This window comes from Coffea eugenioides, unplaced genomic scaffold (genome assembly GCF_003713205.1).
Source record: "Coffea eugenioides isolate CCC68of unplaced genomic scaffold, Ceug_1.0 ScVebR1_3214;HRSCAF=4386, whole genome shotgun sequence".
Taxonomy (NCBI): Eukaryota; Viridiplantae; Streptophyta; class Magnoliopsida; order Gentianales; family Rubiaceae; genus Coffea; species Coffea eugenioides.
The window spans coordinates 1-64,968 of NW_020863771.1; the positions used below are offsets into that span (position 1 = coordinate 1).

At 38.1% G+C, this 64,968-nt stretch overlaps 1 protein-coding gene across 2 annotated transcripts; it reads left to right on the forward strand.

The window, feature by feature from the left end:
* Positions 1-9,772: 9,772 nt before the first annotated feature.
* On the forward strand, positions 9,773-17,303 carry LOC113757659 (probable magnesium transporter NIPA6). Of its 2 annotated transcripts, XR_003466445.1 has the most exons (10): positions 9,773-10,172; positions 11,577-11,633; positions 11,735-11,825; positions 11,909-12,069; positions 12,169-12,296; positions 14,814-14,951; positions 16,262-16,354; positions 16,430-16,547; positions 16,769-16,962; positions 17,074-17,303. XR_003466445.1 is itself a non-coding variant. In XM_027300806.1 (9 exons), the coding sequence occupies exons 1-9, from the start codon at positions 10,052-10,054 to the stop codon at positions 16,897-16,899; spliced, it is 1,038 nt and encodes a 345-aa protein (XP_027156607.1). In that variant the 5' UTR covers positions 9,773-10,051; the 3' UTR covers positions 16,900-17,303. The 2 variants fall into 2 exon arrangements, 1 of the variants encoding a protein (XP_027156607.1); XM_027300806.1 differs by having other exon boundaries at positions 16,769-17,303.
* Positions 17,304-64,968: the final 47,665 nt, after the last annotated feature.

Consider the following 64,968-nt stretch of genomic DNA (forward strand, 5'->3'; position numbering starts at 1 on the left):
CTTGCATTAGTAATTATTTGGCGAGGCATACGACTGGTAGTCGAGCCTCATGTGCATTGTGTTTACTCGATTACGGATGTGAAACCTTCAATTGGTTTATTTTGGTTATTTTAGGGTTTCTTGGCGATTAAGGCCAATCTGAAGTAAAAACTTTTGAAGTTGAGCCGTGAGTGTACCACTCCCCTCCATTGCTGTCTAACTTGATTTCTGCTCTGCAATCTGTTAAATTTGTTTGAGACGAGGGTGTACTTTATCACACTCGTTCTTCTATCTGTTCATATGCCAATTTTGAGTGCCTATCTGAATCTGCTATCTGAATGCTATTTTGTATCTGTATCTGAATCCGTTATCTGTGTCTGCATCTGTTCGGATTTCTATGACCTATGAGCTCAATCCTGTGGCTAAGTTATTCGAGTCGGGCCGGCAAGGGCCTGGACGATTAGATAACGAACCACGGTAGTCTGTTCGGGGATTTTTGGGTATTGAGACCCTTGATTCCGGTATACTCGAGTATTACCATTTCTGTTCGGTTGAGGTGAGCGGGCCCGGTAAAGGGGTGTTTGGTGGACGGAATTCGGTGTAAAGAGGGGTCTACGGACGCGTTGGTTCTATATGCGTTGACGGAGAGTCAACCGGTTTAGATCAAGCACTGCACTGGAAATTTGGCTCCTGAGAGCCACCCGTATCCTTCTGATTTGAATCATTGGTTCTTTTGCTTTATATCTGGCATGTGTACTTGATTTGATTTGCTAAACGTGAAATGCCATGATTTTATTGCTATATGTTTGGTACCTCATTGAGCGCAAGCTCACCCCGTTCTGTTCCTTTTGTTTTCCTTACAGGAAAAATAAATACTTTTGGACTGGATTTGATAATCGGTTGCCGACTTGAGCTAGTTGAACATATCTTTTGTATAGCTCATGTATTAAAACCCTAAGTGTACTTTTGGGGCGTTTCTCTTTTGATTTGGCAAACCGTGTATATGTAATATCTTTTGAAAGCTTTTGTATGCTATTTTGATTTGTTTACGCGAGTTTGTAAGTTCCGGATTGAAGCGGATAGCTCTAATCTGATCCGTAGTCCTGGCGAGAGCTGGGCAGGCAGTCCGCTAACCCCTTTGGTTCGCCTTAGGGGAAAGTGGGGCTGTTACATGAAATGATTGATGTGAGAGAGAAAAAGAAGTGATAAGATTGCATTAATGGAGTGACAAGTGTCACACAACCATTGGTTGGACTTTGTTGGCAACTATTCACACTTTTGACTTTTGACCAAATTGAGTAAATATCTTGAAAAAATTGCTCAAAAATCACCATTTCTTCTCCTCATATGGCCGGCTCTCTCTCTCCAAAAGGAAGCAAGAAACTCTTCAAGTTTTAGCTCCAATCTTGCTCAAGGTGAACCATCCAACCATTTGATCTTGCAATTACTCCATAAAATCCCTTTAGTTAGTGATAGTGAGTGATTTGGTGAAGGTTTCTTGGAGAGCTAAGGTGTCCTACTACTTCCTCTCTCTTAATTTCTTGGTAAGTGATGCTTGAACACCCTACTACACCTAATGATGTTTATGTTATGCTTAGAAGTAGCTTGAGTGATGGTATGTGTGATTTATTTCTTGGTTTGAAGTGATTTGGTTGAGTTTTTTATTTTTTGAGGAATTTTCTGGTTTCATATGATCTTGGTGGTGTGGTTGTTTTTGATGGTTGGTAATAAGGGGCTTTGACTCTAGTGGGTGTGAATTGTTGATAAATGCAATCAATTTTGGGTTTGGAATGAAATGTGAAAAGTTAGGGTTCATGAACCCCTAATCTGTCCGAAATTTTAGGTCATAGATAGAGGCCGAATTGGACTTTTCTCAAAACATGAAAGTTGTAGGTATTGATGAGTATGAAGTTTTTGCAAAATTTCAGGGCATTTGGCATAGTGTAGAGTGAGTTATGCCATTTTTACTGTTGCTGTTTTTGGTGAACAGAATGTCCGAACTGCGATAGTAATTGCCTGTTTTTACTGGAATTGGTTTGAATTTTGTTGTTAGTGTCTTCTCATGAAATGTAGCTTGATGTCTTAGCTTTCATATGCCTTTGGAATCAATGCATTTGGACCTGTGTAGGCGGAGATAGACTGATTACAGTTTTGTGTGATTTGGGAACCTGCAATTACGGTTCTGGGTTGGTTTTCTGCATTTGTGACCTAGTTGTGCTAAGATTTGGACTGAGTGGCCTTCTACATTGTTGTAGCCCTGTCTTTTAGCTTTGAGATGGTGGGTCTTACGTCCTCATCCGATAAGCGTAACGCATTTTGTGCTATTACCGCAAAAAGAGGACGAAAACTGTTTTTTCTGTTAAGGTCAAGTGGTGCATTGCTGAATTTCTGGTTTGCTATTATGCTTGTTTATGCATATGAAACCCTATTGGGTTATGATTGGCATGGCTTTTTGACTCGTTATCGAGTCTCATTGTACTTGCTTACATGTTTTAAGACTTACTCTTATTCCGGTCATTTCCTAGCTAACTTTTGTACTTGTACTGCTTTGAGCCTAGTGAACGGCTTTTGGTAAATGAGATGACTTTTGTGTGAACTGTTGGGACTGATTTGAGGATATAATGAAGCCGTAATGGCTGGAAAAGTAAGAAATTTAGGGGAGGTGCTGCCCGATTTTATAGGCCGTTTGGTTCCTTTAAGTTGGATTTGCCTTTTTGTGGAAATGAAAGGCTTTTGGGTTGTTTGCGCCTAAGTCTTCATGTTACCTTTTCGTTTCTAAGAACATCATGTTTTGCACCCTTGCATTAGTAACTATTTGGCGAGGCATACGACTAGTAGTCGAGCCTCACATGTGCATTCTGTTTACTCGATTCTGGAAGTAAAACCTTCAATTGGTTTATTTTGATTATTTTAGGATTTCTTGGCGATTAAGGCCAATCGGAAGTGAAAACTTTTGAAGTTGAGCCGGTGAGTGTTCCACTACCTGCTACCCGTTATGTGAAATATCTGACTATCTGAATACTTGATTTATGATTATTGAAGCCAAATACTGTTTGATAAAATGGAGGCGAGGGTGTACTTTATCACACTCGTTCTCTGGTCTGTTCATATGCCAATTTTGAACGCGTGTCTGAATCTGCTATCTGTATCTGTATCTGTATCTGTTATCTGTATCTGGATCTGTATCTGTTCTGACGTCGTTTGGAAGCTTGAGTCCAACGACCTTTCTGTGACCTATGAGCTCAAATCCTGTGGCTAAGTTATTCGAGTCGGGCCGGCAAGGGCCTGGACGATTAGATAACGAACCACGGTAGTCTGTTTTGGGATCTTTGGGTATTGAGACCCTTGATTCCGGGTATACTCGAGTATTACCATTTCTGTTCGATTACGGTGAGCGGGCCCGGTAAAGGGGTGTTTGGTGGACGGAATTCGGTGTAAAGAGGGGTCTACGGACGTTTTGGTTCTATATACGTTGACGGAGAGTCAACCGGTTTGGATCAAGTACTGCGCTGGAAATTTGGCTCCTGAGAGCCACCCGTATCCTTCTGATTTGAATCATTGGTTCCTTTGGTTTACATCTGGAATGTGTATCTGATTTGTTAAATGTGAAATGCCATGATTTTTCTGCTATATGTTTGGTACCTCATTGAGCGCAAGCTCACCCCTTTCTGTTCCCTTTTGTTTTCCTTACAGAAAAATAAACCCTTTTGGTCTGGATTTGACAAATGGCCGCCAAATTGAGCTAGTTGAACATATTTTTTTGTATAGCTCATGTATTAAAACCCTAAGTGTACTTTTGGGGCGTTTTCTCTTTTGATTTGGCAAACCGTGTATATGTATTAACTTTTGAAAACTTTTGTATGTCATTTTGGATTGTAATCGCTAAAGTTCAGATGTGAATATTTGCGTGCTCTTTCGGTTGGGTTCTGACGGGTCGGTTACTATCTTGGCCGACTCCGGATTTCATTTTTCTTACTTTGGGTTATTTTTTCCATTTTGACTTGTTTACGCTCGTTTGTAAGTTCCGGATCGCAATAGATAGTTCTAGTCTGCATCGTTAGTCCTGGCGAGAGCTGGGCAGGCAGCCCGCTAACCCCTTTGGTTCGCCTTAGGGGAAGGTGGGGCTGTTACATCCTCGGTGTTTGTTCTCTCTCCCATTTCAGTCTTATGATATTCCACCAAGAACGGGCTGCTCCCTCCAGTTGGAAGACAGTAAATGTCACCTGTCTCTCCTCAGTGTAGTGCAACGTGGCAAAAATATCGATCATCTTCTCCAACCACCTCTCAGCCACGTCAGGATCTGGTCCTCCAAAGAATTTTGGTGGGGGAGAACTTCTGAAATCTTTCAAGGGCTCTATCCTCGCCCTCTACATTGTTACCAGGGTTTCTAGGTTGAGAATTAAGATTTTGGCCCTGGTGTTCCACTACATGGGCTAGCAGATCGGTCATGCGCTGGATAGCAGCGGCTACCTGAGCATTTGGGTCGACCCTAGGTTCAGGATTTGGTTCAGGTATTAGTTTCCGGTTACTCCCTTCATTCGAGGGTTGCCTAACACCACGTCCACGGCCTCGTCCACTACGGGTACCCTCTATTGGATTAACCAATCTAGGGTCGAAGCGTGAAAATAATATTAAAGATAAATATATGCATGAACAGGTAACAAGAGGTACACACAGATCAAAAGGCATATATATATCTAACACAACTTTATCAAACAAATCACACGGTAACAGTCAGTCAGATACAAGCAAAAGAAAATTCTATGAAAGTATCGGGGTCATCAAAGGTACTATATACCAATTAGGCCAAAGGTATAAAAGCAAAGAACAAAAAGCTTTTTCCCTCTAGGGCTCCGTCCACAATCTACGAGAATAACACAATTTATATCTTAGGCAGGGTTAATCATCCTTAGTGATACCCTAACACATCGCATGAAGTTTCGTAGAATCAAATTTCTAGTTCGCCCAAGTCATTTCTAACCTAGGTTCTCATCTCATTCGTATCCGGGTACAAGAATCCCAAATAAGATAATTCACAACTCGAGTCGGCCGGTCCCAAGAGTAAATCACCCATATTAAAGATTCTTACCTGACATACATATCTATTGTCCCTCAGTATCATAATAAAGGTTTGAAACCTGTAACATGTCATGATTCATAACTTATGCTCAAAAGAGCACTTAATCCGTTAAACACATTCACAAATCAGGACCATAATACCACTTGACCCAAGCTCACTCCGCGCAGAGACCACGCGAAACAGCTCTGATACCAACTGTGACAGCCCCACTGTGAGAACCCTAAAATTTTCACATTTTCTTAGTCTTTTGTTTATTCTCACTTCCCCTTGTGAAGTGAAAATGTGTTAACCATTTGTTTTCAGCAAAGGAAGGTTTTGATATTACGTGTACTTGGGTGAACGATATGTATATACGTGTATGTGTTGGAAGTACGGTTGAGCGCGGCAATTGAATTAGGATTATTTTATTTCTTTGCCTACATTTTATACTTTCCTTGGAAATATTAAAATTTCTATGCATTTTTACAAGCAAGTACAGTTTTAAATTCATTTTTCTAGTATGAGTTAATGAACGTTAAATTTGAAACACATTATCGATGTAGGGCCCGCTAGTGCGATAAATGTGGTGATTAAGAGTGAGTTTTAGATGATATTAAGTGTGTGATTAGAAGTGATAATAATAAGTTAGTGAATTAGAAGATAAAACCCTAGTATACGCGATTTAAGGAAAAACGGCTAGAACCGACGGGTAACGTTCACTATCGATTGAACACACCACTTGACTACCACTTCCCTACCACCACATACCCTTGATATTGTTGCAAAATATCTCCCTCATCCTCAGCCCTTATAGCCGAAATATTTGACCCAAAATGCAAGGAAAAGAAAATAAAATTTTAGTTGATTTTGGTGGTGACAAGTGTTGGCCACTTATGGTTCCTTGACCAAGCCAATGTCTTACCTTCTTATCTTTCATTTGAGTTCATTCTTCACCATTTTTTTTTTCTGTTTTGGCCAAGAGTAAGGAGAGGCAAGAGTGAAGAGAGTTTTCAATTTTCAACCTTGAATCCAACCTTTTGAGTGCAAACAAGAAAAACTAAACCGATTAATCATTAGTTTGGAAGCTTGGGAAGCTTAAAGAACCAAAAATTTCAAGGAGTAGTGGAGGATCACTCTTGCAAGGTCTTGTCTTGAGGTATAATGGCTGATCACTCTTTCTTTCTCCATTAATCATGATTAAGTTGGGTATTAATGTTAGAGTTGTGCTTGTGATGCTTGTTTCAAATGGTTTTGATGATTGGAGGGAGGAATATTGAGTTAGGGTTTTGATTTATTCACTCATATTTCTTGTGGGTTAGGTGTTATATGGTGTATATATATGGTATATAATCTTTTAAAGGAGAAAGTAGTGGTAATTTTAAGGTAAAAATGTGAATTATAGCTTGACTATAACAAAAGTCCAGATTTCTGGAAATTCAAGCTTCAGTTCTGCCCGGTTCCAGTTTGTGATGTTAGAGGCCGAATTAGGCTTAGTATAAAACATGAAAGTTGTAGAGAATGATGTTTTATAGTTTCCTACAAAATTTCAGCTCAATCGGAGCAACGTAGCCTATGAAAAGACAAAAATACCCCTGACTCTCATAGGTTTAGTCCAGTGGACAATTTTGATATTTCACAACACTAACCGTGTCTGTCCACCCTGATGTGTACTGAATTAGCCTTTGGCCGAAACACAAAAGTTGTAGTGCTATATCTTAGCTTTCCAATGCCCCTAGAATCACCTTGTTTGGACTTCGGTAGCTTGAGTTATTGTCGTTTATGCATAAGGTGGTTAACAAGCCAAATGTGAGATTATGGTTCTGTTATTTGAGATTTTGACTTAGATACACTACAAATTGGACTGAGTGGTCTTCATCAAAGTTGTAGGTCTTTGTCTTAGCTTCGAAACGGTATAAATTTTACCCCAATCTGATAAGCGTAGCTTCGGTTGTGTCCGTTACGTAAAACAACGTCAAATCTGTCTTTTGTTTCTTGACTCAACCTTCATTTCCGCACATGCTCCTAGCTTGATTTTGTACTTGTATGACTTGGAGCCTATGGAATGGCTATTGAAATGAGATGATTTTGTATATGAATTTGGATTTGATTGAGGAAAAGAATGAAACCATAAATGGCTGGAAAATAGGTAAATACAAAGGGCGTGCTGCCCAAATTTACGCTCGAGAACTAGGTCGATATACTTGCGACTTGAGTAAGGCTTGAGAGCGAATACCACGTGAACCATCTAGGGTATTTACGTTTTCTTTGCCACTTCGACTCAAATAGCGATTTTAAAGTTTTACAAGTGAGTCTAAGTTTTACAAATATTTTACTTATGTCCTTTGATTTCAATGTACTCTTTTCACTACCAAAACCATATTTATACTTTGTACTAGTACGTATTCGACTTTTCTTTAACTCACTTACATCTTTGATGGTTGAAACATAATGTGTTCGTTTGATTATATTAGGATACCTTGGTGATTGAGAGTGTTATCCGGAAGGATATTTTGGACGTTATTTTGCGTAAATAGGTGAGTGTTCCTTGTTTGTTATATTTTTCTTGACTTCATGGCTTGTGTTATTGTTTAACAATGTGTTAAGTGCTTTCAAGGATTTTCAAAACGAGTTTTCTAGGCGAGTGTGTACTTTATAGCGCTCGACCTAAATGAAATGTGAAATTTTTAATGATTTAATGATTGAAACGTTACATGTGCATGGATGTAAGCCTTTTGGCTGAACTGGGCCCTGCCCTTCGTTACCGATCGACTCGAGCCAGAAGCGGGCTTGGTCGGGCGATATGGTGACCTTGGGTGAATATTTGGTATACTCGAGTACTACCTTGTTGTCGGGTGGAGTCTAGCCAACGTCCAGGAGAGGGTGAATGAAATGAATGAACGAACGAGGGTTTTACTTATCGAAATGCATTTTCAAATGATTGGATGAATAAGGGAATGAAAGGAGAATGAACGAATGAATGAATGAATGGCTCCTTGTGAGCACGTATCCTTTTAATGAATGTGTTAGTATTGCTTTCCATTGTAAATGTTTCTTGACTTATTGATTATTGATGGTTAATGTATTGAACTTATTGTTTGATTATGTGTTCGGAACCTCACTGAGCTTTTAGCTCATCCATTTAGTTTTGTTTTCCTTAACAGGGGAAGGCGAGCAAGGACGAGAGCTCGGTAGAGACTAGCCTAGACTAGTTTCTTTGATTTTGTAATGGTTCTCGCCCTAGTGCTTGGCACGGGCTGAATGTATGGTGAATTGAGAACCTTTGTATATTCGATGGTTGTACTCCCTTTTGAGATAGCAATGTATATAAGTTGTGCTTTAAGTTTTGGATCATTGTTATGTTTATTCTTGGTTTATTTTGGTTTCGATTGAGGATTGAAGTGAACGACTGAGTCCCGGCGAGAGCTGGGCAGGCGGTCCGCTGACACCTTTGGTTCGCTTTAGGGGGAGATGGGGCTGTCTAAGGCGAACCAAAGGGTTCGGCGGACCGCTTACCCAGCTCTCGCCAGGAATATGGAGTCGAATCACATAAACCCTATATACGCGCGATAGAACCCAAAGAAAACGAACAATTGGAGACCACCAAGACAAAATATAACTTACCAAACCATATGGTGATATGGAACTTTGATGAAACACCTCAATGCAAAAGGAAAATGAAAACGAAAACGAAACGAAAATGGCCACGTCACAATCCGGCTTGTCGTCTGCAATACGTGCAGAACTTAGGTATTCAAAAAGAAAGGATTTATTGCTGGCGATCCATAGACTAAAAGGCTTGCAAACAGTGCAAAGGGCAATCTCGCAAGCTTCAGCTTTCCTGTATAGTTCTTCGCTCGGTATGCTTTCTTCCTATTCTTTTGCAAGTCTTTCTATATGGTTCCACTCAGGGCATTCCATTGATACGCTCGGGTTCGTTCAGACAAGGTGGATATATAAGGACTTGACTCATTGCCATCGGTGAAGCCGGATTGTGACGTGGTCATTTTCGTTTCGTTTTCGTTTTCCTTTTGCGTTGAGGTGTTTCATCGAAGTTCCGTATCACCGTATGGTTTGGTAAATTTTATTTTGTCTTGGTGGTCTCCAATTGTTCGTTTTCTTTGGGTTCTATCGCGCGTAATATAGGGTTTGTGTGATTCGACTCCGTAGTCCTGACGAGAGTTGGGCAGGCGGTCCGCCGAACCCTTTGGTTCGCCTTAGGGGAAGGTAGGCTGTCACACATCCACAAATATCTTAATTTGGTTCTTTTAGATGCTGTGATAGACAACATCTAGAGGAAAACCAATGAAATGAAATTGAAGAAATTTGGGACATTTTTTTGTCCCTTTTCAGCTACAAATGTAGGATTTAGAAGTTTAAAGGCTTTAATGAATGATGAAATGATAACAAAATATTTCTCAACTTGAAGGGAAACGTATCTTTATAAATAATAGATGGGGGGCATTTATGTTAGAAATTTTAACGATTTTAAATGGGCGTATTTTTGTCTAGTTCAATGTTTCAATTGATCATTTGCAGAGTGAACTAACAGAGGGGATAAAGTGTTAAAAAATAACGTTAGGGGTAAAGTACAAAACACCATAAACCTTAGGGGGACTTTTTATGATTTTGCCTTGATTGTTTCCCTCCATCAACGCCGTCCAATTACGTTGTTTAATAATTACGCGTATAAATACGGCCTTTGACCGACAGCTGAACCACGTCCCACGTCCCACATCCTCCCGTCCTTTCTCCTTAAGAAAAGCCAAAAAAGGAAAAACGAAATCCAAAATTTCGATAAAAAAAAAAAAACCTTAAGGCCAATCTACCTAAGGGTTTTAAAGATTACATATTTCTGTTCTGCTTTTATGAATGAAATTGTGGGAATTCAGATGAGATTTAAATTCCGAGTAATTGTAAATTACCTTGATTATTGTTATAAGAAGCATAATCGGATTGGTGAGAAGAAATTAGTTGATAAAGATTGGGTAATTAGAGAAGAATTGTGCAGTGGTGATGTACACGGCTAATTTGATTGGGTTTGGCTTAGCCGTAGCTTCAAGTGCGTTTATTGGATCCAGCTTCATCATCAAGAAGAAAGGTCTACAGAGGGCCGGCGCGTCAGGCTCACGTGCCGGTATGCGCTCTGTTTTACCTAGTCATTCCTTTTAAAAATTTTTTTTTCTGGTTTCCACCATTGTCAGTAGTATGGGTTATTGCTATTCTCTGTGTTTTTTGATTTATTCCTTTTATTGTTGAGGAAGTAAATTGCTTCTTGTCAAATGGGCTTTACTAGTAGTTTTTTTTTTTAATTTAATTTTTTTTCTTGCATTTATTTCCTTTCCAGAATAAGTCAACTTGCAACACGGGATCTAGGAATGTTTGATTTACTTGAATGTTAAGAAATTTATGATGTGAACTGTCGATGTCTAGATTTAAGGTGTATTATGCCTAACATTCTACTTTGTCTATGAGAATATACTTTTCCTTGCATTTCTTTTGTTATGCTTCAATGAGTGTTGAGCACAGGTGTTAGAGCTATGAGGCTGGATAAATGAGCCATAGTAGCATGTGTGTGGACAAATTTGTTGCATAAGAGAAAAAACTTGAGGAAATGAAATGTCTGTTTTGTTACTCTTGTAAAAAATGATCAGGGGAAATTTCTAAAATGGACGCACTTCAAAGCAAAATATGTAAGGTTGGACTTTTGCTTATTTAGTTGTAGAGTTATCAACTATGAAACTGTACTACTTCACGCATCATTTTTTGTGCAAGTTTGCTTAAATGATGTTTGAGGAAAAATAAGGAAAAATTGCACCCCATTGTGAATTTGGTTTTGAAAGTGCGCCTTTTTCATAGTTTTACTGGAAGAGTTGTGAACCGTAAATGGACATGTTACTCAGTTACCAGTGAGAACCTTTGAATGTTATTCTGGTGTTAGTCAATTAATCAAGTAAAACAATTTCTTGCTAATGGTTTTGATGGAGATTGTTAACCTTCACTCTATTTGACAAGTGTAAGGATTGCTACTTGAGATGATGAGCCACGCAGCTCTGTGGAGGCCCCTTTCTTATTGGGATAACAATATTTCTCTAGCTGGAACAGTATAATCAAAATACTTGCTCAAAATCTGATGTACCAAGCTCCTTAGTGAAAAGGATGAGTCTGATACGACATATTTGACAAGGGCTGGCTTCTGCTGGGTGCAATGTCATTTGCTTTGGGGGTCTATCAAGAAGATAATAGGGTCCAACATCTTGATACAGCATCTTATATGTTGTTTAGGTTTTATGGACATTGAAGAAATTAACCCACATATCTAGTAGCTTAGGATGTTTGCCTTCAATATTGTTTCATTACAATAAGATAGGCAAGATTTTGGAACAACCATGATATCACACACTCAAAAGGAAAAACCAAATCGAAAGTAGTATGAAAATTTTATCCGAAGTTTGATAGTTTTCACTCAATGTTATCATTATCTCTCTCTCTCTCTCTCTTCTGTCGACTTATAATACTGATTTCTTTTGCATGTCTATAGGATCTGGAGGCCATGGCTATCTAAGGGAGCCACTTTGGTGGATCGGCATGATTGCTAGTAATTCTTTTTGTGGTTCAGACTTACTAATCTTGTTTATCTCTGCATTTAATGTTATTGAAAGGACACATTGACTGAATATTTTTTGTAATATCTGGCAGTGATTTTTGGTGAATTTGCCAATTTTGTGGCTTATATTTATGCTCCTGCGGTGCTTGTGACTCCACTGGGAGCACTGAGTATAATTGTTAGGTAATGTATCACTTTCAAGTGATAACTAAAAAACTCTTACCAGTGACTTCAAGTGATGTTAATATTTCTTCCTGCCCACGCAGTGCTGTTTTAGCACATTTCTTGTTGAAGGAAAAATTGCGAAAAATGGGAATATTGGGGTGCATCTTATGTGTAGTGGGCTCCACTGTCATTGTGCTTCATGCACCAGGAGAGCATGATATTAGTTCGGTTGATGAGATTTGGGAACTTGCAACCCAACCTGGTAAAGAAATTAGCATAACTACTACCACTTAATATGATTTCTTCCCTTATCTAGACTGGTTAAAGATTTTTCCTTGATAATCTTGTTTTATTTCTCCAGCTTTTGTTCTCTACGCAGCTTCAGCAATTGCAGTGGTACTAGCATTAGTTTTGTATTGTGAACCACGATATGGGCAGACCAACATAATGGTATACATTGGCGTATGCTCCATCTTTGGTTCCTTGACAGTAAGTGTCTCCATTCTTTTTTCTTTTGGTGCCTCTGGGATAATAGGACATATAAATGTAGAAGAAGTGATCATTCTCTTTCTTCTTCAACTTTATCTTTTGCTTTGATGGAGCTCCCCTGGAACAAGAGTTAAAAATACTAGTGACGATTATTCAGCATCCTTTTAGATGGTTAAACTGGACTAAACATATTATCATTGTTCAAAGATTCTCATAAATACAGGAGTTATGTGCGAGTATGTAATGCAGAGTATGTTGTCTAGAAACATTTGAGCTCGCAGAAGAATTGTGAGGCTTATTTGACTTATGTATCAAGTTAAAACGCAGAAAACATCTGTTGACCTGATTTCTTTGATCAGATTGTAAAATGTGAATGTATTATGGAAAGGACAACTTCAACTTTTTGCTTTTAGAATATAGTTACTGATAGCATACATGTCTTCCAAAAAGTCTTCATTGTCACCTAGTATATTGCCAGCTTTCTGGCCTACTCTTTCTCTCTCTCTCCCCCCTCCAATGTGTGTGTAAATATATATGTATCTGCCAGATTTTCTCAGCATATTAATAAGGACATAGTTCTTTTTTATAATTCTTAACACCAATAAATTTGACATATGTTGCATTTCATTGGCTTTTAATCTAATTATAAGTGATCAATGATTTGATGCTTCATAGTGCTGTGCCTTCGCCTATCAATTCCTGCACAGGAAGAGGAAAGTAAATGGTGGTCTGCAAAACTAAACCTTTTGGCCTATTATGTATGTTTTACAAAAAAGTTAGCAGCATCCAAGAGATGTAGCGAACCTTCAAGTGTAATGACCTTCTTGGTGGGTGGAGATGCATACATTTCTTTTTCTGGGAAACAGTTGGCATACACATTAATTTCTTGAGAAGTTGTATGGGGAATCATTCTTCCTTTGAGCAGTGCTCAAGTCATGCCGATTAGAAGTCTAAAGAAGATCTAGGTTCAAATTGGTGCGTGATTAGTTTTTTTTAATCAAATAAAATTATTGATTAAGTAACCTTTTTCAAGCCATCACTGTTTTTTGAAGCTAGTTGTTCGAACATGCAAATTGATTTTGAACTCAAGCTGGATGGTAAATATTCAAATGCTCAAGTTATGGAAACAAATTTGTGGGATTTCAAAATTTTTTACTAGATCCTAGTAGTAAGTTATGGTCATAGTACTTAACTACTTTTTCATATCTAAATTGTACATTTTTTTGTTTCCCACCATGAATCAATCAGACTAGTCTTTTCTAGTAGTGGTACATTCATAATTGCTATTCTCATAACCACCTTGAAAGTAGCGTACAAGGAAACAAATTCCAAATCAAGCAAGGCCTGAATTGAATTTCGAGTTGAAATCTGCTAATTTAAATATTGCTGTTTAACAATGTATATGTGAATGAGTTCCCAGTTTCTTTCCTCACAGCTGTGAGAAGCTTTCATGGACCTAAGTCATTTTTCAGCATACGGCTGTGACAAGTTTTCTCAATTTGTACTTTATGTTCTTTTGCTACACTCTCTGGTTAATATCTAGTTCTTTCCCTTTTAACTCTTTTTGCCCTCTGATTTAGTTAGTGGTTTTTTTTTGTTTAATTTAAAATTTTTTATTTTAACTGGTTGATATCTTTGGTGACAAACTATCAAAATGATTGATTGTTTCTGAATCTCAGATTCCCTTTCTTTTGCCCGCAGCATTTGAAGCTGATTATCTTGTACCTATTGCAACTTAAGGTCCTTAATTTAAATGGTTGTGATAAAAACTATATGAATATACTTCCTTCCAACTTTGAATTTTAGCATTTCTAAATTTTTGAAAATGTCCAGTTTGCTTGAGTGGAAGTGTACCAACCACATGCACTAGCATTCTGACTTCTAACATTTACATAGATAAAAGATGGTTGAAATCTGTTTAAAGTGGATGGGTGAAGATTCTATTTCCTTGTAATTCCAGATTGAGAAGATTATAAAGGATAGTAGAACATTTCTTATGTTTTTTTAGATGGGTTTGGGTCCATCATCACAGTTAGTAAGGTTGTGCGTTAGTAGGTGAAAGACATGTAGTATTTGTGGGAATGACTTTGGTTAAGAGTTGATTAGTTGATAAGACTTCTTGAAGTTTAATAGATGATTCTTGTGTTGAAAGCATGGTTTGATGCCATAGACTTATGTACTACTGATTTTATTTTGCTCTAAAACCTATCTTAAAACATGAACCCTTCTTATTCTTTTGATATTAAATGTCTATAACATGTATGCAATATTTCAGTAAGAATCCTTGACATGTAAATCAAGTGACATAAATTGACTTGGTATACCTGCAAAACTACTCACTCTACTCAAGTTGCTTTCTCTGTTTGCTAAGCCCTGACTTGAAACATAACTAGTTTTAGTGGTCATATTTGATGGACATGATTATACTCTGGAACAAAATAGCTAAAAGAAATTATGTTGACATGGAGTTGCACTTTTATTTACGGGTTCATTCCTGGCATATTTTATGATCTGCAGGTTATGAGCATAAAAGCAATAGGTATTGCTATAAAACTCACTCTTGAGGGTTTTAGCCAGGCAGCACACTACCAGACATGGGTATTCGTAATGATTGCTGTAACATGTATAATCACTCAGTTGAATTACTTAAACAAGGTATGTAATTTCTTAACTGTAGGCTTTTCTCAATTGATGATGTATTTTAATTCTTTGAGACAGCAGTATAGCCTTTGAACCTGAAGTTTTTGTCTGAAGTCACTCAAACGGGCAAGATTGAAAATGAGTTAATCAAGCATACTGTTACAACCTGTTTAGATACAATCCTGAAGTTCATTAAGCAGGCAATATGAAGGTGTATGGCAGGGAAAAAAAATGTTGCTATCTGGTCTGAAAAATTTAATGACATTGAAGCAGTACAATTTTCTATGGGCTTGCTTCTAGTTCAGTTTCCAATCTGCTTCCTTATATGCCATGATAGGAGATGACTGATACTTAGCTTTACATGATTCATTTTGGTTTTCTAGTTGCCTTACCTACTGGAGTTGAAGACACATAGAAGAGTAGAAGTTTCCCAAGTCTGTCTTTTGCAAGAATGTTATATTCCTGTGATATGTGATCAAACAGATTGTATTTTCTAAATTTTGATATAGTCTTTTCTATGTTCCTAACTAAAACCTTCTATTTCATTTATCTTCTGTAATGCCAGTGATTATTCACTTACTTTAGAAGTGCCTTTTCCCTGTGATTCGTAATGAAAACTTTTCTGGCAGAGCTCATCTTCTGAAGAATCAACAATTACTGTCACCTAGGGCTCTAAACGAAACGAATGGAATTCAGCTTTCAAGCTGTCAAGCTCGATTCAAATTTTTGGCCCAAACTCGAGGGCTTGTATCCTAAATGAGCTCAAACTTAAGATCGAGCTTGATTCAATTTAATATTCAATAGGCTTGAGCTTGATTTAAGAGCTCAATATCTTTAATTTTAACATTAAATTTTCACTAATACATAGACATAAGAAATAATAAATGTATAACTTTACATAAAAAATAATAGATAAAACATATGAAAAATTATTCGAGCCTTAAAGAGCTGAATATCTACAAGTTCAAATTCAATTCAATAATTTAATTAAATCCTAATCCCTGCTCGAATTTGAGCTCGAGCTCATTGAAATTTAAGCTCGAATCGAGCCTTTAACAAATCAAGCCTGAACTGCTCGCTAAGGGAACCACTTGTAACTGTTATGCTTTCTGAATGAATTAATGGGCTTGAAGCAGATTGTTGTTGTTAAACTGGAGAAAACATATGCAAGTTTATGACTTTAAAATGATGTGTATACAACTGGCTGAAATTGGAATTGGAAGGGTCTGTAGTAGCTTTTCTTCTTTGATTGGAATTGTATCTTTTTGTCTTGTATGGAAACTGGAATTGGAATAGTTATACAACAGCTAAATGTTGCTTTGCAGGCTTTGGACACATTTAACACAGCAGTTGTTTCTCCCATCTATTATGCCATGTTTACATCGCTCACAATTTTTGCAAGTGCTATCATGTTCAAGGTATGTGTGTTCATCTTTAGCTATGGAACCTTGTTCTCTTTGTAAAATCTCTAGTGAGTTTATCTGCTATTCTAGGACTGGGCTGGTCAGAGTGCTAGCAGCATTGTTTCTGTGCTTTGTGGATTTGTCACCGTTCTTTCGGGTACAGTAATTTTGCACAGCACAAGAGATCCAGAGGCTCCGCCTGTTTCAGGTAAATGGATAATAAACAAAAAATTCTTTGTCACAATATGATAAGTAACCAATCATGTTGTTTACTTTTTTACTTTTTTTTTTACTTTCTTACATGATCCGATAAAGAAGCATGAATATCATCAATTGAGACTGACGTCCAAATTAACTGCTGAAGTTGTATATCTCATATTCAGGTTGCATTGTATGCATTTTATTGCTCTGGTGATCATTTTCTTGCAGATGCATATTCATCACTTTCTCCTCAAATATCATGGCTGGTCCATGCTAACGGGGAAATATGGAAGCACAAAGATAATGATGAGATGCATCCTGAATTTGTTGCAATTATACGACAAGACCACTTTAAATAAGGGGAAGGAATCTGGAAAAGTTACAATCAGGGCTCGTTGGATTTGTTAACAAACGTGTTGAAGGTACTCCAAGCTAGCATTGGTGATAGTATTAGCATTCCTTACTTATCCCTTGACCAAATAGCACTCAAATTTCCTGCTTGAGGCATAATTGCTCTTGTTGACGGTTTACAGATAACACCTGGTAGAGGTAATCCATTTTGGGTTTGATAGTCACTAGGAAGCTGAAGAAATGGTGAAGGCTAATGTCTCTTGTTTTTGTGTCACTTCTTATTCTAGGTTTATTAAATTTTTTTTTCTCACAATTTAGGGGACACAGCCATGGGCTTTGTATGAGGTGAGATCCTTTTTCGCAAAAAACGAATAGAGAAATCCATTTTTCCTTGATAAAGTCTGATTGTGTTTGGATAGAGTATTATTTAAATATTATTTGGAATAATTATTATAACACTTTTTATGATGTGATGCATGTGAGATAAAAATGTTATTGGAAATAATTAGTGTTGTCTCTCTAATTATGATAGTAACTTTGATGCTAGCTGTGGTCAATTATTGATATCATGTATTCCAGTTAAACATTTGCAAAATTGCCAGGTATTTAAATGTTGAATTTAGAGTTTCAAATTTTAGTGTCCTTTTTCCCCCTCCCATAGATTGAAATTAACTAAATACTTTATATGTGAGAAACTACTTATTACTGGCACTTGTGATACTGAAATCTTGAACGGTGGAACAGTAATTGATAATTAAACTCTATGCACAAAAGAAAGGATGATATTCATAATAGGGAAAAGCCAACTACCAAACGATGCATATATGAAAGCGCAGAAACTCAAAACCAAAATAATGGGCAAAAATTTTGAGTAACCTTCGTGTTTGTTGCACTAAGATGTGAAGCAAATGGCTATTTGTTGTTACTCCGCAAATGATTAACATGCTAGTTTGCTGATCTCTAATGATGTAGATGTACAGATATTGTGATTCGCATTGATTTCAGCATTGTCCACTTTAGCAGGGGCTTCGTGGATATTACACGAATTGCAAATCAAACATATACAACCAACGACGGAGCCCCCATAATTTTGTACAGCACCATTAGCTATTAGTATTTTTTTTTACGCATATTCTATTACTTTGCCTCCCCAAAATTTTTCTCCAGAGTTATTTTTTCCCCAAAATTAAAATTTCAATTTATGTATGACTAGCATAACATATCCAATAAAGAAATTAAATAAAAGGAAACAAAGACCAAAAGAATTTTAATCACTATTGCAATCTATTTATACGAGATTGACTTGAATTAAGGGTTGAAACATGAACTAAATTACTTGATACTCGAATCATGTGTGGATCTATATGACGTTATCAAATAACTTTCCCAATAATCAAGTCAAATACGAATGGCATTTTGTTTTTGGCTAGAGTTTGAAAATTGGCTCAAACTTAAACTCATTTAATACTACATCTCAAATTTGTAGGTGAAAAAATTCGAAGTACTGAAACATGACTCGAATTTGGTACAATAAAATGTTGTTTGAATTTGGCTTAATAGATAAACATGTCAAATTTGAAAATAATTTTGTAAAGGCCTCATGGTCCTTAATCCTTTAGCTTTAATAATTAATAGAACAATGATGAATTGATTAATGATTTAATTGAGTTAAATAATAGAATACATTCAAAAGAATATGAGTGCATCATTGGAAGAGAAAAAAACGAGTCGAAAGTCGAATAATGACTGTCACACACATCACACACAGGGGTTCAGATGCCATCCTTTGCTTTGGCCGTCCAATAAGAAGATAGTAGCACTGGACAATTTTCGGATGCATGGTTTGGACGTGGAATTTTGGTTCGGCCATCCTATCGAGGATTGGACACGTGAATCAAAGGCAGAGCTTTTGAAATGGTGAAATAGAAGGAGAGGATGATATGAGACAAATGGCATTTATGGCTATTGGTAATAATAAGTTGAACTCTTTTACGATTCATATGATGCAGAAGATGATGATTATGGCGAAGAACCTTTTTTTTCTTCTCGAGTTTATGATGAATTAAAAAAGGCTCATACTAGAAATAAAAACTTGAAATTGAAAGTGACAAAGTTGATAGATGAAAACTCTATGTTGGTCAAAGAGAATAAGAAATTGATATTTGAAAATGATGATTTTATAAAAAGCAAACTCAGTATGGATTCCAAGACAAACAAAATTGAGAAGCTAAACAAAAAGTTAGAAGACAAGATAAGAGTTTATGATAAAATGAAAGAGGAACAACTTTTTATGAGAAAAATAATTGATGACTTAGTGCATGTTTTGAGAAATTCACAAAAGAAAAGGATAATTCAGAAAAGTTGTTGGATAACCAAACAATAGTAAATGATAAAAGTAGTATTGGACATGTGCCAATAAATAATAATGGATATAGAAATTATTTATTAGAGCCACATCCTCTAGTACTCCTATTGTCACTTGCAATTATTGTTGTCAAAATGATCATTTTTCTTATAATTACCATGTTAAAAGAGGTGTACAAAATGGTTTCAAAACCATTTCCGTGATTAAGAAATCGACTAATACTCAAGGACCTGAAAGGTTATAAGTACCAAAAGCTATATCTTGCATTTGATGCAGGTGAAGAAGACAATAAGAAGATCCTAGTGATTCTTGGATATTAGACCCTCAAGCCATGCGCATAAAGATACTAATGAAATGAAAAGTGTGAATGGGCTTGAAGATCAATTACCCTATTGACGGTCTTTATTGTGGGAATCTTGGTTTTATTATGATTTTATGTCCTTGTGGATTGCATATGATTGCACTTATCAGGATAATTTGTTATTTGATGAAATGTGGCTTGTTGGAGTGTGTAGGCCTATGCCCAAATTGTGCAAAAAGGTCTTTCAAAAATCTAGCATTTAGAATTTTCTTTTAAATCATAGGCTTTTAAAATTATGAAATTTACTCCAATTCCACACCTCATTATACTACAAGGTTTTAGCAAGTAAAGTGAGCAAGATTTAGTCCACAAGACCCCAAACCAGCAGACTTAAAGGCCAAAGAATAGCAAAGTATAAAACTGCCCAACATACCCGAAACTTCAGCAATGAAACAAGTACAAACATGAGGTTTTCACCTTTCAAAATTCGTAGGTTTCACACAAGATCAGCACACCAAAGTATTAACTAGGGTTTGAAGCAACGTTTGGCCAAAACTCATCATAATACGGTTGAAAAACAAGGTGTAACATGGCCCTTCAATTCGGCCAGCAAGCATCGAGTTTGGCCTGCATGCAAGACAGCTTAGGAAGAACCAAAAGAACACCAATAAAACGTTTCCAAATTAACTCAAATTCAACATAACAGCAAGGCTTACGATTTTACCAAGAACCCTAAACAAAAATTACCACAAATACACCCCACAATTAAAGGGAAACAAACTACTACAATCCGGACAGCATTTCCCATGTTTTCCTTCAATTTTCCACCAAATCACAAAGTACAACCTCTTAGCAAATCTACCACAATCAAGACTATAATTTCCAGATTATAAAGGGTAGTAATTCTAAGCCATAAAGCTGTAAGAAACCCTCAATTCCAATCATAAAACCAAGCTCAAAATGGTTTAACAACTCCAACTTAAAGTTGGTAATGGAAGCAAGAACAACTTTAGAAAACAAAATTTTCTCCAGTTTTGCGTGACACTATTTGAAAAATTTATAAACTTTATACTATTGGAAAATAGACTCAAAGGGTTACAATTTCCCAGAAGACACATTTGCAAGATTCAGTCCACAAGTCAGTCAAATTTCAACCTCAAGTTGCTGCTTCATCCAGTAGAAAGACAGAGCAGGTGTGGAAATTCAGTCAACTTTAGAAAATCACAGATATTCATAGGAATTGAGAAAAATTCTGAAATTTTCACGGTATAAAGTATTCTAAATCTAGTTTCAAACGCAATAAGCAAAACTCAATTTGAATTTTTATGCTCTAAGATATAATAGATTTCCCAAGACTGCTCAGAGTCACCTGCGGGAAAATTTTTTAACAACACTTGACTCAACCTTCCTATTTAAACTCATGATTTTGGTTCTAATCCAACTCACAATCAAAGTTTAACGTCCAACATAGTTTGTGGAGCAAGATTTCCCCCAAAATTTCTTGAAAATAAGGGCTAATAGCACTCAAAAGTTTCAACCATCAAGAAGCTTTCAAAACAGAATTTTTTTCAACAAAATCCAACCAAGATTCAAGCTTTCCAAGAAATATACACACAAGCCACATCATCAAGCTTTAAGGCACCAAAATCTACCACAAACATTCATCATAAAAGTACAAGAATGAACCTCAAGTCATCTACCTAGCTTCCCATGAAAACACAAGGAATTTTCCTCAAGTCATCTACCTAAATCGAAGTTTCAAGGAAACCCATCAAAGATTCAATTTTTTTAGCTACAAATCTACTAGAAACTTGAAGGAAAAAGAGGGTTTCAAGCCAATACCTCTCCTAGCAATTTCAACGAAGCAACAAGCCCAAGTTTCCTCGAAGAGTTGCTCCGAAGCAAGACTTTCTTCCAAGCTCAAGCAAGATTCCAAGAATCAACCAAAGTTGGAGAAGATTTGAAGCAAAAATGGAGGAAAAAAGTTGAGCTTTTCTTCTTCTTTTTTTTTATCTAGCTCTCGGCCCTCTCTCTCTCCTTTCTTCTTGATTTTGGTTGTTTTATTTTTTTTTTAAGGCAAGAAAGGAAAGATAAAATGATAAGAAAGCTTGATCAAAGGTCTCACTTGAAGATTTGAAGCAAAAATGGAGGAAAAAAGTTGAGCTTTTCTTCTTCTTTTTTTTTTCTAGCTCTCGGCCCTCTCTCTCTCCTTTCTTCTTGATTTTGGTTGTTTTATTTTTTTTAAGGCAAGAAAGGAAAGATTAAATGATAAGAAAGCTTGATCAAATGATAAGAAAGCTTGATCAAAGGTCTCACTTGGTTCCTATGGTGACACTTGTCACCTTCTAGAGTTCTTTAGCTCCAAGTGTCCCAATACTTGTCACCTTCTAAAACTCTCAACTTCAAGTGTCCCAATTCTCTCTCTTATTGCACTAAAGTCCTCCCTTTTTTTTTCCAAAAGTTCCTTTTACACCCCACTAAATAGAAAATTTTCATTTTACCCCGCACATTAACTTTCACATGTAAAATTTAATAACAGTATTAAGGCAAAATCATCATCAAATTAATAAATAACCAAATAGATGACTTAATAAATAAAATATCATGTAGTCAAACTAGATAAATTAGCAAATTTCTAGGTTCTCACACCCTCTCTCCCTTAAAAGAATTTCGTCCTTGAAATTCTCACAGTTGCTCGTAAAACTCGATTCTATAGGGTTTTCTCCACTTCTCAAGAGTTCCCTCTCTTCCATGATGCTTACACAATTGAATTACTAAATACATACTACCCTTTCTAATCGAAAGTCCTTCCTTCCTTACAATCCACAAATAAAAATTCTTGTTCAAAACCAAGAATATAGTGCACAAATTGAATCATGGATAGGGGTTTAATTCCAACCAAAGACAGATGTTTAATATCACTAATCAAAACATTAGGCACTAAGTTCACTGTTTCTAACGGAGGTACAACTTATATATAAATCTCTCACTATACATAGTCTAATAAATACAGCTATTTCAAGTAAAACATCACTAATTGCTAATTTTAACTATTATAGCAGCTTCACCCTTGCGAAATTCATTTATCTTGGATAGTTCCTCACTTAAATCTGAGACTTAGTTGCAGCAATAGACTCATGGATAGGAGTTTAACGCCAACCGAAAATAGACATTTCAAATTACTAATGCAAACGTCAGGTTTCAAGTTCAAAGTTTTCTATCTGGAATCCAACTTACTACGTAAAACTTTCGCTACATATAGTCCAATAAATATAACTCTTCCAGATAAAACATCATGAAGGGCTAACTTCAACTAAAATAGCAGATTTTCCATAGTTTAAGTCATTTATTTCGGGCAGTCTCTCACTTGACATCCAAAGTTGTTGCATCTATAAGGTACCAATTTTCAACTCACACCTTCCAGTATGAAGTTTTGTCATAGATTTCACATTTAGAAGTTACAAATCTCTTCTTAATGTATCTCTTCTTTCTTTGTATCGTGGGAGTTTCCTTCATCACTTTTAATTTGGTTGCTAGGAATGTTTGGGAGAGACAACTTGAGTAGGTGTATGCACCAATAATTTTTTTTCGTACCTTATTTCACAATTCCTCTTGTTTCCTCTCGTATTTTCCTCGTTTTTTCACGTTATTGTTCAGTAACTCACTTTTGTTTCCATTGTCCTTCCCAGTGGTCAGCTAGTTTTTTTGTAGAACTCTACCTCCTTCCGACAAACCTCTCTTTCCTCATGTATATTTTTCAAATTCTTCATATCACCACTTCACTTTAACTCAAATGAAAACTTGCTAGGTAGACCAAAAGATTGATAGGAGTGGCTAATCACAAGTTAAAACTCTAACCATATATCTCTTAAGGTCTTTTACTTCCAAACTAGCCATTAACTAGTCTCAACCAAGATAAATGAAAAGAGAAACGCAAGGAGGAAAATACCTTAAGATACTATACCAATTACTCCCATTCTGGGGTCTTATACACATAATGAAGCACTGAATCATACTCCTTAGATCATAAGTTCCAGACCTTAACTCACTCTCATTTATACACTCACTTACAAACTTGCTCAAGAAGAAATCACGACCCCTTACCCCTACTAGTACCTTTTACCATCCTTCTTCAAGGCGGTCATCCGAATTCTGCCAAAAGTTACATACAAGCATAGAACCTGCATCCTTGTCCCTAAAATCTTCATACATAATTCATAACTTATAGAAAAATAGAAATCAAAACCAAGTTCCTATGTGGCATCGCAAAAAGGTAGGAAATATACAAGGGTAGTCAAACAAGAGTTAAAATGAACTCATAAGAAATACATATGTAACTATAATCAGATCACAACAAAATTAAGGAAACACGGGACAAGGGTACAACAGGTATAGGAGAAATGAAACAGACCTGCAATACTAGTACCTTAAACATTCACGACGACTGCAAGCTAGCCATCATCTATAGAAACCCTAGCTAGATATGTACAAGACTAGTCCATGACGACACCGATTGATCCACTTTTCTTGATCGGTTCAATCTCAGGTCCAACACTATAATCCCTCACGTCTTCACCTTTGCCATAACAATTTATCTCAAAGGCAGTCGTGATGTTGACTCTCATCCAAATGCCCTCAACTCTTGGGTACTTGGGTACAAGAATCCAAAAATAGGGTAATTCACAACTCGAGCTGGCCAGTCCCAAGAGTAAATCACCTACATTTGAAATTCCTACCAGACGTATATATCTATCTTCCCCACGTATCATGATAAAGGTTTTATGCCTATAACATTCATGATCCATAGCTTACGTTCATGAAGAGCACTTAGTGCTTTACACCCATTCACGCAATCGGGACCATAACACCACTCGACCCAATCTCAACCTGTGCAGAGACAACGCGAGATGGCTCTGATACCACCTGTGACGATCCCACCTCCCTCTAAGGCGAATCAAAAAGGGTTAGCGGGCTGCTTGCCCAACTCTCACCAGGACTCAATCACGCGCTACGAAATTTTAGAACAATAACATCAATAATAAAAGCGATAACAAATACAACCTCTAATGTGTATAGTTATGGGCCTCAAATGCCCGTACAATCTATGAATACAACCACGGAGTAAATTTTACAAAATCAAAACCACGCAAGCAAGCTAGAAATTCTAAGGGGTGCTCACGCGAGCAACTAACAAACTTAGGTGAAATCTAAGCCTTTTCCAATTTCCACTCTCGCGTTCTCATCCCTGTAAGAAAAACAAATTCATAAAATGAGGTAAAAGCCCAGTGAAGTTCCAAGTAAACAGGCAAGTAAACTAACAGGCATGACACAATTTATAGGATGTCAAGAAGCAAGTCATATCCAGATAGATCATGGTCTAACATACAGTAATGCAGGTAAACCAGATAGATCATGCAACAAAGTACAGTAAAAAAAACATGTTCATGGCAAAGGATACAAATTGCTCTTAGGAACAGGTTCCACGGCAGCTTGTCCAGGGTCGGTTGAATGTCCGTCAACCATGAAATTATAATGTCCGTAGATCACCACTAAACGTCAATCTCAGTCCACCGATCATCCCCTTGTGATGTGTGCACGAGTCTCGGCCCACGCAATGACCCAGTCTGAGTTCCATTGGGCCCAGTCACACGTGCACGGGCCAAGCTCTTCAAAGAATCACTCCAAGCCCTGGTTCGAGTCGTCCAAGACCAACATGGAGTTCACAAAGATATTGAGGGCTTAGAGAGAGACAATCAAGCCATTTGCACCATGATCCAAGCCCACGAAAACTCAAGTGGGCCTTCAAGAGGACCGGCCCTATAGGGCCTTAGCCTTAGTATTTGATAGATTGGATTAATTTGTCTTCATAGCTCATTGGGCCGGCCCATCTTGGACACCAAGATGGCCGAACTCTTTGCCATTGTTTCCTTAGGTTTTCTTAGTCACTTTAGCCTATAAATAGGCTTGCTTTGTAAGGTTTTAGGGTAGTCGTTTTATCAATAAAATTGGTTTAATTCATTCCTTCTTCTAAGAAGAGAGTTCGAGCACTTTAACTTGCTTTGGCAAGGGTTATTGAGCAATCTTGCGTCCTGTCCTCGATTGTTCATCCGACCTATTCCCCTGGAGTATTCACCTTCATCGGAGTGTCGTCTACCACCTAAATCAAATCGTGTCGTCCGTTTGATTCTAGGTCCCGTAATCCAAGCGTTGGACAATCTCGCTAGATCCTTGGGCAAACGTGCTACGTGTCTCGAAACAAGTTGATCAGGGAATGTATCAGTTGGTATCAGAGCTTTGGTGGAGGTATCTTCCGTTATATCCGTAGTTTTGTCTTAGTTTTCCTTATTTCCTCTGCACTTGTCTAAAAAAAAAATTCTGGTCATTGTTTGTTTTTGAAGTCGAGTCCAAATCTGTCCGTTTGTGCCGTATTAACAAAAAAAAAAAAAATCTGTTCGTTAGCTTTGTTGCTGTGTTGTGCCGTTTTCTTTCTTTTGTTGTCAAAAATTCTGGTCGTGTAGTTGCGTTTGGTTGCATCAATTCTGGTCGGTATTGTGTTCACCAAATCTGTTCGACACTTGTTGTTTGAGTCGTTTGTTCCTTCAATTCTGCCGCGGTTGTGTTGTCATGATTTGAAGTCCAATTCTGTCCAAAGTGGTCGTTATTGTTGCTAGCCTAATCTGACCAGGTTTTGTGCTTTTAATTGCATTAATTCTGCCAGCTTTGGGTCATAGCCGAATCTGCAAAAAAAAAAAAAAAAAAAGGGTTTCCCAATTTCGCGGCTAGGGTTTTTCTTTGTTGTCAAATCTGCCCAAGTAGTTATTGTTATCCAAGTTGTGTGCTTAGCTGGCCTAAACTGATTTGGGATACAAAAACTTGTTGGGTTGGTGAATCTTGAAGAAAATCTACAAGGTTTCTATGGTTCTTGAAGTTCTTGACCGCTATCTTGAAATTCTTGAAAGTCTTGGAGAACCTTGTTAGTTTGAGGAAGTTGGGTGGTGCATTCTTGCGTGTTGAGGACTGACCTTATTTCTGGGATTTTTACTCATTCGGACAAGAACTTGTGTTGTCTTTAAGTCAAAAAAAAAAAATAGAAACGCAAGAGAAAAGAGAAAAAAAAAAAATTCCGACAACAAGAAACAAAGAAGGAAGCCGTATCATTATTGTCAAACCTGTCTTGTTACTTCTTGTTCCAACCCAAACCAGAAAATTACAGCAAGAGAAAAGAAAAGAATTCAAAAGTTTTGGCCAACCTCTTCTTGGAAATCTTGATCACCTTGGATCTTGATCACTTGTGTCACCTTTTGGGTTTCTTGAGGGTCTTGATTATCTTGGGGATTGAAGACTTGCACTTTCCTTCGTATAAAGAGTTTTTTGTAAGATCTTGCATCCATACGAGGCTTCCTTGGTTTTGGAGTGAATTTCTTGGGAGATTCTTGAGTAACAATACTTGCTTTACCTTGGGAGTCCATTGGAGCCGAATTGCTTGAGCAACAAGAACCAAACCTGTCTTGTAGGAGAGAGGGCCGAATTGCTTGTTTCTTGGAATAGAGAGAGAGCCGAATTGCTTGGGCAAGTTGCGGCTGTGAGAGAGGGAGTTTTATAGGAAGGTTAGCCAACTTAGGGAAGGATTTGAGAAGGCAGAAATCTGGAAATTTTTGAAGGCCAATTCGGTTGAAAACCGAGCTACCAAATCCGGCTTGTGTAGTTGTGAAGTGTGCGGCTGTGAGAGGGGGATTTTAGGGCAAGACTAACCGACCTTGGGTTGGGTTTAAGAGGTGAATTTCTGGAAGTTTGCGGGTAAGAGAGAGGAGGAACCGAATCTATTGTGGAGAAGGATTAGGAAGTTGCTTAAGAAAGATCCTCAAGGGAGTTTCCAACTCTAACTTGTTTTCCATTTTGGTTTAGGAGACTAAGCCAACAAACTTGGATAACTCTTGGACACTTCTCTATATTTTCTCCTCCATTTTAGGATATTCTCCTATATTCTCTCATCCACTTTAGGAAACCACTCCTACATCTTAGGATTCTTGGAGTTTCCTTTCTTGACATTAATTCCAAATCTGTCCACCGTCCCCAAGCCTTCCAAAACCGTCCTTTCCTTCACAAAATTTCATCCACTTGCATCCTTCACTCTTGTTTACTCTTGTGGGAAAAGTTGGTGACAAATTGTTGGACTCGAGCAACATTTCTCAACTACTTAAACCAACAGGTAAGGTACTTGGCAAGTTTTATAGAGCGACTTGAGCACTATACACGAGAGAGAAAGATACACTCAGGGAGTGAAGTGAGGATTATATTTGCACTTTCTTTGCTTGTTACTAACCTTTGAAGGGGCATCAAGCGAGACATGGAGCAACAAGCAACCACCGATCACTCCTTGTTGTTCGCCGCAATGAAGAATGAGCTAAGGCGAATCAGTGAACAACAAATGGAGACGTTACACACTCGTTTTGACGAGTTGTCCAGGAGTCTTACACGAGGCTCTCGTTCTAGATCCCACAATCGGAGTAACCACAGCACCAAAGAGGCAAATGGCGAAGACTACTCCGCTAGTGAGGATGAGGGGCGACCCGAGAGGTCTACAAGGGACACGCCCAAGAACGAACTCAAGGGGCTTAAGATTCAAGTCCCCGCATTCAAAGGCAAAAGTGACCCTGAAGCTTACTTGGAGTGGGAAGGCCGTATCGAGATGGTCTTCGACTGCTACGACTACAGTGAGGAACAAAAGGTTAAGGTTGCCACCGTGGAGTTCACCGACTATGCACTAGTCTGGTGGGACCAAGTAAGGACCAATAAGAGGAGGATGGGAGAGCCACGTGTCCGGACTTGGCGCGAACTCAAGGCACTGCTGCGCAAGCGATTTGTTCCTAGCTATTACAATCGTGATCTCCACTCTAAGCTTCAAACTCTCACGCAAGGCAACATGAGTGTGGAGGACTACTACAAAGAAATTGAGATGGCCATGATGAGGGCCAACATTCAAGAAGACAATGAGGCCACGATGGCTCGGTTTCTTAGAGGTCTCAATCCTGACCTTCAAGAAGCCTTGGAGCTCCAACATTACTTGGACATGCACGACCTTCTAGAACTCGCTATTAAGGCCGAGCGGGGGAAGAAACTAAGACGCGGAGTACGTACGTTCCAAACTTCTAACACCACTTCATGGAGGGGCAACCAACCACGAAGGGCGACCCACGAAGTTGGAAATGCGGCAGCACCAACCTCTTCTAACCGAATCCAAGGTAACACCTCTAACCGCCATTCCTATTCTACCCCTGACAAGGTTTCCGATGCATCCAGGTCCACTTCAAAGGCACCGCATGAGACTCCTAAGACTAGGAGTAGGGACATCAAGTGCTTCAAGTGCCAAGGGTTTGGACATATTCAATCTCAGTGCCCAAACCAACGGGTCATGCTCATCACTCACAATGGCGAAATCGTGTCTGATGATGATGAATGTGAGAAGATGCCCGAACTGGTCGAAGACGACTGCCTGGAAGAAGAGTCAGCTGGGGAGGCTTGCTCGCCTACATGAGGAGAAGTAGGTTGCTTGGTGGCACGGCGAGTGCTAACCGCCCGCGTTAAGGAGGACGAGCAGCTACAACGCGAAAACCTTTTTTACACCCGCTGTAAGATAGGCGACAAGGTGTGTAGTCTCATCATCGACGGTGGGAGTTGCACGAACGTGGCCAGTTTGCTCATGGTTGAGAGTCTAGGACTCCCCACTACCAGGCATCCAAATCCTTACCGCCTCCAATGGCTAAGTGAGGATGGTGAGGTACGAGTCTTCAAACAGGTACGCATTCCCTTTTCAATTGGTACTTACACTGATGAAATCGTGTGCGACGTAGTACCAATGCATGCTACGCATATCATTTTGGGAAGGCCCTGGCAATTTGACAAACACGTCACATTCGATGGAAGAGCAAATAAGTACACACTTTTGCACGATGGCAAACGTAAGGTCCTTACACCTCTCACACCTGCACAAGTTTATGAGGACCAACTACTATTGCAAAGGGAGTGTGAACAAGACTGTCAAAGGAGGAAACTAAAGGCGGTCGACCCTGGTAAAGGCTCCACGTCTACGAGTGAGCCATCAACCAAGGGTCAAGGGAGCACACCTAGGGGTATACATGACAAATCACCTACCGCACCTACCACTAGGAAGCACAACATGATTATTAAGGCTAAAGATGTTAGAAAAGTAGTGAACTCTAATCAGCCTATACTTCTCATGATTTGCAAGCATGTGCTCTTGGATGTTGCTGAGCTCGACAAGGCGTTGCCTGCGAGCATAGTTGCTCTTTTGCAAGAATTTGAGGATGTTTTCCCTGACGAGATCCCTGATGGCTTACCACCCATTCGGGGAATTGAACACCAAATCGACCTCATTCCTGGAGCACCATTGCCCAACAAACCTGCTTACCGCATGGGCCCTGAGGAGACCAAGGAGCTTCAAAGGCAAGTTGATGGCCTCTTAGGTAAGGGTTGGGTAAATGAAAGTCTAAGTCCTTGCGCTGTGCCTGTGATACTTGTTCCCAAAAAGGATGGTACTTGGCGCATGTGCACTGACTGTCGGGCTGTGAACACTATCACTGTCAAATATCGTCATCCCATTCCTAGACTTGATGATATGCTTGATGAACTCGATAGTGCCATTATTTTCACCAAAATAGACTTAAGGAGTGGCTATCATCAAATTCGGATGAAAGAAGGCGACGAGTGGAAAAAAGCCTTCAAAACCAAACATGGTCTCTATGAGTGGCTAGTCATGCCTTTTGGCTTAACTAATGCCCCTAGCACCTTCATGCGACTAATGAACCATGTGTTGAGACATTTTATTGGCAAGTTTGTCATTGTTTACTTTGATGACATCCTGATCTATAGTCGTAGTGAGCATGAGCACCTAGAGCATGTGAGATTAGTTCTTGAGACACTTCGACAGGCGCGTCTTTACGCCAACCTCAAGAAGTGCACCTTTTGTACTAACGAGCTTGTGTTTTTAGGCTATGTGGTAAGTTCGCAGGGCATCAAGGTGGACAAATCCAAGATTGAGGCCATCGAGCAATGGCCAACTCCCACATCCGTCCCTGACGTGCGCAGCTTTCTTGGATTGACGGGCTTTTACCGGCGCTTTGTCAAAGATTTTAGCACCATTGCCGCCCCGTTGACCGCCGTGACAAAGAAGAATGACAAGTTCCACTGGGGGAGAACCACAAGAACAAGCATTTCTCGCCCTCAAGGACACACTCACACGTGCACCTGTGTTAGCATTACCGAATTTTCACAAGACTTTTGAAATTGAATGTGATGCTTCTGGTGTAGGTATTGGAGCGGTCCTCATGCAAGACACGAGGCCTTGTGCCTTTTTTAGTGAGAAACTGGGAGGAGCTGCATTAAACTACCCCACGTACGACAAGGAGTTGTACGCATTAGTGAGGGCCTTGGAGACTTGGCAACACTATCTTCACCCTCGGGAGTTCGTGATACACACTGATCACGAGTCATTGAAGTACCTCAAGGGACAACCCAAGTTAAGCAAGCGACATGCCAAATGGGTAAGCTTCATTCACACCTTTTCGTATGTCATTAAGTATAAGACTGGCAAAACGAATGTAGTGGCTGATGCATTATCACGTAGACATTCGTTGCTTGCCCTCCTGGATGCCAAGTTACTAGGGTTCGAAATGGTTAAGGAACTCTACACAAATGATCATGACTTTGGTGATATCTATGTTGCTTGTGTTAAGAACCCGCATGGAAAATACTTCTGGCATGATGGATTTCTATTCCATGTAGATAAACTGTGTGTACCTAATTCTTCCATTCGTGATCTTTTGATTCGAGAGGCACATAGTGGTGGTCTCATGGGCCACTTTGGCATCACCAAGACTCTGGCCATGTTGCAAGAGCACTTTTACTGGCCTCATATGCGTAGAGATGTTGAACGCATGGTTGGTAGATGCGCTACTTGTCACAAGGCAAAGTCTAAGACAAATCCATATGGCTTGTATACCCCATTACCTATCCCTCACCATCCTTGGGTTGATTTGTCTATGGACTTTGTATTAGGATTGCCTAGATCAACTAGGGGTAATGACTCCATCTTTGTTGTGGTTGATAGATTCTCTAAGATGGCTCATTTTATTCCTTGCCACAAAACTGACGATGCATCTCATATTGCTAATCTGTTCTTCAAAGAAATTGTCCGTCTGCATGGTCTGCCTAAAACTATTGTCAGTGATAGGGATGTGAAATTCTTGAGTTACTTTTGAAAGACTTTGTGGTCCAAACTGGGCACTAGGTTATTATTCTCCACCACTAGTCATCCACAAAGCGATGGACAAACTGAAGTTGTCAATCGCACACTTGGCACTCTACTTCGGGCCTTGATTAAAATGAATCTTAAGACTTGGGAAGAGTGCCTCCCTCATGTTGAATTCGCCTACAATCGAACTGTGCATAGTGCCACACAATACTCCCCCTTTGAGATTGTTTATGGCTTCAACCCCGTAACCCCCCCTGATTTGGTGTCCTTACCTTCCTCTGAGCACACAAGCTTAGATGGGAAAAAGAAAGCTGATTCTGTGCGCAGGTTACATGAGGCCGTGCGAGCAAACATTGAGAAGCGTACGCAGCAATACATCCAGCACGCCAACAAGCACCGTCGCAAGATGATTTTTGAGCCTGGAGATTGGGTTTGGCTACACTTGAGGAAAGAACGATTTCCCAAGCAACGCCACAGCAAATTGTCCCCAAGAGGTGATGGACCATTTCGGGTGCTCCAAAGAGTCAATGACAACGCATACAAGTTGGAGCTACCTGGGGAGTACAATGTTAGTGCGACCTTCAACGTCGCGGACCTAAGCCTATTTCTTGACGAGGAGGATCCAAATTTGAGGGCAAATCCTTCTCAAGAGGAGGGGACTGATGTGTGCACGAGTCTCGGCCCACGCAATGACCCAGTCCGAGTTCCATTGGGCCCAGTCACACGTGCACGGGCCAAGCTCTTCAAAGAATCACTCCAAGCCCTGGTTCGAGTCGTCCAAGACCAACATGGAGTTCACAAAGATATTGAGGGCTTAGAGAGAGACAATCAAGCCATTTGCACCATGATCCAAGCCCACGAAAACTCAAGTGGGCCTTCAAGAGGACCGGCCCTATAGGGCCTTAGCCTTAGTATTTGATAGATTGGATTAATTTGTCTTCATAGCTCATTGGGCCGGCCCATCTTGGACACCAAGATGGCCGAACTCTTTGCCATTGTTTCCTTAGGTTTTCTTAGTCACTTTGGCCTATAAATAGGCTTGCTTTGTAAGGTTTTAGGGTAGTCGTTTTATCAATAAAATTGGTTTAATTCGTTCCTTCTTCTAAGAAGAGAGTTCGAGCACTTTAACTTGCTTTGGCAAGGGTTATTGAGCAATCTTGCGTCCTGTCCTCGATTGTTCATCCGACCTATTCCCCTGGAGTATTCACCTTCATCGGAGTGTCGTCTACCACCTAAATCAAATCGTGTCGTCCGTTTGATTCTAGGTCCCGCAATCCAAGCGTTGGACAATCTCGCTAGATCCTTGGGCAAACGTGCTACGTGTCTCGAAACAAGTTGATCGAGGAACGTATCACCTTGCAGGGCCCGAATGCCAATCAAGTACCCAAGGTTCGTCGATTGCCTCGACCAAGCTCTTGCCGGCTCAATTCGACCAACTAGCCATGGGTTAGGCTTATAGCTCAAGTATTCAAGTATTCAAGATTCAAATATTCAAGTATTCATGAGTGGAGTCATTAGCTGTGACCTAACGCTCACGCAAGTAAGGATTGGAGACGTTAGTTGTTCCTAACGCACCGTATTCAAGCATGTCACAAGTTCAAGTCACGAGAAAATAGGTTAGGAACTTTGTCCTTTACCCAAGATTGCCCAACTTACCCGACCGCTCTAAGGCTGATCTCAAGCAAGAGATCCAACGAGGGCTCAATTCAACCGTTACCGACCTACATTCACGCATACGCATGAGTAACCCAAGTTCCAGCTTACACGACGTCTCAGATAAGGGTCCAAGAGCCTAGTTCAACTGCTGCAAGAAGATATACAGCCGGTCTACAATCATGCATATGTACATACAAGTCCACACGCAAGATCAAATGTTTTAAGTTCACGGAGGTCGAGTGCAAATAAGGACACACTCGCCTAGCCAAAATCAAGTCACATGCAAGCTCAGCATGTCACGGTTTCAAGTATTTCAAGTCAAGATACAGGTCACATGTAAATCATGTTACTTGTACATGTATGAATGAAATATTAAGTGTTTAGTCAAATTAGGTCAAGTGTGATAAAGTACACACTCGCCTATGAAATGTCAAATCAAGTGTCTAGTAAATTCCTAACAACAATGAACATAGAACATGCACATGGAACACTCACTAGTTCAAAGCAGAGCAATGATAACCATTCGTCTCCAATTTATGCTCATATTTACTGTCGAACCCTATGAGCAACCAGGGCAAAATGTTATGGTCCCAGCACCCAAAGTTTAGGTGAACCAAGTTCACATTTTAGACTCAACTATGAGTCGTACATGTATCCGAGTTGGCCTCATAATTTCACAAGGGTTCAAAGACAAATTTGAAAGTACAAATCAAGAGAAAAATCCAAGTACATACTAGGGCAATGATTCAAATATGGTTTTGGAGTAAAAAGAGAGCATTTGAACCCAAGAAACATGAGCAACCAAAGAGTTCCACATTTCATTTTATTGCTGGAAATTTCCAATAGCAAAACAGTGAAGAAAATGAGATTGTTAGCCCCCCTTCAAATTATGAAATTTACTCCAATTCCACACCTCATTATACTACAAGGTTTTAGCAAGTAAAGTGAGCAAGATTTAGTCCATAAGACCCCAAACTAGCAGACTTAAAGGCCAAAGAACAGCAAAGTATAAAACTGCCCAACATACCCGAAACTTCAGCAATGAAACAAGTACAGACATGAGATTTTCACCTTCCAAAATTCGTAGGTTTCACACAAGATCAGCACACCAAAGTATTAACCAGGGTTTGAAGCAAGGTTTGGCCAAAACTCATCATAAAAGGGTTGAAAAACAAGGTGTAACATGGCCCTTCAATTCGGCCAGCAAGCATCGAGTTTGGCCAGCATGCAAGACAACTTAGGAAGAACCAAAAGAACACCAATAAAACGTTTCCAAATTAATTCAAATTCAACATACCAGCAGGGCTTACGATTTTACCAAGAACCCTAAACAAAAATTACCACAAATACACCCCACAATTAAAGGGAAACAAGCTACTACAATCCGGACAGCATTTCCCATGTTTTCCTTCAATTTTCCACCAAATCACAAAGTACAACCTCTTAGCAAATCTACCACAATCATGACTATAATTTCTAGATTATAAAGGGTAGTAATTCTAAGCCATAAAGAAGTAAGAAACCCTCAATTCCAATCATAAAACCAAGCTCAAAATGGTTTAACAACTCCAACTTAAAGTTGGTAATGGAAGCAAGAACAACTTTAGAAAACAGAATTTTCTCTAGTTTTTCGCAACACTGTTTGAAAAATTATATCTCAAGTTTTTTAAGTCCAAAATTTATAAACTTTATACCATTGGAAAATAGACTCAAAGGGTTACAATTTTCCAGAAGATACATTTTCAAGATTCAGTCCACAAGTCAGTTAAATTTCAACCTCAAATTGCTACTTCATCCAGTAGAAAGACAGAGCAGGTGTGGAAATTCAGTCAATTTTGGAAAATCACAGATATTCATAGGAATTGAGAAAAATTCTGAAATTTTCACGGTATAAAGTATTTAAATCTAGTTTCAAACGCAACAAGTAAAACTTAATTTGAATTTTTCTATACCAAGATATAACAGATTTTCCAAAACTGCTCAGAGTCACCTGCGAAAATTTTTTTTAACAACACTTGACTCAACCTTCCCACTTAAACTCATGATTTTGGTTCAATTCCAACTCACAATCAAAGTTTAATGTCCAACATAGTTTGTGGAGCAAGATTTCCCCCAAAATTTCTTGAAAATAAGGGCTAATTGCATTCAAAAGTTTCAACCATCAAGAAGCTTTCAAAACAGAATTTTTTTTCCACCAAAATTTGCAACAAAATCCAACCAAGATTCAAGCTTTCCAAGAAATATACACACAAGCCACATCATCAAGCTTTAAGGCACCAAAATCTACCACAAACATTCATCATAAAAGCACAGGAATGAACCTCAAGTCATTTAAGGAATTTTCCTCAAGTCATCTATCTAAATCAAAGTTTCAAGGAAACCCATCAACAACCCATCAAAGATTCAATTTTTCTATCTACAAATCTACTAGAAACTTGAAGGAAAAAGAGGGTTTTAAGCCAATACCTCTCCTAGCAATTTCAACCAAGCAACAAGTCCAAGTTTCCTCCAAAAGTTGCCCCCAAGCAAGACTTTCTTCCAACCTCAAGCAAGATTCCAAGAATCAACAAAAGTTGGGGAAGATTTGAAGCAAAAATGGAGGAAGGAAGTTAAGGTTTTCTTCTTTTTTTTTTCCTTGCTCTCGGCCCTCTCTCTCTCCTTTCCTCTTGATTTTGGATGTTTTATTATTATTTTTATGGCAAGAAAGGAAAGATTAAATGATAAGAAAGCTTGGTGAAAGGTCTCACTTGGTTCCTATGGTGACACTTGTTACCTTCTAGAGTTCTTTAGCTCCAAGTGTCCTAACACTTGGCACCTTCTAGAGTTCTCTAGCTCAAAGTGTCCCAATTCTCTCTTTTATTGTACTAAAGTCCTCCCTTTTTTTTTCAAAAGTTCCTTTTACACCCCACTAAAATAAAAATTTTCATTTTACCCCATACATTAACTTTGACATGTAAAATTTAATAAAAGCATTAGGGCAAAATCATCATCAAATTAATAAATTACCAAATAGATGACTTAATAAATAAAATACCATGTAGTTAAACTAGATAAATTAGCAAATTTCTAGATTCTCGCATTGTTGATTATTTATAAAACTTCATCTTTTAGAATTTTCACTTAGATTAGGTTGCTTTAGAGCTAACATTTCAAACTCATTAATATAAATATACAAGTTAAACTCTAAATCTCGAAAGTCCATCATTATGTTTTGACTCTCCCTCTAACTTTATCAATTGTGTTTTTAGGCATTGACTCTCCCTCAAACTTCGTTTGCTATAATGTTTCTTTAACATTCTATGCTCGATTGTTTACTTGCTAAACTAGATTCAACTTGATTGGCCCTAAATTTAGTAGACTGACTCTTATGCAACGTGAGCTAAACTAATCATGAATTAAATATTTTGCTCGATTTAAATGTAAACTGAGGTTGGGTTGCATTGAACTCAACCCACTTAATATACACATTAGAACTCATACGTGAGAATCAAGCAGATTTATTTCTCTAAATACAGTCAAATAGTTGAAATTTAGATAGCTAATTTTATTATAAATTGTTCTTTTTCAATCTCTAGTTGATAGGTTTATGGATGTTAAGGTATATTATATTTCGTCAAGAAATTCAAACTTTTTTTTTGAGATAGAGCGCCTGTGGATCAATTTATTTGACTAGATTTTATGAATATAAAAAATATATTATGTGAGTTTGGATCTGCTCGCATTAGGTCCAATACCTGACTTTTCAATGAGAGGAGCATGGTAAGAGAGTGTGAGTCTGAATGAGTTCAGTCGAGTTTGGATTCAAAAGAATGGTATTCTATGTAAGTTAAATTTGAGTATGTCAAAACCCAGGTAACATAATCCAACTGATAGGCCCAATAACTGTTATGATTATAGCATCTGCTTTTCCAAAGAAAAGGAAGATTGTTTTACATCCTTTGCTTCCACAAAGTCTTATATTGCATATTAAAATTAAACAAAACTAGATAAGCAGAGGCTGAATCTCCAAAACAATCTCTAATTATTTTACAAGCAAATTCCAACCTTAAAAGTCTGTGGAAAAGCTGAAAAACACTTGAGTTTGTGAGTTATCTTGACAAATAAAGTCCACTTAATTGTAAAAGAATGGGCATACGCTTCATGATGCATAATAATTTATTTACTAAGTATGCTAAAGACAGTTTTGATGAGCATTTAACTGAAATAGCAGAACACCGTAAACGTAGCAAAATTTCCATCTCTTTTCCCAGCATGTGGTATGCTTAATTGCCCGAAACTACGACAATGAAATTTGAGATAGAGACTGGAGAAATCAATTTTCTTTGAGGCCACAAGAAATAGCATGAAATTACCACCATGCAGTAAGAAAGTCTGAATACTACCAATCGTGCTATTAACTTGTACTCAACTTTTCCTAATATGATTCTTCATGCACTTATCAATAAAAATACGATTGAGAAAGATTTGGTGACAATGTAGGGAAAAAAGACCATTTCTCAAGCGATAATGGAAGCAACATAGATAATAACATGGAAAACTTAGCAAAATTTCCCTTCTCTTTTCCCGGTATGTGTTATGCTTAATTGCCCGCAACTACAACAAATGAATTTTGAGATAGATAATGGACAAATCAATTTTCTACTGAGCCCACAAGAAATTGGAAGAAATTAGCACCATGCGGTAAAAAAGTTTAAATAATAACAATTGCGCTATTCACTTATACTCAAGCTTTCTTGAGAGAAATTCTTCATGCACTTATCAATAAAAATACAATTGAGAAAGATTTGGCGTCAACATAGGGGAAAAAAAGACAGCAACATAACTCATTTTCTTCTTCCTAAATTTGTGCAATAACCAAAGGTTATCATGCTCAAAATTAAGCCTGGGATAGATTGTGCTTATCCAGCAAAGCAAGCATAGAATGATAGAAACAAGGATTGAATATCGGACTTGTCCTTCGCTTTAATAAGAAATAGTTATTTACTAGTGCATCTGCACAAATACTTTTTTATCTTTGAGAAATTTATTTTTTTAGCAAATTTTCATACAAAAGAATTACGACATTAAATGTCAGAAAATTTATAATACTAAATACAAGACAAAAATTGATTCTGAACATAATAAAATAATCTCTTTTGGCAAAAACCCTGTATATGGAGCAAGAAGAATAGAATAAAATAGTTGATTCATGCACAAATTAATGATTAGTTGCCAATGGATCTTACCCCGTAGTTCAATTTTGATCGATCCAATTGATGTGCTACAGTAGCATATGAGATAAACAGATATATAAGAATATATACTAAAAGTCTTTTTTTTTTAAATGAGGCAAATTTCATTAAAGAAACACAAAATAATATGTCCAAATAAGCGGAAATTTCATTAAAGAAACACAAAATAAGATGTCCAAATAAGCGGGCACGTGAACATGGACAAATTTCTCAGAATATTGCTAAAAAAAGGTCACACAAATGGGAACATTTTTTTCTGTTGGGGTTGTGGGGAGGGGGGGTTCTTTTTTTTACAGCCGTGGCATCTCATGTGCGGCGGTTAAAAAAATTTGTTTTTTTTTAAATGCATAGAGCCCATGTGCGGTGGCCAAAATTACAACTCGAGTCCCTGGAGACTGGAATGGCAAATTTTGTTTTGAAAAATCAACAGGACCGCTGTACATGGCCTACGCGTCAGCCCATAAAGCCGTGTGCAGTGGCCATAATTACAACTCCAGTGCCCCAGCGACTGGAGTGGGAAAATTTTTTTTTTCTTCTAAAATTAACAGGGCCGCTGCACATATCGAATTTTTATTTTTATTTTGAATCTATTAGTTAGTTATATTTGCAATAGCCATCTTATGCAATGGCTATATTACAATGGTCATATTTTGCATTTATAAAAGAGTAAATCTTATATATACTGATAGTATATACACTATCACCGTTTGATTCATAATATGTGTATAAAAATTGAATTTCGAATTCAAATTTTGCATAGTTGTCGTTCATTAAATGCTGATAGTATATACACTGTTAGTGTAGGAAAGATTAATCTTATAGAGTAAATCTTATAAACACTACCAGTGTAGGAAAGATTAATCTCTCGCTGCATTTCACCTTTATATCCAAATATATCCATTCTCTTCTTATTTTCATCCTCTCTCAATCTCCAATTTCTCCATTATCTGACTCTTTTTTGCATTCTCTCCTTGTTCGCTTATCACACAACACGACCTCCCTTCTTACTCGGCCACAGCATTAATCTGAGTTACCAGTATCTCTGCATCTCTCCTCTCATTATTGGTGGCCGCACTTTTAGTTTGGTGGTTATTTGCTAAATGAATCTGAGTAAGCAGTACCTCTCCATCTCTTCTCCCATTTTTGGTGGTCGCACTTTCGGTTTGATAGTCATTGGAGCCTCCCACCACATTAGTAAAAGCTCGTGGTTGGCCATATTAATTTGAGACAATAGAATCCAGTTTTAGGAGGTAAGTAAATTGTAATGAATTTCGTAATGTGATTTGTTATTATTTTTAAAATTACGAATTTTGTATTGTGATTTGTTATTGTTCTAAAATTTAACTTCATTTAACATTTAATATTATGTTTGTAGTTATTTAATTAATTTTTTAACGATATGGAAGGTTAAATTAATTTAGTATAAGAATGTGGTTTGCTTTATATTTACGTAAGATTAAAGTAATCTAGTATTATCATGTCATTTGTTTCATATTTTGTAAGATTAAATTAATGTAGTACTAAAATGTAATTTGTTTGATAATTATTAAGATTAAATTAATTTAGTACAAGAATGTGATTTGTTATGAAATTAATCTATTAAATTAACGTAGTGTTATATTCATTTTATATTTGTTTTATATTGTTTAAGATTAAATTAATCTAGTATTAGCATGTGATATGTTTTTCATAAAATTAAATTAATCCAACATTAACATGCAATTTGTTTTGCATTGTTTGAATGAGCATGTGGTAATATATTTCCTAGTTTACTTTGTGGGAAACAAAAAGTTAGCCTATTATTGAAATTTAAAAATGAAAAAGTAAATTTCGCTTCAATTTTATGAGTATATATGTATATATGACAATTAGTTGCTATTTTCATCTAATTGAATGACATTTGTTAGATTGGCGATTCAATTGCATTGAAGAGGGAAAATAGTGTTGATTGGACATAGAGGTGGGTACGGGTCGGGCACTCGCCTCGAAAATGATTTAGTCGATCTGACCCTAATTTATTAGATTAGTAATTTTTTTAACCCTAATCCACCCCATATGTATTTGAGATATGACGATCCGGCCGAACCCTAGGGCGAACCCTAAGGTTTAGTAGACCGTCTGCCCGACTGATGAGGAGGAGGTCGATAGGGCTATCCAAGTGGAGCAAGTGAAGGTGCCATTGGGGCCTATGACACGAGCTCGTGCGAAGAGGTTGAATGAGGCGTTACAAACCTTGGTTCGTGCTGCCCGAGAGTCTAGTGGAGAGCCAAAGGCCATCGAGAGCCTCAACGAGTCTAGACTTGTTGTCTTAATTGCAGCCCTCTGTGAGGATTATGATGCGAATAAGCAAGCTAACTAGTAGCTCATGTTGAGCCTAGTGTCGGCCATGTAGGTCTTAGGTCCAATAGCACTTTAGTTAGTTAATAGCACTTTAATTAGTTAATTAGTTAGTTAATTAGCAACGCCCCCGGAGCTTACGGTATATATGTTGTTGGGCTAGTGTCGGCCAAGTAAGAGAACAAGGGCTGGCCGAATTTACTTCATGTTTCCCAAGCATTATTAGGTCTTAGTCATGACTACAAATAGCCTGAAATCATTGTTTACATTCAGTTTTTTGATGATTAATAAAATTACTTTGAGAGTTCTCTCAAAAGCTTCATTGAAGCATCCTTGTATATCTTAGAATCATTTCTTAGGTATTCAATTCGACTTATCAATTTAGAACCGCGCTAGATTGTGGCGTCTTCTACCAATACCGAGGTTTGTTGACCACGTGATCAACGGGTTTAGGTGATTCCGCTGCGTTCGTCGTGTCATCAACGTGAGTATCGCCTTCTACATCCTAGCCTTTCTGTACGGGTTGCATCACAAGGTTGGTGTCGTTCGTATCACCGACTCTCGTCAGGACTCACTTAACTCACATTAATTTGAAAGATAACATTTGATTAACTAAAGACATTAACAGTGCATCATACATAAGTACATCCCAAACAAAAGTAAAGTTGTCTTAGTTTAATCCATTTAATATATATATATATATATCTTGAAGATAAAAGCCAGAATAACTATAACATTTAAGTACAAAAGGAATTTTCCAAGTTAAATTTCGGGTCTCAGTCTAACTCCTGACTACTCACCACACTCGTCTTCCCCTCATGTAAGGAAAACAAACTAAATGGGTTGAGCAAAACCAATGAAGTTTCCCAAGTAAGCAATAATCAATAAACACTTATCACGTAATCAAAATTAAACAAGAAAAGAATACTTCACTGAACAAAGTAAAGAACATTGAACAATCACTTTCAAAAGGATACGTTGCTTGCATTAGAACCACTTCAATACACTACACACTCCGCCGAACTCTTCCTTATAACCTCCAAAACAGTGAACATTTCCCTCACTTAGATAGCCATATCAGTAGTTTGCTACTCCATGGTAATACTCGAGCATACCAAAATACTTACCCAAAGCTACTATTCTACTTGATCAAGCCCTTCGCCGGCTTGAATAGTCCCGTTGAACAGAAGGTTTTGGAGCCCAGTTCACTCGGTGTGGTAAAGTACACACACAGCTTACAGTCATACACACTTATAGTAACATTTGATCAATTATCAACCTTCAAACTCAACTAAGTTGAGTGTAGTAAAGTACATCCCCGACTTAGAAGGCAAGGGACAATTGAGATACACTATACAATGAATCACGAGCAATATTTCCATAGTAAGTAATTTATCACATAACATCACTTAAGAAAACACATAAGCAATTAACACACATATATGGAAACACTCACCCTAAGTGGACAATTTACATTTCGACTCCGGGGTTTCACCCTGTTGTCTCCTGAGACAAGTTACAATTACCGTAATTATTTAGCTACTCACTTGGTGAAATTCTTAGGGAAAACATGCACGCTATTTTTGAGCCACTAATTACAAGTTCAAGAGGATTTTAAGCTATAAACAGGTTTAGGTGAAGTAAACAGCTCACCTCTCTTCTAATTTTCACATAACAATCCCACTTAATTTCCAAGGAATTCAACATGTAACCTAACATACTGATAACATGTATTTTGGGTAAAAAAGGTCTAACTTTTGTATTATGAATGACCAACTAGTATTTATTGTAGTACAAACCTAACAAACTATTTACAAAAATATCCTTACTAATTTATTATCTACAAGAGTATATATATTCTCTGAACACTCCCCCTCAAGTTGGAGCATATGTATCATAAGCGCCCAACTTGTTACAAATGTATTTCACCTTAGAGGCCCCTAAACTCTTAGTAAACAAATCAGCCAATTGATCTACAAACGGTACATGAGATGTCTTGATGACTCTATCAAGCAATTTCTCTTGAATGAAATGACAATTAACTTCAATATATAAGATTGAGAGTTAATTGGTGAAGTGTGTGGTGTATCAGGAGCTTTCTTAACTATGGAACGATGAGAATAAACTTGAAGATTAGACGAGATAATCGAGGCAAAATTGTTACTAAACTTGATTGAGACTTGTTAATTCGAGATTCTTGGTGTTAATCACCTACCAAACCTATCTTGGAATGTTTATTAGACCTTGTCTACACCAATGAACCATGTTTGAGGAAATTTCCTAGGCCAAATGCTTGAAAATGGAAAAAACGGAAGTCCGAGGCAGATTTGCCTTGGAACTTCTTGGGACTTTAGTGGTTTCGTTAACCAACTTCCGGAATCAATTTTCCTATGAAATTTGGTAGAGGAATGGCCCTTATATGGTAGTGTATTACTGCTAATTTTGGTGCCATTCCGAGTCAATTTCGATACTCGAACAAAATCCCAAAGTTGGTACTTTAAACCTGGAAATTGCATAATTGTCTCAAAATTTCAGCAACTTTGAGCTACTATATCTTGGTACTCAAAACTTCGATTCTTGTTCTGTTTGTTTTGTTTTAAACTTTGATTACAAATCTAATTGAGTTCCAAATTTCAGAGGCTGGTTCATATTGTGTGAATTTTGCCGAATTTCCAAATTTTGCCGAAAACCAACCCCCAAAACTGTCTCGCAAGCCAAAACAGGAACTTTGAGCTAAATTTTGAGTACTTTCCGTTTGGAATCATGGAAAAGTGTATTCTAGAAACTTTTGGTTCTTTGGAAGTAGTTTCCAACGGTACCAAATTTCCCAATTTTGGACTCATAGAGAGTGAGATCTGATCTTTCAAAATTTGCTTGCCGAATCTGAAATTTCCGAACTTAAAGGAAATTGAGGGTTTCAAACTCTCCATTTTCCTCCGATATTGCTAGATCGTTTTACACTTCATTTCAAAGGCAAAAATCAAATTTCTCTTGTGTTTTGAAACCCACTTCCGAGCCTCGATTATAAATAATTAAGGCTCAATTCATGAATTCTCCTTCTATTATACACTAGTACAACTGACGTGAGACGGATCTAGACGAACACCAAGTTGGGATGTTTTGCGGAACTTTGACCCTTCTAGAATCACGAGCCACGAACTAAGGAGATTCCTTAACCCACGACTAGCAAATTTAGTGAACCAAAAGTATGGATAGACGAACGCCACAATCAAGGAGACTACTTGATTGATAAGTTCAACGAACAGCTTGAGATTAATTCTCAAGTATTCAAAGGAAATTCTCTTGAGGCAAGAGAGAGTGAAATAACTCACATATATTTTATAAAATCTGAACTCCCTTTAATGAATGAAAACCTAGGCTATATATAGCCTTACAGGACTCAAACCCTAGCATGTCCAATGGACGACCTTGCCCTTCATTAAGGGTGAAAATATCTAACTACTAATGGACTAAAATTAAGACTCTAAATTCGGCCAAAGTGAAGTGGAAATTGACCGAAATTATTAATGCTAACAAACAACTAATAATGGAAACTAAAACCCTAATTAGCAAACTAGTACTCGATGAACTAGTCTTCACTTGGTTCTTCCATTTGAAGGAAAGTGTATATAGTAGTTTCTCCATTATGTAATCCTTCAATGGTCCTCAAGTCATCACCAACTCGTTCTTGAATCGTGCACACAAGAGCTTGAAGTGATTCTTGAATTCTCCTAGCACGCGCTCTTGTAATTGGACCACTGGGTATTTGCATGACTTGAGCACTAGAAGTTTGAGCAGCCTTGAGCCCCTCCTCTTGAAGGCGATTTGTCCTCAAATCAAACTCATCGTCTGCATGAAAAGGACTCAAGTCAGAGACATTAAAAGTAGCATGTACCCCATACTCACCTGGAAGTTCGAGTTTGTAGGCATTGTCATTTATACGCTCCAGGACTTGGAATGGACCATCTCCCCGTGGAAGTAGCTTACTACGCCTTTTGACTGGAAACCTCTCTTTGCGCATGTGTATCCATACCCAATCGCCAGGCTCAAAGACCAGCTTGCGGCGCCCCTTGTTGGCACTTTGGATGTATTGAAGTGTACGCTTCTCGATGTTGGCTCGCACCTTAGAGTGTAGCTCACGTACATATGCCGCTTTGTTCTTACCATCCAAGTTAACTCTCTCTTGAACAGGTATTGATGTTCAATTCCCCTTAATGGAGGCAATCCATTAGGTATATCCTCAGGAAAGATGTCTTGATACTCCTGTAAGAGGTTAGTAATAACACTAGGCAAAGAAGCATCAAGAGCATTAGTGAGTAAGGATTCCTTGCCAAATAGAATAAATAAAACCTGATTAGAATGCAAGGCCTGTCTCACATCTTTCACTTTGGCAAGCATGCTGGGTTTTCTCTCCTGTGTGGGCTCTAAGGCCGAATGAGAGTGATCCAACTTGCTTGAAGAAGGATCGGCCAATACTAATCGCTTAGCTTTGGCGTTGTCCTTCTTGGTGGTAACATGCAAGTCATACTCTTTTTGTAGACTAACTTGATCCTCATGCACTTGTTGGGGTGTGAGAGGTGCAAGTGTAATCTTTTTACAATTATGCATGAAAGAGTATTTGTTCAAGAAACCATCAAAAGTGACTCTTTTGTCAAATTGCCAAGGACGCCCTAAGAGTATATGTGCAGCTTGCATTGGTACTACATCACACATGACATCATCTTCATACCTACCAATGCGAAAAGTAACCAAAACTTGTTTAAGAACACGTACCTCTCCACTGTTGTTTAACCACTGAAGCTTGTAGGGACGGGGGTGCTCACTAGTTGGCAAGTTTAGTTTCTCCACCATCAATGCACTAGCAACATTAGTGCAACTTCCGGGGTCAATCACCAAGCTGCATACCTTGGTGGTGACATGGCACCTAGTGTAAAAGATGTTGTCACGTTGAAGCTCATCTTTACTAGCTTGAGTAGCTAGTGCTCTCCTTGCTACCAATCCAACTTTGTCTTGAGTTGGAACTTCCTCTATCTCATCTTCCTCTTCAACCAAGGGAGGCATGTCCTTGTAATCCTCCTCTTCATCATCAGTGACAATGTCTCCATTTGGTAGCACAAGCATGGTCCTTGGATTTGGACATTGGCTTGCAATGTGCCCAACTCCTTGACACCTCCAACATTTGGTGTCACGATTCCTAGGTTTTGAAGTTTCAATTGTTGGTTTTGAAACAACCTTGGAGTCGGTTTTAGTAAAAGGTGGCCGTGAGCTTGACCCTTGATCTTGCTTCGGCTTTGGAGTGGTCCAAGTATTCGAACCTCTCTCTTCCCTTCTAGGCTGGAATGGTCGAGTAAATGGTTGTGGATGAGGGTTATAATTTCGGGTTGTACCCCTCCTCTTGAGCCTTTGCTCAATCTTGATAGCCTTCTCCACCATATCTTCTATCTCCACATAGTATTGAAGCTCCAGTTGATCGGCTATTTCAACCCTCAGACCATTGAGAAATCTTGCCATTGTAGCCTCTCTATCTTCTTGAATATCAGCTCTCAACATGGAGATTTCCATGTCCTTGTAGTAGTCCTCAACTGAGCGTTGACCTTGTGTCAAGGTTTGAAGTTTTTGGTACAAGTCTCTATGGTAGTGACTTGGTACAAATCGCTTCTTCATCAGTCTCTTGAGCTCAGTCCAAGTGGTTATAGGTGGCTCTCCACACCTTCTTCTGCTTGTAGTCACTTGTTCCCACCAAACTATGGCATAGTCGGTGAATTCGACTACGGCAAGTCTCAATTTTTTGTGCATCGGTGTAGTCATTACAATCAAATACTAGCTCTACTCGACTCTCCCATTCAAGGTATGTATCCGGATCAGATTTGCCTTGGAATGGAGGAATCTTCATCTTAATCCCCTTGATGGCATCACCGATTGCTCTTGTGTTTCGCTTTGGTCTTCTTTGCTCGTATGCCTCATGTTCCGAATCGGCATTGGAGTCACTAGATTCCCCCAGGGTGAATTTTCCCCTAGATTTCCTAGAAGAAGCCCTAGACGAACTTAGTTGATCAATTTGCTCATGGATTGTTTCCAACCTTTGGTCAAATCTCCTCTGCATTTCCTTCCACATATTATCCATTTTAAGTGATAACTGAGCAATGGTAATTTCATGTTCCTGAGACATGGTGAAACCTGCAAAACTTGACAAATTGTTAGTAGAAAATGCCTCACTTGCTCCCTTAAGTGTTTCACTCCTCTCGTGTTTTCACTCAAGTGTGTATGGCACTCTAATGCTCTCACCAATTCACTTCTCAAACCACTTGTTTGTTTCCTTTGAAGAAATCAGAAATTTTCTCAAGGAAGTTCAATCAAACTTTAATCAAAATAGCTCCCAATTGTATCAAAGGAACAAGGAAACAAAAAGTAGAAATGGAAAGCTCAAGTAATGAATAAGGAATGGAAGAGGAAAGAATTGATGTACAAAGAAAAAGAAAGTCCAAGTACGATGATGGAGTTCCCAAGTGCTTTACTTAATTGCCCAATTGATTTTTGGAAACAAGTTAGGTGTTAGACTTATTTGGAAATTTCCTTAAAGTCGGCTAACCAAACAGAATTATTACCAAAATTTTTCCAGATTCCCTCTCCAAAAACCTTCCAAAATTTTTCCAGATTCCCTCTCCAAAAAAACCTTCCTAAAGTCGGCTATAACAAATCAGAATTGTTCCCAAAAAAAATTCCAGATTTCCTTCTCTTTTGAAACCTCCCAAAGTCGGCTGCAAAACAAAATTTGGTATCTAAAAAAATTTCCAGATTTCTGCTCCTTTTAAACCTTCCAAAGTCGGCTGCAAAACAGAATTTGGTAGCTAAGAAATTTCCAGATTTCTGCTCCTTTTAAACCTTCCAAAGTCGGCTGCAAAAAACAGAATTTGGTAGCTTCCTAACTGCTGAAAATTTCCAGATTTGTTACCTTATCAAATCAGAATAGCTTCCACGAAAAAATTCCAGATTTCTTGTCTTCTTAAATTCCCCTCAAAGTCGGCTGGAATTTCCTAAAAATTTTTCCAGATTTGGTAGCTTCCTAACCCCAAAATTTTCCAGAATTACCTCTTCTTAAATCCCCTCAAAATTTTCGTCCCTTACTCTCCCTCAAGAACAACAATTCGGCCCTCCCCTCTTTGCTCCACACAAGGACAGTTTTGACGCTTGGTGCTAACAATGGCTTCACAAGATGACACAAGCAACGTCACCCAAGAATACCCCAAGCGGCCTGCTCAAGAAACTCCCAAGAGGTTTACTCCTAAGCCAAGAAAGCCCCGTATGGATGCAAGGACGTACAAGAAACTGTTTATACGTAGGGAAGTACAAATCTTCAAGAATCAAGATGGTCAAGATCCTCAAAAGACTCAACGGGTGATACAAGTGATCAAGGCTCAAGGTGTGCAAGATTTTCAAGAGGAGGTTGGTCAAAACTTTTGAGTAGCCTTTTTCTTGATGTAATTTTCTGGTTTGTTGAAACAATTGCAACAAGACAGAATTTGGCAAATAAAAGTGCGGCTTCCTTCTTTGTTGTTTGCTACCCGAGTGCCCTTTCTCTTTTTCTTTTTTTCTATTTTTTTTTTGACTCTAAGAACACACAATTACTCGGCTGTTCTTGGGTAAAATTCCAGAATTTAATGTCAAACCAATGTTCTCCTTCAATCCTCCAATAACTATCAAAACATGTATCAAGATTTTGAGACTTCAAGATTAGTTTCAAGAAACTCAAGAATCCCTAGATTATTGTAGTTCCTCTTCAAGATTCCAACCCCAAACAAGTTTAACCACAAAAATCAGTTTAGGAAATTAATGAAAACAACTTGGTGGAATAAACTAAAGTTTGGACAGATTTGGCAAGAAACTTGCACCCAAGGAAACCCTAGTTGCAAGTGAAAACCCTAGCCGTCGCAGAAATTTTTTTTTTTTTGTTTGATATTTAAACAGAATATGCAACGAACAAAACACGGCTACACTTGAAGGCAGGCTTCAAGACAGAATCACACAACAAGTAATGCACGAAGTGGACACGAAGCAAAAGAAATCAAAGAGTGACTCAACAAGACAACAAAGGCGGACAGAATTTTTTTTTTTTGTAATAACAATCGGACTTGACACAAAGGAAGACACGACCAGAATTGCAAAATAAAATTGACTAGAAAGCTTACGAACAAACTCAACGGGATATACTTGATGTCGTCGACTAGCTCTGGATACCAACTGATGTGAGACGGATCTAGACGAACACCAAGTTGGGATGATTGGCGGAACTTTGACCCTTCTAGAATCACGAGCCACGAACTAAGGAGATTCCTTAACCCACGACTAGCAAATTTAGTGAACCAAAAGTATGGATAGACGAACGCCACAATCAAGGAGACTACTTGATTGATAAGTTCAACGAACAGCTTGAGATTAATTCTCAAGTATTCAAAGGAAATTCTCTTGAGGCAAGAGAGAGTGAAATAACTCACATATATTTTATAAAATCTGAACTCCCTTTAATGAATGAAAACCTAGGCTATATATAGCCTTACAGGACTCAAACCCTAGCATGTCCAATGGACGACCTTGCCCTTCATTAAGGGTGAAAATATCTAACTACTAATGGACTAAAATTAAGACTCTAAATTCGGCCAAAGTGAAGTGGAAATTGACCGAAATTATTAATGCTAACAAACAACTAATAATGGAAACTAAAACCCTAATTAGCAAACTAGTACTCGATGAACTAGTCTTCACTTGGTTCTTCCATTTGAAGGAAAGTGTATATAGTAGTTTCTCCATTATGTAATCCTTCAATGGTCCTCAAGTCATCACCAACTCGTTCTTGAATCGTGCACACAAGAGCTTGAAGTGATTCTTGAATTCTCCTAGCACGCGCTCTTGTAATTGGACCACTGGGTATTTGCATGACTTGAGCACTAGAAGTTTGAGCAGCCTTGAGCCCCTCCTCATTAACAACCTTCTTTGATAAGTAGGGGTTCTAAGTGATAGTGTATAATAATTAATGGTTATTTGCTCAGGCGCTCAAGGAGACCTTCAAGAGGAAATCGAAGTGGACGCCTAAACACTTGTTTGAGTACTTACTCACTTGTTTTGAATAGGTGAGTGTTCCATATAGGAGTACGTAATTTGAATAAGTCTATGACATGCTTATCCCATAGTCATTAAGTGTTAAGTGCTACATGTTAAGTATTTACCACACTCATGCATATTTAAGTAAGATATACTTGAATTACTCGACATGAAATACTTGAATTGCATATTCATGTGATGTGTTTAAATGATTAATTATGCTATGGCTGCATAAGTCGGCTGGAGTGAACCTCCTCGACTCTTAAGTGGTAAAGTGAGAAACGGCCAATGGCGGCCTATTAAAATGACTAATGTCTACCAATTAACCGTGATTACTACCGTTAACCGTCAACCGTTAACCGTTTACCGTAATTCCTCACCATTTTCCTATCTACTTGATTACCTGGTACTTGATTACTTGATTACCGTAAATTACATGTTCACATGAAATTATCAAATATTGCTTACGTGTTTATGTGCTAATTGTTGCTAGTAATTGCTCATATGAAATTGTCCACCATTTTAAGGCGAGTGTGTACTTTATCTCACTCGACCTACCAAAAGAATAAGTTTTTACCGTTCGCCAAGTTATTTGATTACTTGTGCATGTTTTAAGCTCTAAACTGAACTTGGGCCCTGCCCTTGGTTACTGACCTACTTGAGCCAGGACTGGGCTCGGTCGGGTAGGTTGGAACCCTGGGCCACCGTTTTGGTATACTCGAGTATTACCACTGGAGGGATAAGGCGATGGCCAGACAGTACCGTGGGGACCGGAAGTTATAAGGTGCAGTTGACCGAAATAGTTCCAATGGAACACCGTATCCTTCAATGTGTGTTTATTTTACATAATGATAACCGTTTCATGCAAATGTGCTATACCTATGATATGCTCAAATTACTCGTAGAATGATAATTGTCTCATGTTCATATGTCAACGTGCAACCCTGAACCATACATGCGATATGCTCAATTACTTGATTTAGTAGAATTGCTAAAGTGTCTTGGAACCTCACTGGGCTGTGTAGCTCATCCCACGTTTTTGTTCTCTTTAACAGGGTTCGAGACCAAGAGTGCTCGTGAATAGTACTAGATAACTTTCTTTTGAAAATTTTAAGTTGTATTATAGCGGATGGTTGTAGTACATATTCCGTTGGGTTGTACTTAAGTTTGAAAGCTAAATAATTGTAAGCGTGAAATATTTTGGAGTACTTTAATTATGTATTGAAGTTATTTGAAGTATTCTGAGTTTTGAATTGTGGATTGTACCGAGTCCTGGCGAGAGCTGGGCAGGCGTCTCGCAAATACTCTTTGGTTCGCCTTAGGGAGAAGTGGGGGCGTCACAGTTGGTATCAGAGCTTAGGCTTCAGATCTTTGTAGTGTATCCTAGGCTTAAAAGTTTAGGATGCCGGACTGTGGGACTGGTTTGAAAGTTAAGTGACCACTTGTAGGGATGAAAATCAGAGCCGCTTCGCATAGTCTGTGCGCGGGGTGAGCTTGGGCCAAGTGGAGTTATGGTCCTTATTATGTGAATGAGTAAAGGCTTAAGTACTCTTCTAGAGTATAAGCTGTGAATCATGAATGTGATAGGTATAAACCCCTTTGTCTTGATATTTGGGAAAAATATTTGGTATGTATGTTGGGTAGGAATCTTAAATGTGATAATTTACTCTTGGGAACTGACCAGCTCGAGATGTGAATTATCTTATTTCGGATTCTTGTACCCGAGTACGCAAGCGTTGAGGACAATGCTAAGGATTTGAGATCTCCATTTGCGGGGAATAAGAATGAATCGATATTTCACGTGAATAGTTACAGGAAACCAGTAATCGTTTGGCTAAGATGTCGCGATAATTAAGAGCGGGAGGTGGAAATGATCGTAGCCCAGAAGATCCTTATGTTGGGATTGAAGTTGAACGTGTTAGGGAACGGGAATCATCTAGTTCCAATTGATCTAGTGAAGCACCACTTGTGATCTTTCGTAGTGGAACGATGGGAGTAGAACTTAAGAGTTTGTGCCTTAGAGATGAATGCATTTTTGATAATCACTTGTTCATTCTTGTTTATTGACTTTGACTTGGTATGTACTTTACTTGGCTTGTTTGTGACCTCTTGATTCATATTATGACTTTTGATATATGTAAAGAATCATGCTTCTAATTCTAAATGTATTTGTAACTTGTATATGCTTTAAGTTCTTCTATGCCTAATTATTCCTTTCCTTATGCCTATAGACTTATATTAAGTATGGCTCGGCAAGAACAATGAATGGGTTGTGGTGTGGGTTTAGGCAACCCGCACTCTTGAGAAAGAATGATGGCCGGTCTTATGTAATCCAATGGGATCTTAGTGATAGATATGAATCGAAAATGAACGAGAAGATTAGACCTACCAGTGATATAAAAAGACTGATCTAGTTGGGTACCTAGAGAGGTTCTTCCATGTGTAATTTTAATAATTGTTCTACCGTATCTTGTGGTTGGTCCTGTGGACATGTTTCAACCTTTTATGAATGTTCGAACTTTCGAAGTATTCGTTGGTTATTTGTGAAGTGACTTGAACTCATCACTTATCTGCTGTACTTAAAAAAAAAAAAAAAACCCTCATTTTTGTCTCACATATTATGATTGACTTGATTTGAACAAAAATTTGAGTGGTCATTTGGGACCAAAGAAATCCGGTTATTTCTAAAATTGTTAATTTTGGAGATCGAATGCCAGTAAATGATTTTTGGACAAATTGAGTCGAAGATTTTGGTAAAGTTAGTTTTCTATCGAAAATAAATCTTCCTACTCGAGTTTCGAACCACCAGATGGAATCATTTAACTAGACCTTTAATTGACCCTAGAGTTGACTATTCTTGTGAAAACCCTATTTTCGTGAGTGGTACAAGTAAAGTGTGGTTGTTGCCCTATAGTTTGGAGGGTACGAGTCCTATGAAGAAATCAGTGCTTAATTGTTAGTGAAAATTATAGAAGCTGTGAATTTTGGTAGATCTAGTGGACCTGGCAAATAAGGGGTACGATATTATCGTAAGTGTGAATTTCGAGGACGAAATTCTTTTAAGGAGGGGAGGTTGTGAGGACTCGAAATTTTCTTATTTTATTTTATTTTACTGGCTTAATTAATTATTTAATTCGATTATTTAAAATCCATTTATATGAAAAAATGCCTCTTTTATGTTTTTAAAACGTTTTGTTAGAAAAAAGTTACTTTTCGAAAACTCATTTAGTTCGGAAACAACGAGTACACGTTTTTCAAGACTATATTTAAATTGAGAGTGCATTAATTTTGAAAAAATAAGAATGATCAATAGTAGATTAAGAAAAGTCGTGAGGACTCGCAAAATTCATTTATTTTAAACTCCTGTTACGAGCTTATTTAAATATTTAATTGCCTGTTTGTCTCGAATATTATTTTCTAACCTTTTTAGACCCAATTACATGAGACTATGACTTACATGTATTTTTAAAATGATTTGTTATGGAAATTAATTTTTGGAAGCTCGTTTAGTGAGAATAGTGAATGCGCATTTGGAGACAGTGATCGATTTGAGGATACAATAAGCTCGAAAAATTGGAGACTTATACATTAGTCTTAAAATAGGTATTTTCATGTTTAAGTACTCAAGTATTAGCTAGTGATACTATCGTTATAAGAATTTCTTAAAAATTGCACTTTATCGCGCACAAGTTCGAAATTCGCGTTTTTACGCGCGCGATTAATTGAGGGACTTTAGACCTTTATTTTTAGATTATTAAGAGTGAACAACAATTATATGAATACAAGTGCATTGGAGGTTTCGTGCACAAGTGAAACAAACCCGAGAGGAAACAAGCACGAAACGCGCGCGTTCGCGCGCTATTGAAGGGTTGACTTTTGGAACAATATTTTGCCACAAATTGTAAAGCTTCTCACGGAAGCTAATCATCAGCCACCATCTCTTCTTTTCCTTCTCAAACCAGCCGTGCAACACCAAGAGAAAGAGACCAAAGTTCCTTCTTCATTTCACCTCTCAAACTTGCACCAAATCACTTGAAATTTCTACCACAAGCTCAAAACTACTTGGAGATTCACTTGAGCTTGGAGGAGAGCTTCATTTCACGGTTTTTCTTGGACTTAGAGTGGCCGAAATTTTCTGCTCAAATCATCTAAGGAGGTAAACAACGATCAACCACTTAAACCTTTGTTTATGGAGGTTATCTAGCACTTATAAGTTCATAATTTCATGTGGGTAGCCTTGGTTATGTTGGAAATTGTTGTGTGGGCTCTATGAACTCTCAATTTGGTTGGATGGACTGATTTGGTGAATGATGATGCTATTAATGTCAGTTTAGTGCTTAAATTAGTGGAAATAAGTTGTATTGGTGAAAGGAAACTCAAAGGAGGTGATGAGCAAAAATATTCCGAAACTGCCCCTGTCATTTTCGTGTGCCATTGAGCACTTTTCAGTGGTTCAATTGACTTGTTTATGACGTATATATGTTGTATAGGTTGTGTAGAAAGTTTCCACCAAAAATTACTTGATTTGGTTGGCCAAAAGTTGAATTTTCGAAAAGGCTTCAAAACTGGAAATTGTTCCCGGATTACCCAGGCAGTGTTTTTGTTTCGGACATAACTTTTTATTCCGATGTCGAAATCGAGTGCCGTTTGGGGCAATGGTGTGAGAACTCGTAAATTGCATTTTCTAGGTTTTCGCATTTTTCATGACTTGTTTTCTGCACTTTCTGTATCCGGAAAATTTTCTAGATAATTTTTATGAGTAAATATAGTTTTTAGATGATTTTTCTAGTATCGAATAGATTTTGAGAAATTAAGAGCGTATACCGGACGTGGGACCCACTAGTGTGAGAAGTTCGGAAAAATTCGGCCAATTAGGTTAAGTTTCGGATACTGGTTGAAATTTATCGGGTGTTAAGAGATAAGTAGAGGTTGAGATGTGATTGATGTGAGAGGGACTTAAAGGATAGAGATGTTTTAAAGGAAGTGACAAGTGTCACCTTAAGAGTGGTTGTAACTTATGACAACTATTCACCTTTTTGACTTATTTGACCAATTGATTAAATATCTCAAAAATTACCACAAAAATCACCATTTCTTACCTCCATTGTGGCCGGCCACCTTGAGCAAGGAAGAAAGAAAAACTCTTCAAAGTTTGGCATCCATCTAGTGCAAATCATCCAAAGCAATCACTTAGACTTGTTTCTACTCCATAAAATCTCTTCTTTAGGTGTTAGTAAGTGGTTTGGTGAAGTGTTTTGGGAAGCTAAGGTGACAAACAACTCTTCCTCTCTTGTTTACTAGGTGAGTGGTGATTGAACTTTCTCCTTCACTTAATGAAGCTTAATTAGTGCCTAGTGGTAGTTAAAGTGATGAATTTTGTGGTTTACTTCTTGGTTTTGGATGAATTGATGAAGTTTCAATTTTTTGATGAATTTTCTGGTTTAATATGAATGTGATGTTGTGGCTATCCTTGATGATGGGAACTGATGTTTAATGACTCTGGGAGGTGGAAAAAGTGGAAGATTGCAATTAATTTCTGTTTTGGAAGAAATCTGGAAAATTAGGGTTCTTGGTTCTTCATTCTGTCCGAAATTTTTGGTCCTAGATAGAGGCCGAATTGGCCTTACCTCAAAAAATGAAAGTTGTAGGGAATGACATTTTAGAGGTGCCTACAAAATTTTAGGTCAATCGGAGTAGTGTAGAGTGAGCAAAGTCGAAATTACTATTGCTGTTCTGGTTTACCCGAAATTGGGATTTGCGACTGTAATTGGTTGTTTTGGCTGGAATTGCTTCCAAATTGGTTGTTGAGGCCTTCTGATGAAATTTAGCCCTGTTTCTTAGATTTCAACTGGTTTTGGAATTTCTGGATTTGGACTTGTAGAGCCTGAGTTATGATGTTTCCGCTAGAATGCGTTTTGGTGAATCTGTTTTACGTTGTTGATGAAGTATCTTGCATTTTTGACCTGTTTTCACTCAAAACTGGGTTGAGTGACCTTCTGTGATGTTGTAGCCCTGTCTTTTAGCTTCGAAATGGTGGGTCTTTCACCCTCATCCGATAATCGTGGTGCATTTGGTGCTATTACCGCAAAGTAAAGTCAAAACCTATTTTTTTCAGGGCCAAAGTTAATTGCATGTCCGAAATTTCTGGTTTTCTTTAATGTTTGTAAATGTTTATGGAACCCTATTGGGGTCATACTTGGCATTGGTTTATGACTCGTTATCGAGTCTCCTTGTACTTGTTTGCATGTTTTAAGGCTTGCTTTCATTCCGGTCATTTCCTAGCTAACTTTTGTACTTGTACTACTTTGAGCCTCGTGAACGGCTTTTGGGAAATGAGATGACTTTTGTGTGAGATGTTGGGACTGATTTGAGGAAATAATGAAGCCTTAATGGCTGGAAAAGTAAGAAATTTAGGGGAAGTGCTGCCCGATTTTCTAGGCCGTTTGGTTCTTTTAAGTTGGATTTGCCTTTTGGTAGAAATGAAAGGGCTTTTGGGTTGTTGAACCTAGGTCTTCATGTTATCTTTTTATTCCCAAAAATCATGTTTTGTACCCTTGCATTTGTAATTATTTGGCGAGGCATACGACTAGTAGTCGAGCCTCATGTGCATTTTGTTTACTCGATTATGGATGTGAAACCTTCAATTGGTTTATTTTGATTATTTTAGGGTTTCTTGGCGATTAAGGCCAATCTGAAGTAAAAACTTTTGAAGTTGAATCGGTGAGTGTACACTCCCCTCCATTGCTGTTTAACTTGGTTTCTGCTCTGCAATCTGTTTATTTGTTCGAGACGAGGGTGTACTTTATCACACTCGTTCTCTTGTCTGTTCATATGCCAATTTACTATGCAAAATTTGAATCTGTTATCTGTGTCTACATCTGTTCGGATTTCTATGACCTATGAGCTCAATCCTGTGGCTAAGTTATTCGAGTCGGGCCGGCAAGGGCCTGGACGATTAGATAACGAACCACGGTAGTCTGTTCGGGGATTTTGGGTATTGAGACCCTTGATTCCGGGTATACTCGAGTATTACCATTTATGTTCGAATACGGTGAGCGGGCCCGGTAAAGGGGTGTTTTGTGGACGGAATTCGGTGCGAAGTGAGGTCTACGGACGCGTTGGTTCTATATACGTTGACGGAGAGTCAACCGGTTTGGATCAAGTATTGCGCTGGAAATTTGGCTCCTGAGAGCCACCTGTATCCTTCTGATTTGAATCATTAGTTACTTTACTTTACATCTGGCATGTGTATCTGATTTGTTAAATGTGAAATGCCATGTTTTTCTGCTATATGTTTGGCACCTCATTGAGCGCAAGGTCACCCCTTTCTGTTCCTTTTTGTTTTCCTTACAGGAAAATAAATACTTTTGGACTGGATTTGACAAATGGTTGCCGAATTGAGCTAGTTAGACATATCTTTTGTATAGCTCATTGATTTAAACCCTAAATATACTTTTGGGTCCGTTTCTCTTTTGGATTTGACAAACCGTACATGTATCCACTTTTGAATCACTTTGGTATGCCCTTTGGGTTGTATATGCTAACTTTTGAGATGTAAATATTTGCTTGACGTTTGGTTGGGTTTTGCCATGTCGGTTCCTATTCATGGCCGACTCCGATTTCGTTTTGTTTTATTCTGGGATTTTGACTTGTCTATGCGCGTTGTACGGTCCGGAACGTATTCGATCGCTCTAATCTGAACCGTTAGTCCTGGCGAGAGCTGGGCAGGCGGTCCACCGAACCCTTTGGTTCGCCTTAGGGTGAGGTGGGGCTGTCACAGTTGGTATCAGAGCCTGCTTCGCGTGGTCTCTGCGCGGAGTGAGCCTGGACTAAGTGGTGGATAGGTATGAAGGATTAAGTGCTCGTTTGAGCCTAAGCTCTGAATTGTGAATGTTATAGGCTTTAAATTTTCTTGTGGTATGTGAGGACCATAGATAGGTACGTCTGGTAGGAATTTTGATTTTTGATGATTTACTCTTGGGACTGGCCAGCTCGAGAGGTGAATTGTCTTATTTCGGATTCTTGTGCCTGAGTACTCCAGAGTTGAGGCGGTGTTCGTAGGTGAGAGTTGCATTTTGGGAACATGAATAGGCTTTGTTTGACTGGAATGAGTACAAGAGGTTATTGGATATCTAGTTTGCATAGTAAGTGACGTGAGGGATCGGACGGGGTTATTTTAATTGGGTCTGGGACTATATCGCCTTTACTCTTGATTTGCTTTGATACCGCTATGACATAACAGTGGTTTGAGTATTGTGCATAGGATTATCTGTCTAATTTGGCATGTATTGGTGTATTTGATTAACCGTTTTCTTGATACATGGTGTGTTATATGTGTATATGTCATTGGTGTAATTGGTGTGCTAGAATATGTCACTTTACTGTATTTATGCGTTGAATTACCTTGGGGAAAGGGGAAAAAAAGGGAGGAAAATATATATATATATATATATATGAGGAAGAGGTAGTCGTGGACGTGGTCATGGCCGTGGAACTAAGCGAGGCCAAGAATCAAGAGAAGAAAAAGGGAAACAATAGCTGGACAAGGACCGAGAGTGCCACTTGTACTTAGGAATGTATTATGACCCATTGTTTTGCCCGACAGGCTAGCATCCGAGTTCCAGCACTTCTGTAAGATGACACATTGGGTTGATCCGTATCAGGAAATTTCGGTTCTCCGAGATGAAATAGAGGTTCAAAGGAGGCTGACCGAGTACTGGGAAGGGCGATGGAAGCAAGAATATTCAGAGAAACTTGAGCTCTTACACCAAAACATGGAGTTAAAGAGGAAATACGAAGACATTTCCAAGGAGACCGTAGCAATGGCATAAGGTAATACTTCTAGGGGGACTCCAGAGGAAGCTCAAAGGACGGGAATTGCAAAGCCACAACTGAAGATCTTTCATGCAAAGAAAAAGGGTAAAACTGGTAGATCAATTGCTAAGAAGGGCCGTGGAGCGGGTGGTGTGACAATTTGTGGTTATTGTAGAAAATCCAATCATATTGAAGTGGATTGTTGGAAAAAGGGAAGGAGATGTCTGCGCTGTGGGAGCGCCGAGCATCGAATTGCTCATTGCACGATAAAAGCGCGTGAAAAGAAAGGAACCCAACAACCAATCAAGATCGACCCTGGACCGTCAAATGGAGAAGGAACTGGAATGAAGAACCTCGTTTCTTCTGACTCTGAAGACGGAGAAGGTACAGGCCAATGGTTACTTTAAATTTTGAAGAGAAAATTTCGAGGGCGAAATTTCTTTAAGGGGGAGAGAGTGTGAGAACCCGTAAATTGCATTTTCTAGGTTTTCGCATTTTTCATGACTTGTTTTCTGTACTTTCTGTATCCGGAAAATTTTCTAGATAATTTTTATGAGTAAATATAGTTTTTAGATGATTTTTCTAGTATCGAATAGATTTTGAGAAATTAAGAGCGTATACCGGACGTGGGACCCACTAGTTTGAGAAGTTCGAAAAAATTTGGCCAATTAGGTTAAGTTTCGGATACAGGTTGAAATTTATCGGGTGTTAAGAGATAAGTAGAGGTTGAGATGTGATTGATGTGAGAGGGACTTAAAGGATAGAGATGTTTTAAAGGAAGTGACAAGTGTTATGAAAGAATTGAGCGGTACCAAGCTGAAATAGTTCAGTACTCCGAGTATCTTAATCAGTGGTCTTATAGTATTGTAAGTAGGCAAGTCAAGATAGATTTGTTGTTTCATCGTATTAGTGTAATTTCTTCAGAAAAACGTATGCAACAAGATATAGAAAAATCCAAAAAGAAAGTTGTTATTAATCAAGATCTAAGTATTAGTCGTGTTTAAGATATGGCTTCTTCTTCTTCTTCTTCCAAGTCTTCTTCTATTACTACTAATAGTGGATTAGAAATAAAGACAGTACATAGTAATAAATTAGATTATTTGTACGAAGTTCGATTGAACCAGAGGTGGTTAATCCTACCTCTATTCCTACTATCAATCCTTATAGTGCTTACGGTAAACAATCTTTTTCTCCTACGCGTGTTATTAAATCCTTAATAAGATCACATCCTAAAGGAGTTAAAGAATACATTCAAGCATCAAAGGTTGATCAACATCCAATTCCTGCTACCAGGAAAGAACAGTTTATAACTTTGCATATTCCGAATGATTTCCCTATGCAATGGAAACAGCAAGGCTATACCCATATACACTTTGGAGCTATCAGGATTTCCCTATCATTTCATGGAAGGAAAGGACTCCCAATAGTTGCTCGCCTAGCACTATTGGATACCAGATTCAAACAATACCAGCATGCTTGTATTGCAACAACTGAAACTACATTAAATGCTGGAACTGTTTTTGTCACCCTTTTCCCAAATTTTAACATGTCCCTAGCAGATCCTCATCTGCTTGAAGCTCTTAAAGTACAGGTTCAAATAATTGGTGCAGAACAAGTGTCAGACGCCATCACAGCAACCCTCCATTACCAGATGGTCTATCTTGTTCAGAATCATGCCCTTGATCTGGCCATTCCAGGAGGAGAAAATGCTCTTTTAATAAGAGTTGATGAGAAGAATGGTGCCTCTTGTACTCATGTTCCTCGGCAAATTTCAAAGCAAGATTTAATCCAGTTATTACCAAATGACTGGATTACAGACTATGAAGATTTGCATGCTCAAAGAAATGAACCCCTTGAATCCTCAAATTCAAGGATATCTCATACCAAAGAAGGGAGAACATCAATTTCATTTGATCATTCTCATTTTAAATATTTGATTTCAAAATCTCATCCTTCTATTATGTGTGCACAGGTACCTATGTATTATCCCTCAGAATTTGAAGAACAATGGGACATACATGATGATCATCCTCAGAATCTTCGGCAGGTACATCGAAGTCAAGATATTATCAAATATTTTGATAACGAAGGACTCCCAGTATCATGGTTTCAGGATCCTATCTCAGGTCATATCTATTTTGATGTTTACAACATTTGTGACTCCTGTCAACTTGAAAATATTCTTGGTTTTGACTTACCAGATTTATCTTGTAAGAAAAAATCAAAATCAAAACAAGTTGAACCCCGACCCTGCAAACCAGACTTGGATCCACGAGATCCAGACACTGATACCTTTGCATCTCAAAGAAGCCAGTTTAATGGTCATCAAATTCCTTCTGGTTGGATTCCAAAAATTTCTCAGACACCTGATTCATATTCAAAAAAGGATCTTCATCCTTATTATCAAAAGTGTCTTGATATTTTGGACAAAGAAGCACAAGAATCCAAAAAGGAATGGACTCTTCAACCATTCTGTAAATCTGAACCAATACTTCGAATTCCAACTTCTCATGTTCAAGAATGCTTTATGTTCAGTGAAACAGATTTTCCAAAATTGGAAACTTTCAATAAGAATGGTGCTAGACATACTCCAAAAATCCAAAATACTTCTTCAACAGTTTTACCAAGTGGAGAAACTGTTCGCCAAATCCCACAGAAGATGTTCTAAATTGGCAAACTGAGAACTCTCTTGTTCAAAACACTGCCCTGATATCCATTCATAAGAACATCTCAGAAGCCAAAGATAAGATTGAACAAATTGATACTACTGTATCAACTCAACAATCTCAGGTTTCTCACATGATTGAAGTTTTTGAAAAAAGACTTCAAGAACTTAAGTATATCTTGCCTTCTGATCCATCCACTCTAGCTGATTTTATCCTCAATAAAGAAAAAAAAACAAAGTTTATTCAAGATCAGCTACATGTTCTGAAAACCACAGGACAAGTTCCTACATATGATGTAGGTTCTTCCACACCTCTTTTTAAGGTAGGTCCCATGTATGGTGCAGTACCACTTCAAAATTGGCCGACACCTTTCTATTTCGGTGAAGTTACAACTCCATCACCATCTCTTTACTTTTCACCCCCACAGGCACAGGTTACTAAACCTTTTGATATAGCAGTAACTTTACGAGAATATCGTAAAACTAAACAAATTCAAAAGGATGCTGACCTAGCAAAGAAACTGGCTGAAAAGGAACAGAGAAAGGCTGAAGCTGAAAGGGAAAGAAAAGCCAAACAATCTGCCATTGAACAACCGTCATCTTCTCAACAAGAACCTCCGGCTTCATTAATGTTTAGTACTTATACTAATCCAACTTTTTCTGTTGAACAGGAAAGGAAAGCAAATGAAGCTACTAGGGTATATGATAATCCCTTGTCAACAGTGCTAGATGAACTTCATGAAGATTTAGTTCCATATATTTCAACCTATACTGAATTTCATGATAATTCCTCTAAAGATACAGGCTCCGAAGAAAGCAGTCTTTCTACTTCTTCAGATGATGACACAATATCAACAACTGATACTTTAGAATCCTCATCCGACGAAGAAAGTACCCCTCAGATTCATATGGCAGATCCAGAACCAGAAGTGGTTGAACCTGATGACAATGAGGAGGAAGGAGAAACATCATTTGATCGAACCCAGCGAGCTACTTTTCCAAAATCAAAGGGAGTACCTCTGTTTACAATTGATAATATTCCACCTGAAAAATGGGAAGCAAGGTTCCATGAATTCCATGCTTGGATGCTTGCCCAAAATTTAACAGAAGAATCTCACTTTGAAATTTTATCAATTTTTACAGCTCATTTGGCTGGAATCCTCAAGGATTGGTGGACAACCATTGGAGATGCAGATAAAATGCTCTTTTTAACCAAACAAGATTTCCTGGAAAATATTCATATTCTCCATCTCACATTTCTTGGAAATGTCCGAGAATTCCAGGAAGCAAAAAGAAAAGAATTCTTTCAAATAAAATGTTTATCTTATGATCGACGAGATCTAAATAAACATTTTAAAAAGATGATTAAGTTATTTTACTCTCTTGGTGCAGATATTAATCTCAAACAACCGTTTATCAGTTCCCTTCCCAAGCCACTTGCAGATGGTGCAGAAATGTATATCCATAATAAGTATGGATCAGTTTTAAATCTCACCATTGGCCAAATCAAACAAGCAGTTTTCCTATCTCTTGATGACCTTTGTCATAAGAGGAAAGTTATTCGTGAATATCTAAAAGGAGATGTTTGTTTGGACCAAGCCTGCAAAAAGCCAGAGCTAATAACTAAGGGAAAGTGCCAAGCCTGTACTCCATCCCAGAGAAGAAAAGGATCCAGAAGATTCAAAAAGTTCAAAAGCTTTACCAAGGCCTATAAGAATTTTCCAAGAAAATCCTTCAGAAAGAAATGGAGGTATTTTAGACGAAAGTCTAAAAGGTTCAGAGGCACAAAAGGCAACAAATGTTTTATCTGTGGAAAGCCTGGACATTTTGCAAAAAATTGTCCTCAAAATCAGAAGGGAGTAAAATTAATTTCAGAAATTCAAAATGAGCTTCATTTTTCCATATCTGATTTAGAATCTGAATTTTCTGAACAAGAGGAGCCTACTGACACTACTCTATTGGCTTTACAGGTCCCCGAAGAAATTTTAAGTATTGGGCCTATTGCTATGACAAATAAAGAGGAAAAAGAAGAGGAAGTTTATCCACAAACTCTTATTCATATCTTGTTGGATAAATATTCTAAACCTATACCTCTTATTGCATTTTTTGATACAGGTGCCCATACTTCCATCATAAGGAAGGATATCCTACCAGACTCATATTGGATTCCTAAAGTGAATAAGTTTAGAGGAGCTGATGGAAATCTTTTTGAAACAAGATTTGTCACAAAAAATCCCATCACTCTCAAACTTCTCCCTGATTGCTGTGTTAGTTCAAAATTTCTGGGAGCAAACTTTACCGGTAAGGACTTGTTGTTAGGATTTGATCTTTACAGGCAAAATAAATATCTTATTACAGGGAATGGGATAAAATCAAAAAAGTTTTTTAAACCTTTCATTGAAATCCCAAAGCTGTATTTGATACAAGACGAAAGTGTTCAACAAGATCAACTCCAGCAGTTTCAAAAGCAGATTATTCAAGAATCATGCTCAACAAATCATCAAGAGTTTTTACCAAAGTGTGATCATCCTTTGTGGGAAAATTCTGAGTTTTTTATCCGACTTCATTTTAAGAAAAATGAGGATATCAATCCCACAAAAGCTAGTCATTCTGGAATGAATCCCAATGACACAAAGCTTGCAGAACAGGAATGCCAAGAACTTTTAAAGTTTGGGCTCATTGAGATTTCTCATTCTCAATGGGCCTGCCAGGCATTTTATGTTAACAAAAGATCTGAGCAGGTCAGAGGGAAAATGAGATTGGTAATCAATTACCAGCCTCTTAATATTTTCCTGCTTGATGATAAGTTTCCAATACCCAACAGATTTACTATTTTTTCCCAGATATCCAAGGCCAACTGGTTTTCTAAATTTGATTTAAAATCTGGATTTTGGCAGTTGGGAATTCATCCTGAGGATAGGCATAAAACTGGATTTTGTATCCCAAATCATCATTTCCAATGGAAGGTGATGCCTTTTGGTTTAAAAACTGCACCTTCTCTCTTTCAAAAAGCGATGATCAGGATATTTCAGCCTATCTTACATTCCGCACTTGTTTACATTGATGATATTCTTCTTTTCAGTAATACTTTTGAAGAACATCTTGAGTTGCTTAAAGATTTTCATCATCTTGTTAAGCAATACGGAATAATGCTTTCTGAAAAGAAAATGTTTTTAGCTCAGCAAGAAATTTCATTTCTCGGAATGAAAATTACTCAAGGAAAATGTACTCCTGAACAGCATGTTGGACAATCCATTAAAGATTTCCCTGAAGACAATCTTTCAAAAACTCAGGTCCAACAATTCCTTGGTGTTGTTAACTATGTCCGGGAATTTCTTCCC

Excerpts from the sequence above, each read along its gene's own strand:
- LOC113757659 (XM_027300806.1), top strand. The coding sequence starts at position 10,052 with ATGTACACGGCTAATTTGATTGGGTTTGGCTTAGCCGTAGCTTCAAGT. Across the intron at positions 11,826-11,908 it reads GCACTGAGTATAATTGTTAG|TGCTGTTTTAGCACATTTCT; the intron begins GTAATGTATCAC and ends CTGCCCACGCAG. Across the intron at positions 14,952-16,261 it reads AGTTGAATTACTTAAACAAG|GCTTTGGACACATTTAACAC; the intron begins GTATGTAATTTC and ends GTTGCTTTGCAG.